This window comes from Camellia sinensis, chromosome 10 (assembly GCF_055761805.1).
Source record: "Camellia sinensis isolate YWXY chromosome 10, ASM5576180v1, whole genome shotgun sequence".
Lineage (NCBI taxonomy): Eukaryota > Viridiplantae > Streptophyta > Magnoliopsida > Ericales > Theaceae > Camellia > Camellia sinensis.
The window spans coordinates 118575146-118647234 of NC_138970.1; the positions used below are offsets into that span (position 1 = coordinate 118575146).

Below are 72089 nucleotides of genomic sequence, written 5' to 3' on the forward strand. Positions count from 1 at the left end.
CGTAAACTACTTCAAATACGTTGCATTGTTATGCATATCTACATGCGTTGTAGCGCACACCATCTCTTACATTGTTATGCATGTTTGCATACGTTGTAGCACACATTATCCCTTGCATTGTTATGCATGTTTACACGCGTTGTAATGCGCACAACTTGCATTGATATGCACTGCTCATTTGCATTGTCATGCATTTCAAAAGACGCGCGTTGTCGCGCATTCAAGTTCATTTGCATTGTCATGTATCTCAAAAGACGTGCGTTGTCACGCATTTGAGTTCATTTGCATTGTCATACATTTCAAAAGACGTGTGCTGTCACGCATTTAAGTTCATTTGCATTGTCATGCATCTCAAGAGACGTGCGTTGTCACGCATTTTTGAATTCATTTGCATTGTCGTGCATCCTAATAGTATGCATTGTCATGCATTTCAATAAGTCATGCATTGTCATACACTTCAATTACACGCATTGTCATGCATCTTTCATCTACATTTCAGTTCATGCATTGTCATGCATTCTCATTCATGCATTGTCATGCGTGTCTTATTTCGCATTGTCATGCATCTCCATATCGCGCATTGTCATGCATTTCAGTACATGCATTATCATGCATTCCCTTATCACGCATTGTTATGCATTACATGCATTGTCGTACACTTCAATTGCACGCATTGTCATGCATCTTTCGTCTACATTTTAGTTCATGCATTGTCATGCATCACCATATCGCGCATTGTCATGCATTTTAGTACATGCATTATCATGCATTCCCTTATCACGCATTGTTATGCATTACATGCATTGTCATACACTTCAATTACACGCATTGTCATGCATTCCAATAAGTCATGCATTGTCATGCATTTCAATTACACACATTGTCATGCATTCTAATAAGTCATGCATTGTCATGCATTTCAATTACATGCATTGTCATGCATTTCAATCCATGCATTGTCATGCGTGTCTCATTTTGTATTGTCGTGCATCTCAAATTACACGCATTGTCATGAATATTTCCTCACATGCATTGTCTTGCATCCTCCCATCCACCCGCTTTGTTTCGCATTCTTAGGTTGCATTGTCTTGCATCCTCTCGTCCACCTGCGTTGTTTCGCATTCTTAGGTTGCATTGTCTTGCATCGTCCCGTCCACCCACGTTGTTTCGCATTCTTAGGTTACATTGTCTTGCATCCTTCCGTATACACATTGCATGTGTTGTCGCGTTATGCTTTACTTATATGTGTTCAAGTTCCTATACACATTGCATGCATTGTCGCCGTTATGCTTTACTTATATGTGTTCAAGTTCCTATACACATTGCATGCGTTGTCGCATCGTGCTTTACTTATATGTGTTCGAGTTCCTACACACATTGCATGCGTTGTCGCGTTATGCTTTACTTATATGTGTTCAAGTTCCTTTATTTTCACACATTGTACATGTTGTCGTATGTGCTTTACTTATATGTGTACATTTTATTCCTTACTTTACACATTGCATGCGTTGTCACACATACTTTACTTACATGTATATGCTCTTCCTCACCTCCACACATTGTACACGTTGTCACGTGTACTTTACTTATATGTGTTTGTGCCTTCGTAGCATTGTTATGCTTGTTTCAAATCGTATTGTTATGCACACATCCGGGTTACGTTGTTATACACCCCTTCTACCTGCATTGTCATGCACCCTCTCACTTGCGTTGTCATGCACTTTTCACTTGCATTGCTATGCATGTTTCTAACGATATTGTACATGTTAAGTTCTCTTTCTTTTTCAGGCACGATATTGTATGTACGGTTCATTTGTGGCTGGCACAACCAGACGAACTGGACATGAACGATATTGTATGTACGGTTCATTTGAAGCTGGCACGACCAGATGAACGGCACAGGTATTATATTCTCTGCGTGAAACATAGCGAGAATTACATAATTCTCTTACATCCTTTTTGCATTGTAATATAGTTTGGTGTTCGGCTTGCTTAAAACTGTTGCATTTATTGTATGTATTTGCTTCGTTACAGCTCTCTTTGCATGATCATAAGTTATGCTCGGCTTTGTGTATTGTTCTTGCATTTTGCCCCTGCCTTCGGGCGCATACCTTTGTCTGTAGCTTGTATGCTTTGTCTAAGTCTTCGGCCTTCTTAAAAATGGGTCGTCTCTGGGCTTTGACACTCACTCCCGTCACTGTTATGACTTTTGAGTTCTGTCAAAGAGGGGCAATTGTAGACACCCCATTTGATCGTCCTCAAGCCTTGGACGTCACCGTTTGAACATTCAGTGATCATCCATGTTCGTGTTCGTTTTGAGTTCTCGGAGGTCTCGGCTATGCGCCTTGCCCTAGGATCTCTCGACTTGCTTGTTTTGTGTTTGGTTTTGCACCAAACACTTGTTGTTTTGCTTCTGAGGATAGGGAATGGCTTGTTGGCCATCCCCACACCTCACCGGCCATGGCTTGAGGCCACCGGCCCTGTTTTGTTGCTACCGGCAATTGGTGATGGCCGGTCGGCACTCTTTATGGTCAGCCGACCATTGTTTTGGTCAATTTGTCATTTTTGGCTGGCCGACCACTGTTCATCTGCTTTTGGCAGATATTTTATGCCAACTGTGATAGCTGGCATCCACAATGCCCCCCTCTCCATACACGTGTATGGAGGGATTTCCCTCTTACTTAGCTTGTTTTGTAAGCTTTGCAAGATTGGAATTCCTATAAAGGGAGGGCTTCTCCTCCCTCCTCAAGGGTTCCAAAAGGTTCCAGAAGTCTGATATTAGGGTTAGAGAAGTCCTACATCTATCTATTTCTACATCTCCCTCTCCTTGCATAGTTGTATGTGTTAAAGGTTGTTTCGTTCTTAGTTTTGCACTAAGACACCTAGTATTACACCATACCTTGGTTGCTGAGGTGCCAAAGGGTTGTTCATGGACTTTTTGAGCTAGTTTTGACCTAAGGAGGCTGCTGGAGTGGTCTTCTTGAAGAAGGTCTTCAAGGGTAAGAACCTTACCCCTTTATTCCCTATTTTTGCACAAGCTTTTGACCTATCTTGCATCTGTTTTTGAGCTTAGTGCATAACTAATAAAAGTTCTGATTTTGTGTGTTTAGAACTTTTTTTGAGGTTGCTTTAAGGTTTGAGGTTGTTTCCCCGCCCCCCCAAGGCCTTGGTAGGTCTTGTTTAAGGCCATACCTTTTGGCCCTCGCTTTGAGCTTTGCATCACCTCTCTACCACTGAAATCCAGAGGATTTTCAGTGGCGGAGAGGTGGTTTTGAGATCCTAAATGGGAGAGGGTCATCCCCTCTCCATGTTGCCTTTGATGCTTGCACAAATGGCTTGTGTTGTAGCTTGTATGCCTAGCTTGCTTTAGCTTCATTTCAGCTGATATTTGTGCTTATTTTGTCATGATATAGCACTATTTTAACTTGGTTTAGACACACCATGCATGCTTTGCATACTTGTCGTGTAATGCCATGAAATTGCCTTAACATGCATCATGATGTACCATGACTTTTTAGCATGATTTTGGCTTACCTTTGTGAAGCTTTTATGCATGTTTTGGTATGCTTAAAGTCTGATTTTGGTTGTTTGGGTCATCCATGACTTGCTTTGTATAGCTACCATGCAACCTAGCTTGATGGCTTTGAGTATTGGAACCTCTAGCATGTTTTACTTGCATTATTTCAGTGCCTTGGAGTCACTTACCATGTCATTTCAGTCCATATGGCATGCTTGTTTACTCACAATTGATGCTTCTTTAATGTCTTAAAGAGTTTGTGTTTCATGCTCCATGTTTGTGCCATTGTGTATGCCATCACGTGTAGGCATTTTGGATGCCATCTAAGTGTGTCTTTGGCCTTGTTTTGGTCTGCCTTGGGACTGTTTTGAGCCCCTTTGGCCCTTTGAGGCTTGGTTGGCATGGCCATGGCTTGAGCCCCTTGGCTAGCCTTGAGCCTTGGACCTTGTTGCATGCTTTGCTTGATTTGTTTAGTTGGTTTGGCACCTTTTCTAGCATGATTTCAGAGCTTACAATGTATGCCATTTGTCCATGTTTGTTCCTTTTAAGTGTGCTTAAACGTTGCCTCTTTATGCTTAAGTATTGGATCATGTATGCATGCATGTTTGTATGTACATTTTCCTCCATTTCTTTGGCATATTTGCCACTGTTTTGGACCTAGTAGAGACCTGTCCATCTTAGTGTAAGTCCATCCTTTGCATGTTGTTGCATGCTTTCCTTGTGTGTTGTTGCATGCTCGGCCTATCGCATGTTGTTGCATGCTTGAATCACTTTGCATTTGGCATGCATTTTCTTTGTCAAGTTGCTTTACATGTTTCCATGCTAGGTCCCCTTCACGTGTTGTTGCATGTTTGTCATTAGCATTGTTGTTACATGCCTCGCATGCTTGTTTGCTTAGGTTGTGTGCCTAGTACACATTGCTTGTTTGCATGTTCATGTTGCATACTTAGCTTGCATGCTTAGGATGCATAGCATTGTGCATATCATGCATGCCTTGCCTCTTGATCAAGCATGATAGAGGTCGGGTCCTTTACGTGTTTTGTGTGCATTCCATTTGACATTGAAATTGCACACTTTGGCCTCTCAGACCATAATGCACTGAAATGCGTGATTGGTGGCCCGAGGGCTGAGGACCAAACTCCCTTGAGTTCATAACATGATGGGGAGGTTGGTTGTGCAAACATTTGCTTTAAGATGCATTGCCATGCCTTGTCTATCCTCTGCTGCTGTCAAAACAGGATTCTGCAGGAAAATATGGTCGACCGACCATTTTCAGTGCCGATCGACCAATAATGGATGGCCGAGAGCATCATAGATGGTCGATGACCACTTTACCATGGCCGGTGACCATTCATCTTGGTCGGTGACCTTCCACAGTGATCAGGGAGTGATTCTGAAGCATCCTTGGGACTTGTGCAGTCTTCAGAGATGCAGAGCAGTGTAAATAGAGGCAGCTTGTGCATGGTGGTGGATTTCTGAGTAGAGTCGAGCACGCATGCATTGGACCCTCTTCCTGAGGTTGTTTTACTGCTTTATTAGCTTAGTTAATTTGCTTAACTAGTTAAGTGGTCTGTAACTATTTAATTAGCTTGTTAGTTAGTTAAATTTGTATTATTCTTTTGGTCCCTCCGAGAGAGGGCAATTTGTAATAAGTGTGCGTGCGTGTGTGCATGTCTTCCAACCCCCACTTCTTTCTCCCTTTTTATTTAACCGCTTATGATGGTTAGTTTTAGGGCATATTTGATTTAGCATACCTTATGCAATGCATGCGTGCATCCATTCATCTGTATTGCATGCATCGGGCTCAGCGCAGCATACTAACCGCATTGTATTTCAATTCCAATTTGAATACGTGCATCGAGTTGTTGCATTTCACATGCCATCCTTAGATTAGCCGAGCCTATTCTAGTGACATTTTGCATGCGATGCATTAGCCATTTTAACATGGACTTGGATCATATATTGATTGCTAACATGTTCTTTATTTTGGCTCGGTGTACACTGTGAGTGTTTATGCTTTAGCATATTGCATGTATGTGAGTGTTAACATGAAAGCATGCTTGCCATGAGGCTAATTGCTTAGTTGATTTACTGCCTGAATGCCTATGGGTAAAGGTTCGGTTGCTTGAATTAGAATAATTCGTCGAAACCCGTGTTTTAGCCTACTTGCGAGTAGCAAACCTCAAACCATTTTCCAAACAAAACGGATATGCGATACTTTGTTCCAAATTAGGCGATCTAGTCTATACTTTTGTGTTGTGCGTATCACATAGTAAGATTAGCTAAATAACCGGAATAAGACTGCATAATGTTTTCAAAACTAGATATCATGGTTAGTAGAGGCCGATCTTTGATCGGGCGAGTGGGGGTACTCATAGCTGACCTTCCCCAATCGTACCCAAGTTCCCGAGTTGAGACAACTTTGGTGATGACGGACACGTGGCCTTAGGCAAACGAGTCAGGGTTTCCTAAATTCCCCCATAAAAAATATTTAGGTGGCGACTCTGTATCTGGCAAAGTAGTCAATGTTTGGCACTTCTTTCTAAAAAACCTGTTTTCCAAAAACGATTTGCCGGATTTGGACTCTTTGGTGATTTATCAGTCTTGCAATGCACTTTGCAAGATCAGATTAAGAACCGTGACAATTTGAGTTTGAACTGTAGTGAGCCCCAATGAACAAAATGGGATTTCCCTCCCGGGACGCTCGGGGATGTCTACACATGTCTTAGCTGGTATTTGGTGTTATTTTGCCATGATTTACCTCTGTACAAAGTTGGTTTAGTGGTCTCTTGCATGCACCATATACTTATCTTGTAATCCCTTGATTTGCCTTAACATGCATCATGTTGTAACACGTCTTTCTAGCATGATTTTGGCTTGACTTCAAGAAGCTTTTATCCATGTTTTGGTATCCTTGAGGTCTGATTTTGGTTTTCTTGGTCATCCATGACTTGCTTTGTATAGCTACCATGCAATCTAGCTTGTAGGCTTTGGACGTTGTATCCTCTAGCATGCTCTACTTGGATCATTCCAGTGGTTTGGCATCACTTGTAATGTTATTTCAGTCCATATAGTATGCTCAAATACATGCATTTATCACTCCTTTGATGCTTTAAAAGGTTCGTGTTTTGTGCCTCATGAATGTGTCATTACGTATGCCACCATGCTTAGGCCTTTGGGGTGCCATCAAAGTGGGTTTTTGGGCTCATTTTGACATGCCATAACTCTATTTTTGGTTGCTTAAATCATGCTATGTTTGGTTGTATTAGGTGTATTGTAACACCTCTTTGGTGGCCTTGCATGCTTCATGATTTTCCCCCTTTCTATTAGCTTGTTTTGGCTTTGGTCATTGCATATTTTAGGCTTACTTTGCCATGCTTTAGGACTGTTTTGGGTCATGCTTGTCGTATCCCCTTTGTTTTGTGGAGCTTTGGTTCAAGTCCCTTCACTAGCCTTAAGCTTTAGGCCTTAAGCTTTAGGCCTTCTTACATGCTACACTTGTTTGGTTTAGTTGATTTGGCATCACTCCTAGCCTCATTTCAGAGCATGTAATGTTGCTACATTTGCATGCTTTTCATTCTTTTTAAGTGCTCTTGAAAGTTGCTCTTTTATGCCTAGGTGTTAGGCCGTCAAATGTGCATGTTTGTATATGTACTTCATGCTTTTGTTTCATCATTTTGGCCACTGATATGGACCTATTCGAGAGTCGTCCATTTTGGTTTAAGACTATCCCCGCATGTTGTTGCATGCTTGCCTTGTATGTTGTCACATTCTCGTTGCATATTTGGTAAATTGCATGCTGTAGCATGCTAGTTTAATTGTGCCTTGTTGTGTACTTGGTCCATGACATGTCGTTGCATGCTTAAGATTGTAATGCATTTGGCATGCATTCCCTTTTTTTAATTTGCTCAACACATTGTTACATGTTTGCTTCACATGTTGTCATATGCTTGAATGTTGTTACATGTCTTGCATATTTGCATGCTTAAGTCACATTTTGCATGCTTGTTTACATGCTTGTTTGCATGTTTGCCTTTGCATATTGTTATATGCCAATTGCCTCGTATAGCATTGTTGCTTGTGTACTCATGTTCATCCTACATTAGTTTGCTTGCATGCTTAGGTTGCATAGCATTTGCGCATGCATCCCTTGCCTCTTGATCAACTGTGATAGAGGTTGGGGGCCCCCTTTTATGTGTTTTGTGTGCATTTCATTTGATATTGAAGTTGCACACTTGACTTCTTTGACCATCATGCATTGAAATGCGTGATTGATGGCCCGAGGGTCGAGAACCATACTCCCTTGAGCTCATGACATGATAGGGAGGGTGGTTATGCAAACATTGTCTTGCAAATGTATTGCCATGCTCTGTTTCTCCTCTGCTGCAGCAACACAGCATTCTGCAGGAAGAGATGGTCGACCGACCATCTTCAGTGCCGGTCGGCCAAACATTGTTGGCCGAGAGCCTCACATTTGGTCAATGATCAATTTCCCATGGCCGATGGCCCTGTCTCTTGGCCGGTGACATCCCACAGTGCTTAGGGAGTGGTTTAGAAGCATCCTTGGGACTTGTGCAGCTTTCAGAGGAGCAAAACAGTGCAAACAGAGGCAACATGTGACACGACGATGGATTTCCGAGCGAAGCCGTCCGAGCACGCATGCATCCCTCTTCCCGAGGCTGTTTTTACTATTTTTGTAGCTTAGTTAATTTGTTTAATTAGTTAAGTGTTATGTAATAATTAATTAGCTTGTTAGTTAGTTAATTAGTTAATTTGTATTACTCTTTCGGTCCCTTCGTCGAGAGGGCGCAATTGTTGTAATAAGCGTACGTGTGTGTGATGCATGTTTTCCAACCCCACGTCTTTCTCCCTTTTACTTAACCGCTTACGATGGTTAGATTTAGGGCATATTTCCATCAACATACATTATGCTATGCATGTTTGCATTATTCATTTGTATTGCATGCACCGGGCTCAGCGCATCATACTAACTGCATCGTATTTCAATTCCAACTTGAATACATGTATCAATTGTTGCATCTCATATGCCATCTTAGAATAGCAGAACCTATTTCTAGTTTTATTTTGTATGTGTTGCATTAGCCATCTTAACATGGACTTGGATCATACATTGATTACTAACATGTTCTTTGTTTTGGCTCGGAGTACACTGTGAGTGTTTATGCTTTAGTATCTTGTATGTATGTGAGTGTTGACATGACAGCATGCTTGCCATGAGGCTGATTGCTTATGTAATATAACTGTCTGAATGCCTGTGGGTGAAGGTTGGATTGCTTGAATTGGAACAATTCATTGAAATCCATGTTTTAGCCTACTTGCGAGTAGCAAACTTCAAACCATTTTCCAAACAAATGGATATGCGATGCTTTGTTCCAAATTAGGCGATCTAGTCTATACTTGTGTGTTGTGCGCATCACAGAGTAATTCTAGCTAATTAATCGGAATAAGAACACATATGTTTTCAAAACAAAATATCATGCTTAGTACAGGCCGATCTTCGGATTGGGCGAACGGGGGTGCTTATAGATGACCTTCCCCAATCATACCCAAGTTCCCGAGCCGAGGCAACTTTGGTGATGACGGACACGTGGCCTTAGGCAACGAGTTAGGGTTTCCTAAATTCCCCCAAAATAAATATTTAGGTGGTGACTCTGTATTTGGCAAACCAGTCCATGTTTGGTACTTCTTTCCTAAAAATCTATTTTCCAAAAATGATTGGCCGGATTCGGACTCTTTGGTGATTTATCAGTCTTGCATTGCACTTTGTAAGGTCAGATTAAGAACTGTGACTAATGAGTCCAAATTGTGGTAGCATAAGCCTCGAGGGCGCATCCACAGGCCCCGTTGTCTGAGTCTGAACTAGAGTCTAAGCTGGCGCTATCTCCACTCTCTGTCTTTGAACCTGCCTCAGCATCAGCACCCCCACTCTTGGAACCTGAGCCAATGTCATCACCTCCACTCTCAGAGGACTCAGACTATGGACTCACTGCCTTCTTGGAGCCACTCGTCACGGTGTCGTCATCAATCAGAATGGGCTCTGGAGGACCACTCTCATTTCGGGTGCCCCTAGCTCTGCTTCGACTACATGCCGGAGCCTTTCTCTCTCTCCTCCCTGCTATTGGAGGAGGCACCGTCGATGCAGGTGCAGCAGCTGCCGCTGGTGCTGTCGGTATGGGTGGGACTTGAAAAGACAGTTGTCATATTTTAGTCACAGTATGCGTATCAGATACAAGTATGGTGTGCAGAATGAGTATATGTAGAAGTCGGGCACAGTGTATGAATATAGGGTGAAGTGTAGTGTTTCAGATGCAGTGTATTAGTGCAGTGTAGGGAAGTTTTCAGTTAAAATGTCAGTTTCAGTGTGTCAGTAGAAATTTGATGACTGGAATGTAAGAAAATTGAAGAAATGACCTGAATGTCGTGGAAACTAAGCAGTGCCTCTCTCCTCAATATCATACCCTCAAATGAAGCTAGTAGCTCCAGTAGATCCTCGGTGTATCCTGCGGGTGCCTATAAATGCATTGGGAATGATCAGTGTCCAGAAAGAACAAATATCAGAAAGAGATGGGAAAACTAAAAAATGTGGTACATACTAGTGGTGCGTCATGAGCTCTGACATATCTATGCCCCGCTGCAGCAGGCTCAATCAGGATTTGGTATGCCTCTCCAATATACCGCCAACATGTGAGTGTAGTAGGCAGCTCCGGCCAACCGGTCCTCTGTCCTGCCTGGGTAGCCCCTTTACCATGTTCCTTAGTCGCTCTAGTCGCTCTGGGCACTCTAGCTCTTTCTCTCGTAGTTGGAGCCCCTGCCTCTGCACCTCCACAAATACCGGTCAAAGGAGGCATGAGGTGTGTCCGGATGAATGTCGAATAGTCATCCTCCCCGCGAAAGTAGTCGACCTCCAAGCCCTCTGTGAACTGAATCATCTCCTGGAAGGTGAGTCTCTTTGTAGCTCTCATAGATAGCGGAGGCGCCATGGGAACTACCAGCTCAGGCAAACCCATGGTTTGGTGCAAGAACCGCTTGCCTAGAAACCAGGCTCGACAAATCGGGCCCTCGAACAAAAGCCGAAAACGGGAGGCTCCCCAAGCTCTAGCAAACAGGTCCTTGACTCCGGCTGGCATCATCGCCCAGGGCTGCCAAGTGACCTGTAAATAGAGAATGCACAGATTGTTAGTGGCCATCAGATATTGAATTATGAATCAGAGCCCACGTAGAATGAAAATAACTGTGAATTTTTAGTTACCTCTGTTGCGGTCACTATGTCGAAGTACCGACGGAAGAATGAAAAAGTCTCTTTGGTCCTCTGCAAGCATCTGCCATCGTACCGATGAGAGTACGGCATAATAGGGGGCATCTCCACCTCCGGCTCCGGAGCAAGAGTCAGGAAATATGCATACACCCAAAGCTGTAAGGGAAGGGGCAATAGCGAGTATACAATGTATAGTGTACAGAAAGTACAAACGCAGATGCAGAAAACAGAATGTGTGCAGAAGGTGTGTACAGTGTACAGAGAGTATCGGTACAGAGGATACAAAGTGTACGGTGCAGAAAGCGCAGTATATGGGTGTAAACAATGTAGAATATGTGTGCAATGTACAGAAAATGCAAAGTAGAAAGTATTGAAAAGGAAGGCAGAAAATGCAAAGCAGAAATGTAAAGCAGAAAGTACTGAAAAGGAAGGCAGAAAATGCAAAGCAAAAATGTAAAGCGTACCTCCCAGGCTCGCTAATAGCCTCCTATCCTGTCTCCGCTCCTCCGGGATGTCAAGCTCATATAGCCGTACAGTGTGGCTAAGCCAACACCTCCTCAATCATAGAGCCGGATCTGCGGTAAATCCACCAAGGCACCCAGAAGATACAATCTTACAGTGTTCGCCCTATTCGCGAACAAGGTGGTGCCGAAGAGGAACATCAAAAAATCTCGGGCGTAATGCTCTGTCTCCTCAACTGTCTCTAGCTCGGTCCCTCGGAACTGCTCCGCAAACTAACTATATCATACCATTCCCGGTCGGAAATGAGGTGGGCGTGTCCCTAACAGGTAGATCCAGGCGGCCTCCCACTCGCTCATGTCCGTATCATAGGGAATCGAGTGACCCCCTACTCCTATGCTGGTGAGCATAGAGAAGTCATAGGGGGTCATCGTCATCTCCTCAGCAGTAGAGAAGTGGAAAGAGTTGGTGGTATCCCACCACCTCTTTACAAATGCACCAAGTAAGGGCCTACTCGTAATAAACCGAAGCCGGCCTCATCGATAAGGTGGCGGACATCGTCAGGAAGCTCCATGTACTAGTCCCTCATGGACGTGGCTCCATAGCCTTTAATAGAGCGAGAATCCTCCTGTGATCAAAACAATGATATGCAGTGATATGAGAACAAGCAGATGAAAAGATAGTGTAAGAAATACAGTGCAAGAGGGTGATTAGGGTAAGAAACGCAGTGTAAACAATACAGTTGAAGCAAGGAACACAGTTAAAGCAAGAAATGCAATGTATAGAGTGTGTATCTCGGTGGCGCTGTAAAACAAATGGGAGTTCGGCTCTCATAGCAAGAGGTCCTCTGGTACACCTCGCGCAAACCCTCTGAAATGTTGGATACTCTCGGGTGGTAGCACATGCGTCCGAGGATGATATGTCGTCGTATCAAAGGGTTGAATCCTGGGTGGTAGTAGTACTGGCTCAGGCTCCGCCTCTATCTTTGGAGACAACCGGAGTGGGATCTCTGGGGAAGATTTGTCGTGAGGTATGTCGTCTACCATTTGGAAAGAAGGTGGAAAATCTGTGAAAAGTGAAGAAAAAATGTAGAAAATGACAAAAGTCAACCCTGAAAGAGAAAAGGAAAGAAAAAGTTAAAGCCCTAAAAAAGGCACGAAACCCAAGAAGAACTTGAAGGAAACAAGCCTCAAGTGGTGAAACTCCAAGCAAAAGCACCGAAATCAAATTTCAATTGGTTCAAAACGGAGTAAACTAAGAGGGTTTGGCGAAGAAAATGTGCGTGGGGGGTTGGAAAAAGCACATAAGGCTCAGATCTAGAGAGGGAAAGTGTCTAGAGAGATAGGGAGGATTTTCGGCTGTGGAGGAGTAAGGAAATGAAGTATGGGTGAGTATATATAAAGACTCGTGGTGAAAAGGCCATTTTGGGCCCGATCTGCCATCAGTGGCCGACCGACCACCACTGGTGGCCAATAATATTTAGGGGCAGCCGACAGGTGGCCGACACCCTCCCCTTGTGGCCGTCCAGTGCCCAGTGCTCCTATATTGAATTTTGATACTGTTTTTGTCTCTGTTTCCCGAGAGGAGCAAGGAAAGGTCACTATTGAGTTCAAATTCTCTCTGTGGAAGCTTGAAATCGTGTTTTCGGTGATCGTTGTTCGTCACTTGTTGAACGAGGTGTATCCTTTTTGTATATCGTAACTTTTCTGAGAGGTAAATCGAAAAGTTGCTACTAAACTTGTTTCGATAGAATGCATTTTCGTTCTTGCGTAGACTATGCATCACTTTATTACATGCACAGAACATGCATTTTGTACTTTCCATAGAACATGCTGTTAATTGTGGATAGTGTATAAAACATGCATTTTTTGTACTTTGCATAGAACATGCTGTCAATCGTGTGTAGGACATGCATTTGGTACTTGGCGTCAAATATGCCTTCATGTAGCATTTTTCCTCGATTGTTTTCTTTGCATAGAATATGCATTCTTACTGTATCGTGTTTGTTGAGTTTTATGCAGGCACGGTATTGTATGTGCGGTTCATTCAAAGGAGTTCCAAATAAGATCATTTGTGCCCTTCGAAATGCGTTTGGACGTATTCACTTTTCCCTCTCGCGTGAGATGCGTTTGGACATTTGCACTTTCTCCTCTCGCGTGAGACGCATTTGGACATATTCACTTTCTCCTTTCGCGTGAGATGCGTTTGGATGTATTCATTCTCTCCTCTCGCGTGAGACGCGTTTGGACGTATTCACTCTCTCCTCTCGCGCGAGATGTGTTTGGACGTATTCACTTTCTCTTCTCGTGTGAGACACATTTGGATGTTTTCACTTTCTCCTCTCGCGTAAGATGCGTTGAATGTTTTCACTTTCTCCTCTCGCGTGAGACGCGTTTAGACGTCTGCACTCCTCCTCTCGCGTGAGACATGTTTAGACGTTTGCACTTTCTCCTCTCGCGTGAGACGCGTCTGGACGTATTCACTCTCTTCTCTCACGTGAGACACGTCTAGACGTATTCACTCTCTCCTCTCGCATGAGACGCGTTTGGACGTATTCACTTTCTCCTCTCGCGTGAGACGCGTTTGGCCGTATTCACTTTGTCCTCTCTTGTGAGACGCGTTTGGACGTTTTCACATTCCCTCTCTCACGTGAGATGCATTTGAACATATTCTCTTTATCTTCTGGCATGCCACGCGTTAGAATCTTGGTTGAAATCGTGGGTAAGCTCGACGGTTGTGTTGCTTTTCGTCTTTCCTGTGTGTCGCGTTGGTAAGCTTGCATAATTTTCTTACATCCTTTCTGCATGAAATGTGGTTTGGTTCATGATTCTCATGCGTGGCATGTTCATTTACTTATTTCTTTTCATGTTTGGGATGTTGTACCTTGTTTCGGTTTATTTGAATGTGGCATTTTCATTGCATTTTATTTGCATTTAAATGTTTCATTACAGTCTCATTGCATGATCATAAGTTATATTCTTGCATCGTGCATATCATTTGCATCTTGCCCCAGAACTACCCTAGTTTGATTCCTTACAAAGGGATACATAGGCAGCCTGCGAGGCGACCATTTGTTTTCTATCTTTGTTTGTTTGTCTAAGTCTTCGGCCTTGTCAAAAATGGGTCATCTCTGGGCTTTGACATTCATTCCCATCATTTCATGACTTCCGAGTTCTGTCAAAGAGGGGCAACTGTAGACACCCTATTTTTGACCAACATCAAGACTTAGACGTCATCGCTTGTGCACTCGATGATTACGATTGCATTTGTTCGCTTTGAGTGCCCGAAGTCCTTGGTGGAACGCCCTGTCTTTGAGCCTTTTAAGCTTGTCCTTTTTATGCTTTGTTCTGGACCAAAACCCTATTGTTTCAAGCCTGGAATTTGTGGTGACCTGTCGGCCACCACCTTAGGCTGTCGGCCATGGTTCATGGTTGTCGGCCATTGGTGTGACCGGTCGGCCACCAGTGTCTTTTTTTAAATATTTGTTGACAACTGTGGCAGTTGTTGGCACATTGAGCTGCATCTCCCTACATGTGTATGGTGGGATGTTTCTCAGCTTAAGCCTTGTTTTTCTATATATAGGGGGGTTCCGCTCCCATTTTGGAGGGTTAGAAAATTTGGAACAAAATTCTCTCTCTCTCTTGTAATTTTATGCATATTTGTTCACAAATCCTACACTTTTGCCTATACACCCTTGATAGAAGTTGCTAGTCTTTGAGCTGAGGTAGCTTGGGACTTGTTTTGAGCTCTAGGAGGAGGTTTTTGGCTTGGATTGTTGGCCAAATTGTGTCTTCTCTTCAAGAGGTATAACACTCTCTCTCTGCACTTGTTTTGAACCCTTGCTTTGCCATCTTTTTCAATTGTTTTGAGGCTGATTTTGAACTGTAAAAAGCTCTATTTTTATGACTTAAAAGTGTTGGTTTGACGCCATTTTCAATTAAGGGGTGGTTCACCCTTCTTGCTTTTTTGCTTGTAAAGCTTTTATACCTTGGTTCATCACTTTCAAACCAATTTTCTTGGGCCTTTTAGCCACTGCATTTCTGAGGTTTTTCAGTGGCAAAAAACTCATTTTGAAGTTCAAAATTGGAGGGGTTAGCCTCCCCTCCTTATGTCTTGTTTGCATGCCTAGTTAGCCCCATGTATTAGCTTAATGTTTTAGCTTTTTGTAGCTCAAGTCCAACATGTTTTACGCTTTGTTTTGAACTATTTTGCCACTGTTTTTGGCTGTTTGGGGCCTTTTGAGTCTTGTTTTGCATAGTTGTAGTGTAAGTCCTTTCACAAGCTTGGTGTTTTAAGGCTTTAATCACCATTGGTTTGAGTTGGTTGCATGTTTTAGTGCTTTTTCTCATCTAATTTCAGCACTTATAATCTCTGCAATCTCCCTCATTTCTTCACTTTTTCATTTGCTTTTAGGGTTGTTTCAACCTTAGGGTTGTTTAAGCTTGAGATAGAGGCTCATGCTTAATGGTTTAATCCTCCTTTGAGGGTTCATTACCAACGGCGTGAAGCTTCTCTCATGCCTTAAACTATCCCTTGGTTAACACTTCTTTCACCTTAGAAAACACTCACCAATGGACTAATTGATTAAAGAATGATTGGGTAATTAAAATGTGTAAACAAAATTGGCAAGTAAAAGAGGCAAGATAAGCATTCTTTGTGTTGCATTGCATGTGTTCAAATCAGATGTTAATTTAAACACAAGGAAAAATAGGACATTTCATACTCAGAAGTGATGAAATGTGCCATTCTCCTAGGTCTCCATTGCCCTTGATCATGTATGATAGGGTGATGGTCATTTGAGTCTTGTTTTGCATTCATTAAACTTGTACAAACTTGATTCTTTGGCCATCATGCAATGAAATTGCTTGGTTAATGGTTTGAGAGCCAAGAGTATCACTCATTTAACTTGTTTGATGATAAGGAAGGTAATAGTACAAACAAACCTTCAAAAAGTACACTGTTTTGCTCTCTTTGCTCTCTGTTGTAGCAAGGAAGTCCAAGCTAGTGGTCGACCGGTCACCATCAGTAGTCGACCGGCCACCATTGTTGGCCGACCGACCATCAGCAGTGGCCGACTGGCCCCCCCTGTCGGCCACCAATGCAAATTCAATAGTGTGCTCTTGAAGCAAAACAGAGTTGATCTGGAGAAGGAGAAAGTGTAAGTGCTTCTGTGCAACAGAGGCTTGCAGCAGCAAAACAATAGCCTTTCGGGTGAAAAACCGAGTATGCATGCATCCCTCATTTCCCGAGGCCTTTTTAGTTGATTTAGTTGTAGCTAATGCTTGCAAGTGATGTAATCACAACTTAGTTGTTTTGTAATATTTAATTAACTTAGATAGTTAATTATTTATTTGTTTTACTTAATTAGCTTAGAATAGTTAGTTAATCCGTTTAAGTATAATAATTAGTTAGCTTAATTAACCTAGTTAGCTAGTTAGTTAGCTTATTCATTCGGACCCTCCTTCGTGAGCATGTTGTAATAAGTGTGCGTGCATGTGTGTATGTCTTCCAACCCCATGTCTTTCTCTCTTTTATTTAATCGCTTTCGATGGTTAGATTAGGGACATGTTTCAATTAGCATGCCTTATGATTCATTCGTATTGTATGCACCGAGGCACATCATTCAAACTGCATCGTCATTTCAATATTTCTTTGAATACGTGTTTAACCATATGTTATCAAAATCACTTCATATGCCATATTAGTAGCCGAGCCTATTAATCGCATTCTTTGAATGTGTTGCATTAGACACTTAACATAGTTAGGGATCATGCATATTTTTCTAACTCATGTTTTCCTAGCTTGGAGTACTAGGTGAGTTTTTACGCTTTAGCATACTTGCACAAGTGTTAATGTTGTCATGATTAGCATGCTTTCCATGAGGCTCTGTGCTTAAATGCTAAACTACATGAATGTCTGTGGATGAAGGCTTGTTGTTTAAATTGGAACAATTCAACGAATGTGCATTTTAAGCCCAATTTGTTGAGTGGCAATTCATGTTTAAGCCCACTATTTTTGGTGGCAAATTCGCAATCTTTAAGCCCACTTGAGGTGGAAAATTCAAACCATTTTCGCAAACAAACATGAGTTGAATTGTTCCAAATTGAGCAAACTAGTCTATATTTACTTGTGCACATCACATAGTAAAGCTAGCTTAATAATCAGAATAAGAGCACATAATGTTTATAAAATATTATATCATAATTAGTAGGGGCCAATCTTTGATCGGGCGAGCAGAGGTGCTCAATTCATGACCTTCCTTCCCCTCTCGTACCTAAGTTCTCGAGCCGAGGCAACTTTCGTGATCACGGACATGTGACCTTTGGCATGAGTCACGGGTTTCCTAAATTTCTCCAAAAATAAAATATTTAGGTGGTGACTGTATCTGGCAAAGCCGTCCAATTTTGGCATTTTGATTCAAAATCAATTTTTCAAAACGATTTGCCGGATTTGGACTCTTTGGTGTTTATCAGTTTCACATTGCACTTGTGAGATTAGATTCAGAACCGTGGGAGTCCGAACTATAGGGCTTTCTTTCAAACTTCTGAAAGGGGGCGCGAAAAAACCGAGCCACACTACTGAGGCATTTTTCTCCTTAGCTTGTGAACTTGATATGCTCTTTCTCTTTTTGTTATTATGATCCAAAAGAGGAATATAACAGCAAATATGAGCAAATTAGTCTAAGTACCATTGGTAGAATCCACCAAGACGACAAGTTGGACGTTTGGTTTGATTTTTCAAAAACTGTGTTTTAGACTTCTTGTTTTTTGTATTTTTCTACCTTTGGTGAACTTTTTTATATTTTAGGTTTTTTTTTTTACTTATTTATTTGATTTATTTATTTATTTTTTTTTTCAGATGCATGCATTTAAAAAGTTTTTTTTTTAATTTTTAAAAGAAGACTAAATTTTGAAAAAAAAAAGTCCACAAAGAGAAAAGAATGCACAAAAATAAAAAATATATATTAAAAAAAAACACAATTTTTTTTTTTCAAATTTCTTTACGTATGCTTTATTATTTTTTTTAGGAGTATCTAGATTACGTGCATTTGAATTACGAAATTTTGACTAAAATATGAAAAAATTCACTAAAAAAATATAATAATAAAACATGCAAAGAGCAAGCATAAATAAAATTTTGAAAAACAAACCAAACCCAACAAAAGAATGGCATAATTTGGCAATTGTAAAGCCCAACCAACCTCATTCACTTGCTGCTGCATTATTTGATCCTTTTGTTTTTTATCTGTAGTTTGTCTCATCAGTGGCGCCATCAATATATGCTTTCCTGTTGTTTGTTTCTTAGGAACCATCATTTGTTGTTCAACAGCTTGTTCCATAGGTATCGTCATTTGTTGCTGTGATGTCTGCCTTCTAGAAAGCAACCTCTGAGTCATAATCAATCATTTGCTCATTAGTAAAAGCAAAAAGTTAGGAAGATAGATGAACAATTTTCAAAAGAAATGAAAAGATAATATCAAAACATCATATGCACGTCAGCAAACTTGAAAGTAGAATTACATTTTCTCTTATTTTTGTGAAAGCATAATAATATCAAAACATAGTTGCATAAAAGATTTTCTCATGACAAATGTGCGCATATTTGAAGAGTTATAAACATAGTAAAAATTATTCATTCAAAGGATTATTCCCGAGTTTATTCGCAGAAAACAATAGTGTGCACTAGCAAAAATTATTTACACAAATTGATGGATATAAATGTGTGTATGCCCGAGTTTCTATGAAATCTTAAAAGATTATTCATTAGAAGGAATAAGTGAAGACAATCTTCTTTTTGTGCATACTGTGAAATTATCAATCTCCTAATTGAATAATTACGCCAATTGAAAGTAGAGAAAAGTGGTTGTCTGAACAAACATGTTGAAAGAAGTTGAAGCATAATATGAGAGTGAGTTTATTCAGGGGAACGCGATTGAATAAATTAACACAACGAATGAGTATGCACAGAGATTTCAGGAGAGGATGTAAGCATATATAATAAAAGAGTAATTTATTTTGGGAAAACAATTGAAGAAATAAGCATAGGAAGCGAGTAATACATAATAGGCACAAAAACTTCAAAAGAGTATGTGAAGAACAATATTGAAGTGATTAGCACGGTGTAGACACCCCATTTTTGACCGACCTTAAGACTCAGACGTCACCGATTGAGCACTTGGTGATGTTGCATAATGTGCTCGTTCAAAAGTTTTAGAGTCGCGGCCGTGAGCCCTGCCTCCGGACTTCCGAACCCTCTTCTGTGCCTTGTCTCGGTTTGCGAACCAGACTCGGTTTTCTCTGTTTCTTTTCCTGAGGGGAGGGAGAGGTCCCGTAGACCATCTCTCAATGTCCGTAGGCTACATTTGGTGGCCGTAGGCCATTTTTCCCATTTCGGAGTCTGGTTTCCAGTTTTCGGAGCCGTCAGGCCGTGTGCCTCGGTTCGGGACCGCTTAACCATCTCCTATTGCTCTAATTTTTGGCATACTTCCTATTTGCGCCCTTTTGAGGGACACTGGGGGCTGAGAAGCCCACTTCGTGGCCGAATGCCACTTTCGGTGCTTAACAGCCCATTTTCGGGACCCCGAACTGCGCGTTTTGGTCCCCGAGCATTCGTTTTGCAACGGTTTTCGTTCATTTTTGGCAGGTACCTCTGTTTTATCACCGGGGAGGTCACTGAAGGGTGGGAGGCCAGCAATTGTTGCAGCAACTAGTTATACATCCTCCGACGCCCTCCGACGCCCTCCGGCGCCCGTTTTTCGCACTTCCGGGCTAATGTTGAACCCCTTGGACCCATTTTCTTGAACTTTGAACCACATATTTGTGATGTACACACATGAGAGGACCCTAAAAGTTCATGGCTGGCCATTAATTCAACTTGACCCTTTTGACCCCCTCCTTCCGGGCTAATGTTGAACCCCTTGGACCCACTTTCTTGGAATTTTAACCACATGGTTGTGTTGTACACACATAGGAGAACACCATCAGTTGGTGGCCGGCCAGAAAATCTCATTGAACCTTTTGACCCCTAGCCGGCCGGCTAGGGGGTGTGGCCGGCCGGCCACCTGCAACAAAAGTACCAGGCCGGCCGTATTCCTTGCACTGTTCCCTTTACAACTGTGAGGCTTTATCCCCCAGAAAAGATCTTTATTTGGGGGATATTTCGTGGGGGAATATTACTCTCCTTTTCCCCCACCTTTACACCCCTTTGTTGGCCTATATAGCAAGCAAGCCTTGTAGTATTTTGGGGTTAGAAAAACTCTCCTTCAAGCCTTCATACACAACTCCATCTCCATACCTCTCATTTCTTGAAAAATCTCTAAGTCCCTAACCATCATTCCTTCTACACCACCAAGCTCTACCATCACCACCTCATTTCCAGCAACAAGGAAGGTTTTTCAAAGGCCAAAGAAGCTGCAAATTCATCCAAGAAGTAACAAAAGTTTGAGTCTTCAAGGGTGAGTAACCTTTTCTTCATTTTGACCCTTTTTCTTGATTTATTTGTAAGCCCCACTTGCTTTTTGTTTCAAGCTCCGGCCCAAACTGAAAAGGGCCCTCTTTTGAGCTCATCTTCACTTTTCATTAAGGGCTGAACCCTGTTTGAGCCCTCCATGACACACTTGCTTCATTGATCCTCTTGTATGTTATAATTTTGCATGCTATTTTTGACCCATGAGAAATTTATTTTCGAGCATGTTGTAAACTGATATTAGGCTTATTTTGAGCCCCTCTTCAACATTGAAGAAGGGCTCAACACCATTTGGGGTTTCCATGTTGTACCTACCTTTATACTCCTCTTTTCTTCCCCATTCTTGCATGCAATGGCAGCCTACCATGCTTTTGTTTTTGGCCATTTTACAGTTCTGAAAAAGTTCTTATTTTGGTCCATACTTCATGTTTCATTTAGGTCCTTTCATGGTTTGGGGCTTTCATAGGTCACTTCATGTTATATCTCTCTTTTATTCCCCATTCTTGCATGTTTAGTTAGCCTACCATGCTTTTGCTTTTGGCCATTTTACAGTTCTGGAAAAGTGCTTATTTTGGTCCATTCTACATGTTTTATTAAGGGTCTTTGGCTTTTTGGTGATTATTTTGTATACCTCATGTTATAGCCACTTTTGAGCCTTATTTTGCATCACATTTCTATCATGTTTGTATACTGATTTTGAGGCTGCCATATACTGTAAATATTCATATTTTTGGTCCCTCTTCAGTGTTGTAGAAGGAAATTTTTCAGTTTGGGTTTTGCTTATATCACTTGCTTCATTACCCCTCTCTTGGCCTCTATTCTTGCATGCTATTTTTGCCATACCTATGCTTGCTGTTTGGCCATGTTTATAACTGTGAAAGTTCCTTTTTTGGGACTGTCTAGCTTCTGTCTTTGCATTGCATGTCCATATTGTGCATGTTTGGCATAGCTATAGGTCATTTCGGGTGCCTAAATTCGCATTTCGGGACAATTCCTTGCATTTCATGTCATTCCGCCTCATTTTGGGACTGTTTTCCCCCATATTTTACTGCTGAAATTCCATTAGAATGATTGCATCATGTTTTCATGTCATTTCATCACATTCTATCATTGCCTCGGTTTGCGTGCCAGTGTGCACGCATTTCGAGGCACCCCATTTTCATTCATCGGCATCCTATGTGAGTGTGGCTGAGGCTCACTCATGATTGGTATAAGCCCATATCATGTTTTCATGTCATTTCGTCACATTCTATCATTGCCTCGGTTTGCGTGCCAGTGTGCACGCATTTCGAGGCACCCCATTTTTTTATCCACCGGCATCCTATGTTAGTGTGGCTGCGGCTCACTCATGATTGGTATAAGCCCATATCATGTTTTCATGTCATTTCGTCACATTCTATCATTGCCTCGGTTTGCGTGCCCGTGTGCACGCATTTCGAGGCACCCCATTTTCATTCGCCGGCATCCTATGTGAGTGTGGCTGAGGCTCACTCATGTTGGTATAAGCCCATTTGTCATTTCCATGTCATTCCATCACATTTCGTCATCGCCTCGGTTTGCGTGCCCGTGTGCACGCATTTCGAGGCACCCCATTTTTTATCCGCCGGCATCCTATGTGAGTGTGGCTGAGGCTCACTCATGTTGGTATAAGCCCATTTGTCATTTCCATGTCATTCCATCGCATTCCTTCATTGCCTCGGTTTGCGTGCCCGTGTGCACACATTTTGAGGCACTCTTTTTTTATCTGCTGGCATCCTGTGTGAGTGTGGCTGAGGCTCTCTCATGTTGGTATAAGCCCATATCACATTTCCATGTCATTTGCATTGCGTATACCATTGCCTCGGTTTGTGTGCCTGTGTGCACGCATTTCGAGGCACCTCATTTTCATAGCATTTTACCATTGCCTCGGTTTGCGTGCCCGTGTGCACGCATTTTGAGGCATCTCATTTTCATCATATTCTGTATTTTCTCAGTTTGCGTGCCCATGTGCACGCATTTCAAGACATCTCATTTTCATAGCATAATACATACTAGGTTGTATCTTAGATTACATTCTGTCATTTTCTCGGTTTGCGCGCCCATGTGCACGTATTTCGAGGCATGTCATTCCATAGCATTGTGTATGTTAGGATTGTATCTTAGTTGCATTTCATGCATATCATGCATATTGCATCGTGTCCGGAATAGGAGTTAGCCCGGGCACGGGAAACGAGGTACATTTCGTACTCCGAGTGACGAAATGTGTCTCAATTCCCCAGTCACCGACACTCCGGATTATCCATGATGGAGTTAGGTTTTAGCTGTAGTTTCATGTGCATTCATCCTATATTGAGTTGTGCATTTCGACTCCTCGGCCATCATGCCTCGGTATGCGTGATTGGTGGCACGAGGATCGAGACATGCATATATCTGTGCAAATACATTGCTATGCCCCTTTTCTGCTCTCTGTTGCAGCAAAACGAAGAATCAGCAACCTTTTGGGGCTTGGCACGCATTTCAAGAACAGGTGTAAACAGAGGCTAATTGGGGCATTCCGGTGGATTTCCGCGCAAGACAATTCGGACATGCATCATCCATCAGAAGCAAGGCGGTCCCTGGCTTGCACGCCAGTTTCATTTACTTTCTTAGTTAATTCATTAATTAATTAGAATTTTGTAATATTTTGGACTGTAATATTCTTTTATTCGGGACTGTAATATTTGGACTGTATTATTTATTCGGACCCTCTGCACGAGGGCACAACTGTAATAAGTGTGCGTGAGTGTCATGTATGTCTTCCAACCCCACGTCTTTCTTCCCTTTTATTTACCAGCTTACGATGGTTAGATTAGGGCATGTTTCAATTAGCATACAGTATGACAGCATGTTTGCATTCATTCATCTGTATTGCATGCACCGGGCTCGGCGCATCATACTAACTGCATTGTATTTTCAATTTCAAAGTTGAATACATGATAGTTGTAACATTTCATATGCCATCTTAGAATAGCCGAGCCTGCTATAATTGCATTTTGCATGTGTTGCATTAGGCATTTCTGTATAGTTAGGATCATGCATGATTTCTAATGAATTCCTATTTTGGCTTGGAGTACTCGGTAAGCTTTATGCTTTAGCATCCTTGCATGCGTGTGAGTGACTGCCATGAATAGTATGCTTACCATGAGGCTATATGCTTATCTGATATAACTGCCTGAATGCTTGTGGGTGAAGGTTGGGTTACTTAAATTGGAATAAATCATCAAATGTTTTAAAGGCTACCTGTGGGTAGCAAACCACTTTCAAAAACAGACATGAAATGTTTCGTTCCAATTCAGGCGACTCGGTCTATATTTATATGCTGTGCGCATCACATAGCAACCTAGGCTAATAAACCGGAATAAGAACTCACAATGTTTTCAAAACTAGATATCATGGTTAGTAGAGGCCGGTCTATGACCGGGCGAGCGGGGGTGCTCACGAAGTGATCTTCCCCAATCGTACCCAAGTTCCCGAGCCGAGGCAACTTTGGTGATGACGGACACGTGGCCTCTTGGCACCGAGTCAGGGTTTCCTAAATTTTCCAAAATAAAATATTTAGGTGGCGACTCTGTATCTGGCAAAGCAGTCCATATTTGGCACTACTTTTTCAAAAAATCAGTTTCTCAAAACGATTTGCCGGATTTGGACTCTTTGGTTCAGATTAGGAACCGTGACTTTTAAGAGTCCGAGCTGTAGTGACCCCAAATGAACAGAACGGGACTAACCCTCCCGGGGCGTTCGGGGACGTCTACACACGGCCAACATTGAGAAATTTCATTACTTGCAATCAACTCATTTGAAAAACAACTTAAAAATCAGATTAAGAAGCTTGCCACTCTTGTGCTCTCTATTAAATATTTAGATAAATGTGTTTTAATAGGTGATCAAATTTATTGGACAAATCATAGGAAAGACATATTTGTGCTTTTAAAAAAAAAAAAAAACGAAGAAATATAATAACTTTTGTTTCCTGAACTTGAAATCAATCCAAAAATAATAAGATAATCATAGTACAAAAAAGGTTTGTGTGCCAATACGAGCTAAAACACTAATTTTAGTCATTTTGTATTGTTACAAATAAGACAAATGTGCTCAAGTGAAAGGCAAACTTAAAAATATGAACTTTGTTCTTTAAATATAGCCATTACAAAAGACAAATATATATGTATATATATATATATATTTTCCTTGTTATTTTGATTTTTTTTTCTTCCATGGAATGACATTAGAGCATACATGAAAGTTCGAGTGTTTTTTTCTTCTTTATTAACAAACTAGTATGAAGTGCAACAAGAACACAAGGCAACAAGAACAAAGTCGAGAAAAATATTTGTTTGAACAAACATTTTGGAAGAAACTAAATCTATAGTGGCTTGGGTTAAGACCCGATCCTTTTATACTATTTGGTTATGAGATTTGTATTTATTGTGATTATATGATTGTCTGTTGGAGTTGAGAATTTGGTTTTGAGTTTGTTTTGAACTGTTGGGTATAGTATATTCTGGGGAGATTTTGTCTTAGGTTCACTCGAGTGGTGAGTTGGTCGCTCGAGTTTACATTCTAAATTATTCAGAGTTTTTATTCTTCGCTCGAGCGGCGTTTCACTTGAGTGATTTGTTTTGTAGAGATAATCTTCTGGGAAATTGTTTTATTCACTCAAGCCTAGTTTTGGTCGCTCGAGCGATATTCTGTGTCTAACACTTTAGAGGTGTTTTTGTAACGCCCCGAAATAATTACAATAAGATCAACCCTCGATAGACATTAATAAATAACAGATGTCTGAATATAATATTCTCCCATTCATAAGATCTCATTAACAATTACCATTTAACCTACTTTTAGGATAAGATCTCCTTTTACATTCATATGAGCCAATGGTTACAAAAGGTGTCACATGCAACTATATATTCATAAGCCCTAACACTAAATCTATAGCATGTGTTATAACAAAAAATATGAAATAAAGGTTTAACAGATATAATAATGCCCTATTGGCTACAACTTTCCAAGACGATGCTTGGTTACAACAAAAGTGAGTTTAAACTCAATAAAAATAAAGCCCTAGGCTTGTACAAAAATAAATACAACAACAACGAAAATAGAAGCTCTTGGCTTCAAGTTCTCCCAAGCTATTGCCTTGGCGGAGGCATATCATCAGTACCTGAAAATGGTTTTCCACATAATATGAGCCAAACCCCAGTAAAGATACTGTAACATAGTATATGAACCTTAATACAGTTATAAGGTGAATGCATATAGAATGCTCGTGCCAAAACCTTTTTACATCTTTTCCAAAACCATGCAATGCCAAATTATATCACAATTCATGAATCCATTTACTTTATAATAGAAAACAAGGTAGTGAATACAACACTGGGAATCTCTAGGACGTGTCTGCAAGTAGGCTACATGCACTACCAAATTGTCATTTTTTACTGGTATTAACCAGAAGGCTCGACACCTAACCGCGCGGGTTTCTAGACTTTCACCAAGGACACACAGGCCTACATAATACCACAACTACACTCCTACCTAGATTCACCAAGGTATTCACCCATTTTTTTCAAAATAGTATACATTTTCAATGTGTAATTATGTTACCATGCTCAATGCAAATGAATGGGAAAATAGTTTCAATTCACCTAATTCTCGTGCAATTTCTATAACAATCATAACAATCCTCCACTGATAGTCCAAAACAGATATCTCTAACGGATAATTAATTTTCAACGCAGGTATACTTTCCAAAATCACAAGATGGGAGTGGCAATACATATCTAACCCCACCATCATCATCATAATCATCCTTCCAATTCCATAAAACCAACATCAATTTCATTTTTCTCTTTACAAAATCAAATATTCACCATTTAGGGTGTACGAGCACAAAATAATCTTCTCGTACAATCCTGTCAACGAAGTTTACACTCCTCCAAATGTCAACGTTTTGCTACTTGAAAACACCCGTGAGCTAGTTGGTGGGTGTGTGCCAAAAACCCTTTCGATGCCTAAGTCAGCAAGTAGACAATATACAATAAGCTCTAAGTATTTTTGAGTAAGAATTGCAATACCTGGAAATAGGTTTAGTCCTGAGCTTTTATAGATTTCGGCTTGGCACAATCCCAGCAAGACTCTAACTTTTCCTATCAGAGTCCTCCTAGAAATCACATTCTCAAAGGATAAAGATTATCCTCAAAGCACCCTCCTCACTGCAAGCTAAGTGAGATGGCTAAACACCCTGCTCAGTTAATTGTGCCTAATCAAGCTACCCTATGTAGCTATTCCTTTGACAATGCTGCGCTATCTCTAACTGCCATGAGTTATCTCGCAAAGTTACTCTAGCTCAGCTTTCTTCAACATGTCACTCCGGTTTGACAATTGGCTATACACGGATAGCTGGGCCCAAACCCATTGATCGAGGAACAATCATCAACCTGGAACCAAGCTATTTGAGTACGTAGCTCAGCCCAATGCGCAGCCCAGCCTAGGAAGACGACCTTACTTAGCTCGGCCCAATTTGTACACAAATTATCCTCTCAATTGCCCCTTAATTCTATCTGCATAGCAAAATTGGGATTATTGTCTGTCAGCCGAGCTACTGATCAAGCTAACCGAGATAAAAATTCCTGTTCGGTTTCACAATCTGCTCGGCTCTAATGAGTCTCATCAGTTGCCTAGCACGTTCTCCCGTTGCTCTGATACCACTACAATTATGGGACATGTGACATGCCCCCACAGGTCTCGTACCCTTGGTACAACCGTCAAACACTACCCTAAAATTTGAACGGTCCAGCCTTTTAACTTTATGTACATATACAACCCACACGTACGCCCCTTCGCATCCACTGTTCATTGTTTCTAGCAAAATCCTGAGATAGAGCTCCTATCCTTTGCATCTTCGTGCGCTAAGCCCTATTTCAAGCATTTTTAGGAAGGAATCTATTTTGTTTCAACTGTTGGAGCTTCATCCACTAATCGAAACTTAGAATTGCACCTGTCAACTGTAAGTTTCTAAAGCTTTTTAATGTTTCTGCTTTAATAGTCAAGTTATTCTTTGTGCCTTGGTACATATATATGAACCCACAAAAGCACTCTTGAGTATTAACCCACTAAAACACTCCTGAGTATTAACCCACTAAAACGTTAATAAAATGGATGCGGTACTGCACTCGGGCCTTTGAATACCCCTCTAGTTTCACATTTAGAGATGAACTCCAAACAGATGGGATAAAAACCAGTGATTTTGATCCCAAATCACGCTCGTACCGAAATAAACTTGTTTGCCCCACCATATGCTAGTTCAACCGAACTAGGGATATTTGTCATAACCAAAGTCGAGCTACTATCCTGTCCCTGGTTAGAGTCGGGCTAAACCTTGCCCTCATTCCTGGCTGAGCTAACACCTTGCTCGAGTCAACAGGACTAGCTCACAACCACATAGAAAACCATACACACTATCTTGGCCAAAGAAGCTTTAGTTTACATGCCTTAGCTCGGTCAATCACTTGGGCATAACACCTTTAATTTGTCACTTTGCAGACTTGACTAGGTTGGTCAGGCACACCTCACTTCACTTAGTGGTGCCGCTCGATTGAGCTCCCCAACCAAAGTTGAGCTACACAATCGATCAATCCTTAGCACCATTTTAATCTTAAGGCCATGGGTAAGTATCGCTTCATGGTAAGCTCGCCCAGCACCCTAACTGAATTCCGAAGGGATTAAGCCATTCCAGATGACGTGCAACTTACCTTAGCCGAACAAGACACCATACCTTGGGGAAAGCCTAGTTTCTGCCCTTTCACCGTGCTATTAATCGTAGAGGGTGGACTCCGGTTCCCAGTCCAATCCCTTGTTTGTGAATTCCTTAGGCATACTAGACTCTACCCCACCCAAGTCTCCACTAACACCTTCCGAATTGTAAATGGGATAGCCAAACTAAATTGTCGCCTTAACTTGAACCTTGGTTTGGCTGAGATATTCCACCAATACTCGCTCGGCCAGAACGATGACGGTTGGTGCCACTACTTCAAGGTCAGAAGAGGCCGAGAGAAAATCATCAAACGAACGTCAAACGAAGACTTGCACGACGACGATTTTCTCTGAGTCTCTGGAAATTATGAAGACCAAGAGGCCAGAACACCAAGCTATAACATTAACTAGAACAAGGGATTTCCTGGTAAGAGTAGCTCGGTTCTCAACTCATTTGTTATTTCGATGCTTCCTATCGTGCTAACCTTTGTTCTCTCTTTGAAGATTTAAATAGTTTGAAGGCGGATTTTGTCTACACTAACAAAATCGTATTACATAATGCGCTGCGGTACAAACATAAAGACTGGACCGAGCTGTTGGGTGTTGAACTTTCCTATCGTTATAGCAGTAAGAGAAAGAGAAAGGTCATTGATTTCCTCTTGGAATCCTCCCCTGAACTAGATCCCAACCTCTTCCAAATCAGCATGATCCCTTTGACCGGGGAATAAGAAATGGCTAAGGGGAGAGTCGTGCGAACAAACTTCTGCCTTTACTGCCGAAGTGCAGACCAAGAAACGTCCATCCGGGCAACCACGTGAAACTGTTGTTGCCCTTTTCACTACCAAGGCATCATCCTCTCAACCCAGTAAGTGGACATGCACTTTATCCATTGAACAACAATGGCTGGTGGACGAGGAAGACATCGAGCAACCAGAAGCTGTGCTGCACGTCACCGAACCTCTTGAAGGCAGCCGCCGATCTGGCCGTACTAATCCTTCATCTCCCCCAAGTGTGGGAATCGACCATGACCTTGAAAGGCCGAGCTACAACTTCCATTGACTCTGTTAGCACCGAAAAAGACCATATGTTGGCCTTCAACCTATCAAAGAGCGTATGTTTACTCGCCGACATGGAGAGGTACGACCAGATGACCGAACTAAAGGCCATTCAGTCAGCTACCAAGTCTGCTGTCCTGGTAAGTGGACTTTACATCGATCTTGGCTTCAACACTTTAATCGATGTAACTAACATTTTTCCTGCCTAGCAGGCCATGCAAAAAAGACACGTTGCCCATAAACGTGTGCTTGAACTGAAGAAGACAGTGCGGGTAACCATTGTTGACAGTGCGGCTAATGATGTTGAAATAGTTTGAAAAGGAGGCACTTGTCGAGTAGGTTTGCTCGGTCGAAGCGGATAAACAAAAGGCCTTGGTGGAGAAGAAGGTACGCTACCTCCGCGAGCTGGCCAAACTTGAGAAGAAGAAAGACGCTGAAATAAAGGACCTATAAAAGAAGATGGAGGACGTTAAGGACCAAGGTTACTAGGAATGTGAGGAAACCTACGTTCAACAATGTGAGGTAGCCAAAGATATCTTCTTCCAGTGTGGCTAGAAGACAGCAGCTGTGAAACTTGGCCAGGCAGTAGATTTTGAGATCTTCCTCAATCCACCTCCCCAGTACATCCCAAGTTACATTGCGGCTGATGCTAGTACTGTGCAACAAAAGTTCTTGTAAGTGGAGGAAGAGGACAGCCCGACGCCAGTCAATGCTTCTCCAGCAGCTACAAACCCCTCGCTTATAAAAGTTCACTGCCTGCCCGAGCGGAATTGCCCATCCAAACTGAGCCAATTCTTATTAAAGAAGGCACCACTGAGTTACCATGAGAAGACGATGTCAGGGCCGATCTACACAGTGGTGAAGTCAGTGCTGACCATGAGACCGAGCTGGAAGACCTCTTTGCGTGATTTCTTCATCTTTGTTTATGTGTTTTTGGATTTTGTTGTTTTCTTTTTCTAATTTCTGCGGCAATGTAACCGGGCTACATGTCTCTCCTTTTGTACTCACATCTTTCATTAATGAAAAATTTTGAACTCTTTGCACGTCCATTGTGTTTTTCTTAGAATGTTTCATGCATTCTTTGTCGAACTCACCAACTCAACCATACCTGATCTTGCCAACCTTCTTTAGCCTAGATAATCATCTTGACTAAAGAGTTCAAAATTTGGTTGGTCAAACCTGCCAACTTTCTTTAGCCTAGATAATCATCTTGGCTAAAGAGTTCAAAAACTTTGTTAGTTAAACCTGCCAACCTTCGTTGGGCGAGATAACCATCTCAGTCAAAGAATGCAAAAAAATTTGTTAGCCAAGCCTGCCAACCTTCATTGCCCCCAGTTGGGCAAAGAGTGTAAAAATTTTGTTGATCAAACCTGTCAACCTTCATTGGCCGAGATAAACACCTCGGTTAAAGAGTGCAAAAAATTTTGTTGGTCAAACTTGCCAACCTTCATTGGCCGAGATAAACACCCTGGTCAAAGAGTGCAAACATTTTGTTGGTTAAACCTGCTAAGCTTCATTGCCCCCAGTTAGGTAAAGATTACAAAAATTTTGTTGGCCAAACTTGCCAAACTTCATTGGCCAAGATAAACACCTCGGTCAAAGAGTGCAAAAAATTTTGTTGGCCAAACTGCCAACCTTCATTGGCCAAGATAAACACCTCAGTCAAAGAGTGCAAAAATTTTGTTAGTTAAGCCTGCCAACCTTCGTTGCCCCCATTTGGGCACACAGACCAAAATAAATACAAGTATTGAAAAATTTACCAGAACAAATGACTACTTATATTATTGAATGTTTAAAGAAAATCACAAGTGCAAAGAACTAAAAATAAAATATCTTGAGGTTGGTCGTGTTCTATGGCCTTGGGATAGCTCGGTCGTCTACATCCTCTAAGTGGTAAGCTCATTTTCCTGCTAATCCCATCACTTTGTACGGCCCTTCCCAATTGGGTCTTAATTTGCCATCCCCATGTACTAAAGTATTTCCGATTACTTTGCGTAACACCTAATCTCCAATCTTGAATTGCCTTGAATTCACCGCCTTATTGTATTTTCAAGATAGTTCCTACTGATATGAGGCCACGTGGACTAGTGCCCTTTCTCTCATTTCTTCAGCTAGATCGAGCTCCAAGGCTATGGCCTTTCCATTCAAATCTGGTTCAAAATTTTTGCTTCTAATGGTGGGGAGGCCGACTTCCAAAGGGATAAAAAGGCGTTTCACTGATCGACCGCCTAGGTGTAGTTCGGTACGCTCATAAGACGTGTGGGAAGTTCTTCAGCCCATTTCCCTTTTCATTTTTTCTAGCCTCTTCTTTAGACCATCTAAGACTACTTTGTTAGAGGCTTCGGCTTGGCTGTTGACTTGAGGGTAAGCCAGTGTAAAGTTGTAAAATTTGATCTTGTACTCTTCGCAAAAACCCCTGAAGATTCTTCCATCAAATTGGGTGTCGTTGTCAGATATCAAGGCCTTGGAAATTCCAAACGGGGTTATGATGTTCTGCCAAACAAACTTCTTGACATCTTTCTCTTTGATGGATGCAAGTGCCTCTGCCTCTACCCATTTTGTGAAGTAGTCTCTCACTGTGGTGAAGAACTTCCTATTGCCTGGTGTAGTTGGAAGCGGTCCCACTATGTCTAAGCCCTACATTGCAAAAGGTCAAGGACTGGTCAGATATAAGAGCTCTCTGGTAGGTTGATGGATTTGATGCGCGAATTTGTGGCACTTTTCGTATTTCTTAACGTACTTCTCTGTGTTCTCTTGCATGTATGGTGACAAATATCCTTGTGAGATAGCTCGGTAGGTCAGGGATTTTCCCCTTTGGTGGCTTCCACAAACGCCCTCATGGATTTCAAACAAGAATGCTGTGACCTTACTAGGATGGACACAGTTTAAGTACGGTCCTGTGAAGGACTTTTTGTACAGTGTTAGAAATGGGAAAAGCCAGAACCATTGCGACTTAGCACAAATCTTTTTGGCCTCTTTTTTGTTTTCTCATAAAATACCATCTTTTAAGAATACAATGATGGGGTCCATATAAGAGGGACCTAGTTCGGTGCAACATGCTTCGGTCGTTTTAGGTTCCTCAATACTTGATGCGCGAATTTGTGGCACTTTTCGTATTTCTTAACGTACTTCTCTGTGTTCTCTTGCATGTATGGTGACAAATATCCTTGTGAGATAGCTCGGTAGGTCAGGGATTTTCCCCTTTGGTGGCTTCCACAAACGCCCTCATGGATTTCAAACAAGAATGCCGTGACCTTACTAGGATGGACACAGTTTAAGTACGGTCCTGTGAAGGACTTTTTGTACAGTGTTAGAAATGGGAAAAGCCAGAACCATTGCGACTTAGCACAAATCTTTTTGGCCTCTTTTTTGTTTTCTCATAAAATGCCATCTTTTAAGAATACAATGACGGGGTCCATGTAGGAGGGACCTAGTTCGGTGCAACATGCTTCGGTCGTTTTAGGTTCCTCAATACTTGGTCTTGGCAGGAAAGCAACTACCAATGGGTGTGGAATAGATGTGTCTGCCATCAATGCAAAACTGGCCAGTTCATCTGCCTTGCTATTTTCTTCTCAGCTAATTTGTTCTGTCCTTACGACGTCGAATTTCATGATTTCATTCCTGACCAACTTCTGATACTTGGCCATTCTGTTATCCTTCGCTTTGTACTCGCCAGATATCTGGTTGACTACTAGTTAAAAGTCGTTGTACATCATTAGCTCAGTGGCCTTCATCCAGTAGGTTGACTTCAAACCGGCTAACAATGCTTCATATTTTGCCTCGTTATTGGATGCTGGAAATCAGAGGTAGATTTCCTGTTCAATGGTCAAGCCATCTAGCAAGATGAGGACTATCCCAAGTCCTGCCCTATGTCTGTTGGATACTCCATCCACAAGAGCTTCCACATATCTCCTACGAACAACTTCCAGCAAGTGGAGGGGTTTGAGGATGCTTCAGGATTAGGGACGTTGACGACGACGCCTTCCTCTAATTTTTTGTCCATCGTTAGGATTCGATCCTCATTGCCTAGCTGCCTTACCATTTCTTCTTCAAGTGTGTCCCTGTAGATTGTAGTTGTGTGGCTTGCTCCTTTTCCCCTGGTGATAAGCTGTTGGCATTAGTGGACGATGCAGTCATTGCAAGGCCATATGGTTCGCTGCGCGGTTGAGCGACTTGCTGCGAGGGCTGTGCTATTCCCACAACATTTTCCCTTATTTGCCCGATTTTCTCGATTAAGTCAATCAGGCAGACAGAATGACTACCTAGTGCAAACTCTACCATGAAGTCTGCCAATGCTTGGGCCTTTATTGTGGTTCGTGGCTGGAACTTGATGTCGAACTATACTAACTCCACGACCCACTTCAATATTTACCCAAAAAATTCTGTCTTTTCAAACAAGGCCTTCAAGGGGAATGCTGTTAAGACGATCACAGTGTGGGCATGGAAGTAGTGCGACAATTTTCTTAAAGCCATCCTCAAGGCTAAAGCCAGCTTTTCATATGGCAAGTACCTCGTTTCGGTATCCAACAATGTCTTGCTTACATAAAAGGTAGGCAAGTGTTGTATTCCCTTGGTGTGTACCAACACCACGCTAACTCCATGCTGGGAAATTACCAAGTATAGGAACAGTTCCTCTCCTGTTACTAAAGTTGCCAACAGTGGCGGAAAGGTCATGTATTCTTTCAAGCTTTCTAGAGCTCGGTCGCATTCGTTGTCCCACTCAAACTTGGCCTTGAGTTCCTAGAAGAACAGACGATACTTGTCTGACAACTGACTTATGAATCGGTTTAGTGCAGCAGCTAGGCTTGTAAGGTGCTACAGTTCCTTAACTGTGTTGGGCCTTTTTAGTTCTTGAACGGCCTTGATCTGAGAGGGATTGGCTTGTATACTGCAGTTGGTTACTAGAAAGCCAAGAAATTTGCCTGACCCTACGCCTATAGACACCCCATTTTTGACTGACCTTAAGACTCAGACGTCATCGATTGAGCGCTTAGTGATTGCGTATGTTGTGCTTGTTTCGGAGTTTTCGGCTAAGTGCCTTACCTTCGGGCCTCTGAACTCTTTGTGTTTCGGCTCGATTTGTGGACCAAGCCTTGTTTCCATTCCCTGGAGGGAGGGATAGGTCTTGTAGACCACCCTTTCGTGGTCGTAGACCACTTTTTCTGCTTGGAGACTAGTTTTCGGTTTTCGGAGTCTTCGACCGCGCGCCTTGGCTCGGGACCGCTTAACGTTCTCCATTTGGCGTGATTTTTGAACCACACCTTGTTGCCCCTGCCTAGAGGGACATTGTGGTCCGAGAGATCACTTTTTGTGGTCGTAGACCACTTTTGATGCCCGTAGACTAGTTTTCGAGGCTCCCGACCATGTGCCTTGCCTCCTGGACTTTCGCCTTGCATCCTCTTTGGTTTGTTTTTGGTACAAATCTTGTTTTCCTTGCTTGGAAGGTGGTATAAGGGTGGGAGAGCAGTTCTTCCCATTGGAGACCATTTTCCTTCTTGCCAGCCAGTTTTCTGGTCGGCCAACTAGTTTTTTTGGTCTTTGGACCACCTTCATTGGCCAAGATAAACACCTCAGTCAAAGAATGCAAAAATTTTGTTAGTCAAGCCTGCCAACCTTCGTTGCCCCCATTTGGGCACACAGACCAAAATAAATACAAGTATTGAAAAATTTACCAGAACAAATGACTACTTATATTATTGAATGTTTAAAGAAAATCACAAGTGCAAAGAACTAAAAATAAAATATCTTGAGGTTGGTCGTGTTCTATGGCCTTGGGATAGCTCGGTCGTCTACATCCTCTAAGTGGTAAGCTCATTTTCCTGCTAATCCCATCACTTTGTACGGCCCTTCCCAATTGGGTCTTAATTTGCCATCCCAGGTACTAAAGTATTGCCCATTACTTTGCGCAACACCTAATCTCCAATCTTGAATTGCCTTGAATTCACCACCTTATTGTATTTTCAAGATAGTTCCTACTGATATGAGGCCACGTGGACTAGTGCCTTTTCTCTCATTTCTTCAGCTAGATCGAGCTCCAAGGCTATGGCCTTTCCATTCAAATCTGGTTCAAAATTTTTGCTTCTAATGGTGGGGAGGCCAACTTCCAAGGGGATAAAAAGGCGTTTCACCGATCGACCGCCTAGGTGTGGTTCGGTATGCTCATAAGACATGGGGAAGTTCTTCAGCCCATTTCCCTTCTCATTTTTTCTAGCCTCTTCTTTAGACCATCTAAGACTACTTTGTTAGAGGCTTCGGCTTGGCTGTTGACTTGAGGGTAAGCCAGTGTAGAGTTGTAAAATTTGATCTTGTACTCTTCGCAAAAACCCCTGAAGATTCTTCCATCAAATTGGGTGTCGTTGTCAGATATCAAGGCCTTGGAAATTCCAAACGGGGTTATGATGTTCTGCCAAACAAACTTCTTGACATCTTTCTCTTTGATGGATACAAGTGCCTCTGCCTCTACCCATTTTGTGAAGTAGTCTCTCACCATGATGAAGAACTTCCTATTGCCTGGTGTAGTTGGAAGCGGTCCCACTATGTCTAAGCCCTACATTGCAAAAGGTCAAGGACTGGTCAGATATAAGAGCTCTCTGGTAGGTTGATGGATTTGATGCGCGAATTTGTGGCACTTTTCGTATTTCTTAACGTACTTCTCTGTGTTCTCTTGCATGTATGGCGACAAATATCCTTGTGAGATAGCTCGGTAGTTCAGGGATTTTCCCCTTTGGTGGCTTCCACAAACGCCCTCGTGGATTTCAAACAAGAATGCCGTGACCTTACTAGGATGGACACAGTTTAAGTACGGTCCTGTGAAGGACTTTTTGTACAGTGTGAGAAATGGGAAAAGCCAAAACCATTGCGACTTAGCACAAATCTTTTTGGCCTCTTTTTGTTTTCTCATAAAATGCCATCTTTTAAGAATACAATGATGGGGTCCATGTAGGAGGGACCTAGTTCGGTGCAACATGCTTCGGTCGTTTTAGGTTCCTCAATACTTGGTCTTGGCAGGAAAGCAACTACCAATGGGTGTGGAATAGATGTGTCTGCCATAGATGCAAAACTGGCTAGTTCATCTGCCTTGCTATTTTCTTCTCAGCTAATTTGTTCTATCCTCACGACGTCGAATTTCATGATTTCATTCCTGACCAACTTCTGATACTTGGCCATTCTGTTATCCTTCGCTTTGTACTCGCCAGATATCTGATTGACTACTAGTTAAAAGTCGCTGTACATCATTAGCTCAGTGGCCTTCATCCAGTAGGTTGACTTCAAACCGGCTAACAATGCATCATATTTTGCCTCGTTATTGGATGCTGGAAATTAGAGGTAGATTGCCTGTTCAATGGTCAAGCCATCTGGCAAGATGAGGACTATCCCAAGTCCTGCCCTATGTCTGTTGGATACTCCATCCACAAGAGCTTCCACATATCTCCTACGAACAACTTCCAGCAAGTGGAGGGGTTTGAGGATGCTTCAGGATTAGGGACGTTGACGACGACGCCTTCCTCTAATTTTTTGTCCACCGTTAGGATTCGATCCTCATTGCCTGGCTGCCTTACCATTTCTTCTTTAGGTGTGTCCCTGTAGATTGTAGTTGTGTGGCTTGCTCATTTTCCCCTGGTGATAAGCTGTTGGCATTAGTGGACGATGCAGTCATTGCAAGGCCATATGGTTCGCTGTGCAGTTGAGCGACTTGCTGCGAGGACTGTGCTATTCCCACAATATTTTCCCCCATTTGCCCGATTTTCTCGATTAAGTCGATTAGGAAAACATAATGACTACCTAGTGCAAACTCTACCACGAAGTCTGCCAATGCTTGGGCCTTTATTGTGGTTCGTGGCTGGAACATGATGTCGAACTATACTAACTCCACGACCCACTTCAATATTTACCCAAAAAATTCTGTCTTTTCAAACAAGGCCTTCAAGGGGAATGCTGTTAAGACGGTCACGGTGTGGGCATGGAAGTAGTGCGACAATTTTCTTAAAGCCATCCTCAAGGCTAAAGCCAACTTTTCATATGGCAAGTACCTCGTTTCGGTATCCAACAATGTCTTGCTTACATAAAAGGTAGGCAAGTGTTGTATTCCCTTGGTGTGTACCAACACCACGCTAACTCCATGCTGGGAAATTACCAAGTATAGGAACAGTTCCTCTCCTGGTACTAGAGTTGCCAACAGTGGCGGAAAGGTCATGTATTCTTTCAAGCTTTCTAGAGCTCGGTCGCATTCGTTGTCCCACTCAAACTTGGCCTTGAGTTCCTAGAAGAACAGATGATACTTGTCTGACAATTGACTTATGAATCGGTTTAGTGCAGCAGCTAGGCTTGTAAGGTGCTACAGTTCCTTAACTGTGTTGGGCCTTTTTAGTTCTTGAACAGCCTTGATCTGAGAGGGATTGGCTTCTATACTGCGGTTGGTTACTAGAAAGCCAAGAAATTTGCCTGACCCTACGCCTATAGACACCCCATTTTTGACTGACCTTAAGACTCAGACGTCATCGATTGAGCGCTCAGTGATTGCGCATGCTGTGCTTGTTTCGTAGTTTTCGGCTAAGTGCCTTACCTTCGGGCCTCTGAACTCTTTGTGTTTCGGCTCGATTTGTGGACCAAGCCTTGTTTCCATCCCCTGGAGGGAGGGAGAGGTCTTGTAGACCACCCTTTCGTGGTCGTAGACCACTTTTTCTGCTTGGAGACTAGTTTTTGGTTTTCGGAGTCTTCGGCCGCGTGCCTTGGCTCGGGACCGCTTAACGTTCTCCATTTGGCGTGATTTTTGAACCACACCTTGTTGCCCCTGCCTAGAGGGACCTTGTGGTCCGAGAGACCACTTTTTGTGGTCGTAGACCACTTTTGATGCCTGTAGACTAGTTTTCGAGGCTCTCGGCCGTGTGCCTTGCCTCCTGGACTTTCGTCTTGCATCCTTTTTGGTTTGTTTTTGGTACAAATCTTGTTTTCCTTGCTTGGAAGGTGGTATAAGGGTGGGAGAGCAGTTCTTCCCCTTGGAGACCATTGTCCTTCTTGCCAGCTAGTTTTCTGGTCGGCCAACTAGTTTTTTTGGTCTTTGGACCACCTTTTCATCGGCCATCATACCATTGCCTTGCTTTCATGCTACAGACCATCTCCCCCCCAATGGCCGACCACTTTTTGCCCTGGCCGACCACTTCCACTGGTCGGCCGACCAGTAGAAGTAGTTGGCCAACCACTTCAAATGGTCGGCAGCTTTCTATCACCTTTTTGGAGATATTTTTAGGTAAGCTATTACAGTTGGAAGGCACAAAAGCCATCCTCCATACACGTGTATGGAGGGATGGCTTTAGGCCAAAAGCTTGTCCAACAAGCTTGTTGCATGTTTTTTTATATAAGGGAGCCTCCTCCCTTATGCCTTAGGTTCAGAGAAACTCCTTTGATATATGCATACATCATTGTCTCTATATCTTCTTGCTTGCTTTATATTTGTGCTTGAAAGTGTAGTTTTTCCATACTATTGCACACAAACACACACTCAAACACCATACTCTTGTTGCTGAGACTCTTTGAGGTTGGTTTTGGAGTCTTTGGATTGGTTTTGGTTCAAAAAGAGTGCTGGAGTTGCAGCTTTGAAGGTGTTCTTCAAGGGTAAGCTTTTAACCCTTTAAACCCTTGTTTTGATTTAAGCTTTTGAACCTATTTGCATGGTGTTTTAGGCTTAACTTCCTACTGCAAAAAGTTCTATTTTTTAGTCCTTAGCATGTTTGTTTAAGGTCTCTTTTGTGTTGGGGGTAGTCTACCCCCTCTTGTGCCTTGTTAGGCCTTGTTTTGAACCTTCTTTTTTAGCTATTGGGACCACCTTGTTTGGGCCTCCTCGTCACTGAAACTCAAAGGAATTTCAGTGGTGAAAATGGTATTTCGAGGTCCCCAAATAGGAGAGGGTATCCCCCTTCCTTGTTTTATTGAATGCTTGCTTTGTATGCCTCATGTTTGAGCATGTTTGTTAAGCTTGTGTTGGCCACATCTCAGCCTATTTTAGGCCTTATTTCAGCATGGCATACCACTGTTTTGTCTTGGTTTTTTCACCTCATGCATGCCTTATACACTTGTAATGTAAATGTTGCAAACTAGCTTTGTATGCCTCATGTTTGAGCATGCCTTTCTAGCTTGTTTTGAGTCCATCTTAGCATGTTCTTGGTGCTGTTTTGCCATGATATAGCTCTGTTAAGGTTTGGTTTGATAGCCCCATGCATGCTCTATGCACTTGTAGTGCAATTCCATGAATTAGCCTAATGTGTATCATGCTTTAGACTGTTATTCTAACATGATTTTGGCTTAACTCTAAGAAGCTTTTGTCCATGTTTTAGCATGCTCTAGCTCTGATTTGTGTTGTTTTGGTCATGCATGCCATGCTTTGTATAGCTATAATGCATTCTAGCTTGTTAGCTTTGTGTATCAAGTCCACTAGCATGCATTGCTTGGCCCATTTGAATGATTTGGCATAATTTGTTATGAGAGTTCAATGCATGTTTCATGGTCATACACTCACATCTTTCACTTATTCCATGCTTTGAAGGGTTGGTCCGTTATGCCTTAAATACGAGTCATTGCGTATGCCTTCATGCCTAAGCTTGCGAGCTATCATTTCAGTGTGTTTTTGGGGTTATTTTGCCATGATATAACTTTGATTTTTGTTGGTTAAGTCATCTCATGCTTGGTCTTGATAGGTGTAGTGTAATCCTTCCTTTTGGCCTTGTATGCGTCATGCCTTATGCCCTTCATTCTAGCTTGTTTCGGCTTCCTTCCATACATGTTTTAGACTCATTTTGACATGTTCTAGGACTATTTTGGATTACCTCGACCATATGCTTCATATTTTGTATAGCTATGGTGTGAATGCCTATGCCAGCTTCAAGCTTTGGGTACCATAGCATGCTTCATTTGCATCATGTACATGATTTGGCATCATTTCACATGTTATTTAAGAGCTTATAGGACTGCCATGTTCCCACTTCTTTCATGCTTTGAATGCCTTTAAGGGTTATGCATTGTTGCCTTGTTTGTGGCCTAGCATGTATGCCATCTTGCCTAGGTCCTTGAGCTCCCATCTCAGAATGTTTTGGTCTTTGTTTAGACCTAATTGAGCTCTGTTTGTGACTGGTTCATGCATTTGTGCCATGTATTGCATGCCCCCTTTGTAGTCCTCTTTACTAGCTTCATGCTTTAAGGACCATAGCATGCCTTGCTTGCGTTGTTTGAATGATTTGGCATCATTTCATACTTTATTTCAGAGCTTATAGTGTTGTTACACTTCCATGTTTATCACTCCTTGAGCACTCTTGAGGGTTGTGCTCTTAGGCCTAGTTGACAGGCCAATGCATGTGCATGCTTGTATATGTTTTTGGTGCCTTCATTTCATCATTATGGCCACTGTTTTGGGCATGACTGAGGTCTGTCCATTTTGGTTTAAGTCCATCGAGCATGTTATGTGAATGTTGTTACATTGCCTCATGTTGTTGCATGCTTATGTTGCCTTGCATTGTGTATGCATGCATTAGCCTTGACAGCATGCTCATGTTGCATTTGCATTGTTTGCATGTCATTAGCCTTGTTAAGTTGATCATGTCACATTGCATTGTGTATGCTATGTTGTTGTTTGCATTGTGTATGCCATGTTACATTGCATTGTGCATGCTTGTTGTTGGTATTTTCTTTAGCATGCTAGTTGCCTTGCATTGTGTTTGGATTAAGTGTTAATCTGAGCACGAGAAACGAGGGACGTTTCATACTTGAAGTGATGAAATGTGCCTCAATTCTCAGTTGCCGACCCTCTTGATGATACATGATAGAGGTCAAGGCTTTATGTGTTTATTTGTGCATTCATTTCATATTGAATTGTGCAATTTGGCTTCTCGGCCATCATGCATCGAGATGCATGATTGGTGGCCTGAGGGTCGAGAACCATACTCCCTTGAGCTTATGAAATGATAGGGAGAGTGGTTGTGCACACATGCCTTGTAAATACATTGCCATGCCCTTTCTTGCTCTCTGTTGCAGCAAACTGGAAGAGTGCAGCAAAAACTGGTCGACCGACCAGAAAAACTAGCTGGCCAACCACTTTTTCTGGTCTGTAGCAATGGCAAGTGGTCAGCCAGTGGCTGGCAACACCCCTAGGTGGTCGGCCATGTTCTTATAGGTTCCTATGGTGGAGTTGAAGCTTTGTGGAGCTTGGTGCAAGGTTCTGAGAACAGTTGCAAACAGAGGCAAATCGGGGCATCGTGGTGGATTTCCGAATGAGGCGACCGAGCATGCATGCGCTCCTCATCCCGAGGACCTCTCTTTACTGCTTTCCTTAGCTAGTTTATGCTTTGGTTCTATATTTAAGTAGTTAATGTGTTTAGCTGCTTATTTGTGTTGTAATAACTAGTTAGTTAACTTATTAGTTAATTAGCTTTGTTTTGTACGTAATTAGTTAACTTGTTAGTTAATTAGTTTTGTGATGTAATAATTAGTTTAATTAGCTTAGATTAGCTAGTTAGCTTCTTATTTGGACCCTCCGTCGAGCGGGCCAACTGTTGTAATAAGCGTGCGTGTGTGTAATGCATGTCTTCTAACCCCCATTTCTTTCTTTCTTTTACTTAACCACTTACAATGGTTAGTTTTAGGGCATATGTCAATTAGCATACCTTATGCTTGCATGCGTGCACCCATTCATCTGTATTGCATGCACCAGGCTCGGCGCATCATACTAACTGCATTCTATTTTCAATACATGTACTTGAATACATGTTCAACAACATATTATCAAGTTGCATTCATATGCCATTCTAGATAGCCGAGCCTATCTTAGTTGCATTTTTGCATGTGTTGCATTAGTCATCTTAACATGAACTAGGATCATACATGATTTCTAACTAGTTCTCTGTTTTGGCTCGAAGAACACTGTGAGTGTTTACGCTTTAGCATATTGCATGAGATGTGTATGTTGCCATGATAGTATGCTTGCCATAAGGCTAACTACTTAAGTGATTAATTGCTTGAATGCCTGTGGCTGAAGGTTGGATTGCTTGTATTGGAACAATTCATCAAAATCATGTTTTCTTAGCCTACTTGCGAGTAGCAAACTTCAAACCATTTTCAAACAAATGAACATGTAATGTTTTGTTCCAACTTAGGCGATCTAGTCTATACTTGTATGTTGTGCGCATCACGTAGTAATTCTAGGTTAATAACCGGAATAAGAACACATGTGTTTTCAAAAACAACATATCATGCTTAGTAAAGACCGATCCTTTGATCGGGTGAGCGGGGGTGCTCATTGCATGACCTTTCCCTCCCGTACCCAAATTCCTGAACCAAGGCAACTTTGGTGATGACGGACATGTGGCCTTAGGCACGAGTTAGGGTTTCCTAAATTTTCCAAAAATAAACATTTAGATGGCGACTCTGTATCTAGCAAAGCAGCCCATGTTGGCACTTCTTTATAAAAATTAGTTTTCCAAAACGATTTGCCGGATTTGGACTCTTTGGTGATTTATCGGTCTTGCATTGCACTTTGCAAGATTAGATTCAAAACCGTGACACGAGTCCGAACTGTAGTAGCTAAAGAACAAAATGATTCGCGCCCTCGCGGCGCAGAGAGCGGAGTTCTCAGGCGGTCTACAGTTTCTCCAAATGCGCATTTGGATGTGTTCAGCCACAGCTTGTGGGTCTTTAAAATTTGAAACATCTCAACTAGGTCACTGAGATGGTCCGCCTCATTCTTACTTTTGACCACCATGTTGTTGTCAATGTAGGTTTCCATTGTTTTGCCTAATAATGGTTCGAACATCTTGGTGACCATTCGTTGAAACGCTGCCCTTGCATTTTTTAGGCTAAAGGGCATGAACCTGTAGCAATACAACCCCTTAGGCATTGTAAAGGATGTAACCTCCTGGTTCGGTTCATACATAGCGCTCTAATGGTATCCTCAATATGCATTAAGAAAGCTAAGTTGGTTGTGACCTATATTTAGGTCCACCAGTTGGTCTATCCGTGGTAGAGGAAAACCGTCTTTCGGGCATGATTTATTGTCTGTCTTGTAGTCCACACAAACACGTCACTTGCAATTCTTCTTTGGCACCACCACGGTGTTGGAGATCCATTTGGGATAGTGAACCTCTTTGATTGCCCCTACCTCGAGTAGGTTTCCCACTTTCTCAGCCACTATCTCAGTGTGGTGAAGTGCCGATCGGCGAGTTCGCTGTATAATTGGTTTGGTGGTTGGGTTGACATTAAGTTGATGGCAGATGAAGTTTGGATCAATGCCAAGCATGTCGCACGGTTTCCAGGCAAACACTTTGATGTTAAAGATAAAAAATTCCATGATCTCTATTCTCTCAGTGTTGGTCAGAGATGAGACAAGCAAAAAGAACTTCTATAGGACATTTTTGTCTGTCCTTACCTCTACCAGATCTTCCACTACCTTCTGTTTGGCTGCTTTGCCGACATCCATGAATAACTCATTACTTTTTGGCTTCTCTACCATCTACACGAACCCTTTGGTAGCTCGGTTGCCGTTCACTGCCACGAAACATTGCTTGGACATGATTTGGTCTCCCAAGACCTCTCCAATCATTCCGGCCTCATTGGGGAACCACATTACCTGATGGTAGGTTGATGCTACAACTCGCATGGCGTACAACCATGCTCTTCCCAAAATAATGTTCTAAGTGAAAGGGACTTTCAACACCTAGAATTCCACTTGTTTTGTCATCGTCCCAACTTAAATCGACAAAATTATCTTGCCAACCTGCCATTTTGGCATTGAATTAAAATCGACCATAGGAGATGTCGCAGGTGCTAAGTCCTTGTCCTCCAATTTGAGTTACTTGAAAGTCGTATAGTACATTATCTCGCGCAAGCTCCCTTGGTCTAGCAAGATTCGATTGATATCAAAATTCTTGACATGTAAAGCCACCATTAGCGCGTCGTTGTGAGGGCTTTGCAACCTTCCTAAGTCCTTGTCAAAGAAAGTGATGATGTTTTTTGCTTTCATCTTCTCTTTTTCACGATTGGTTGTACACTAAAGACTTCCCTCAAGTGTTCTTCCTTCTTGATCATCCCCCTAAGCTCACAGACTCGCTCAGGCTCGATGATCCCATGTATCATGTTGATCACGCCTTGAGGTGGACTTTCGACTGGCATCCCGTCTGTCTGGTTGCCGTTCAGGGGGGCTGGCCGAGCTCCTCCTTCAATATATTGGTCCAAGTGGCCCGGGGCCACCAACTCGTCCAAATGATGCCTTAGAGGTGTGTATTTTTCAATTCGGTACCCCACCTCACCATGGAAGATGCACCTATATCGGTCATTATAGCCTTTTTGCGCTTCTCCCAACTTGGATGACCACCTAACGAAGGGTCTGTCGCGTATTTCACTAAGAATTTGATAGATAGGTTTTTTGAACACCGTGGTAATGGAAATGCGGACTCTCAACCTCCTTCCCTTGGTGTCCTCGCCGTTTGGCCGTCTGTCTCGACCACTTTTGTTCGGTCGGTCCTCTCGGCCGACTGTGTTAACTTTTGCTGCTAGCTTTCTATCTGACATCGCTGTTGTGCCAGACTTTGCCTTAGCACGAGTGCCATCTTCTTCTACCTGATGTGTTGGTGCACTCTCTCCATCAGAGCTTCCATCGTGAGAGGTGGCGTCATTGTCATTGAATCCCTCAACATATGGGGCACCAGCAAGCCTCACTTATACTGTGAGATAGCTAAGCTGGTGGGCCAATTTCCTATCTAATTAAAGGTCTCCCAATATCTGTTGTTGTAAGCCTTCAATGTTTCTTTCTCACCCATGTCAATGGCGAGCAACTGGTCTATCTCGACTGGGGTCTTAGTGTTTGTCTTGAACTTGGTGACAAATGCCTCCACTAGTTGTGCCCATGAAGCGATGCTACTTTATGGTAGCCTTTCAAACCATGTCAAGCCTATGTCACCTAAGCTTGACGGAAACAAAATGCACATTAGAGCTTTGTTCCGCCAATGTATGGCCATGACTTGGCAAAAATGGCTTAAGTGCATTTAGCGATCTGACTTCCCCTCGTAGGTTGTGAACTTAAGCTGGTTAAAACCTAAGGGTAGCGGAGTGTTCTCTATCGCCAAAATGAACGGTGAACTCTGCAACCTTGCTAATGCTTTGTCTGCTAGTTCATAAGCAAGGAGCGACATTGGCTTTGTAACCTCGACAATTTCGTGTGTCCCGCTGCAGAGTAGAGACCCTTTGGGGGTCATGCGCCTGGGCGTTTTTCCTTCTCCTAGCCGTTTCTTTTAGCATGGTCCTCAAGTCCGCCGACCTAGACAACTCTGTGTGCCTAGAGGTCGTTTGGTGCATATACGAGTGCCGATAACTACTTCACTCCATGTAAGACCTTTCAATCCTCGTTCTCTCAGACCTGGAGTAACGAGTCCTGGAGGTTCTTGATTATGTGTTGCCTTTTCTAAGGCTTTCGCTTTCAGCATGCGAAGGTGTGACTCGCTTGTCAAGATTTGCTGAGTGCTGAGAATGCGTTCTGCTCTAGCGGATTTCCTCCCCTGCCACACCCTGGCGCTTCGTGGTCTCCATGTCAGCTGCCATTCTTTTTATCAACTTGTCTTGCTTATTCATGTGATCCTCTAGAACCTAAGAATCCATCCTCCGCCTCTGTCCATCTGGGCTTTGAGAACGACGAGGACTTGAGCCTCGTTTTTATCAGCTCGTCTTGCTCTTTCCATGGGTTCCATCGCTGGGGATCTAATTCTGCTATGGGCGGGACAAAAGGAAAATCCTTGCACCTACTGTCCCCCTTTGGAGTTTGTCCATTAATAGCAGAATGAGGCAAGTCTTCGTTGTGTGCCATTGAAATCAGTTACAAGAAAACTTAATCAAAAGGCTTGTTCTCTGTGATGCTTCCCGCAGACAACGCCAATTGTATGAGCACGAAATAGTCTCCTCGTATAATCCTATTGACTAAGTTTGCACTTCTCCAAACGTCATCGCTTTGCCACCTAAAAATACACGTGAGCTAGTCAGCGGGTGTGTGCTAGAAACCCCTCCGATGCCTAAGTTAGCAAGTAGAAAATGAACAATAAGCTTTATGTATTTTTGAGTGAGAATTGCAATACCTGGAAATAGGTTTAGTCTTGAGCTTTTATAGATTTTTGCTCGGCACAATCCCAGCAGGATTCTAACAATTCCTATCAGAGTCCTCCTAGGAATCACATTCTCAAAGGATAAAGCTTATCCTCAAAACACCCTCCTCACTGCAAGTTTACTGAGATGGCCAAGCACCCTACTCGGCTAATTGTTCCTAACTGAGCTACCCTATGCAGCTATTCCTCTGACTGAGCTGTGCTATCCTTGACTGCCATGTGTTATCCTGCCAAGTTACTCCTAGCTCGGCTTTCTTCAATGTGTCACTCTGGTTTGACAATTGGTCGTACACGGATAGCTGGGCCCAAACCCATTGACCGAGGAATAATCATCAACCTGGGATCGAGCTATTTGAGTACGTAGCTCGGCCTAATGTGCGGCCCAGTATAGGAAGACAACTTTACTTAGCTCGGCCCAATTTGTACACAAATTACCCTCTCATGGGGCAAAACCCCTTTTCTTTAAAAACCATTTACCAAGGAAAAAATCCACCATTTATCATAACCCAACCATTTTTACAAAGCCATAACCATATACAAGAATTCATTTTGAAAATCCCTCTTTTGAATTTTTAAACCAAACCCTAGATTTTGTTTAAAAATTCCCAAATCACAACACAGCTTAGAAAAATCAAATAACTAAGTTAAAAACCATACAAGATGTCAAAGTAATCTTTGCCTCAAAGAAGAAAACTCAAAGGAAAGATGTGTTGAACTCGATGGAGCCAAAAACACAAATTTCACCAGTTAAAACGAAGCCCTCGACGTGCTCTCTCTTTTTAACAAAGGGATTATGGTGTAGAAATTGATGGATAAAGGTGTAGTTGGGTTAAATGTTCAAGAACTAGAGAGAGAGAGAAAATCAGAGTTTCAGAGAGAGAGATGTGAAAAAGTGATCCAAAAAGTGAACTTTATAGACTAATATACGCGCAGACCGCTCGAGTGCAGGAATTGTCGCTCGAGCGATCAGACACAACAAGTGAGACCGCTCGAGCGAATAAATGACGCTCGAGTAAAGAACACTACCTCCCAGTACTTTTGCAGGCCTGCAAAAGTACTAAGAGTTCCAAAAGACTGCTCAAGCTCAAGAAGGACCACCCGAGCTAAGATCGCTCCAGCTCAAGAAACACAGCTCGAGTGAAGAAAACACACTCCTAGTATTTTTGCAGACCTACTATAGACACCCCATTTTGACTACCCTTAAGACTTGAGCACCTTACGTTGGTCACTCGATGATGAAATACTGCACTGTACATACGCTCAATTTTCTCAGCAAGAAGCCTTGGTTCTTGAGTTTCAGAGCCTAGAATCTTGCACCACCTTTGAGCCAAAACCTAATTTTTCCACACCTGACCACCTAGAGGCCTGCTGGCCAACAACTAGTTGGCTGACCAAAAATTAGTGGCCGGTCGTCTTTCACTTGGCCGGCCGGCCAGGTGTTCCGGTAGAACATATATTTGTTGCCAGGTGTATGCACTACACCAGCTGGCTCAATACAGATATTTTCGAGAGAGGCACATGTTTTTCTATATATACTTGGCCTTCCCTCATGTGTTTTAGGTTAGAAAAAATTACCAAAGCTCAAAAACTTGAAATTCTCTGTCTCTCTCTATCTTGCAACACACATACATTACCCAAACACTTTCTAAACCAATATTTTAGCTCTCCTGGCTGAGATTCTTGATTCTAAATTTCAGCTCTTGAGGGTGATCACTTGTTGATTTGTGAACAAAAGAGTTACCTCTCTTCAAGAGGTATAATTTCTACCTTCTTTACACTACTTCTCCCCTCTATTTCCTTGCTGTTTTTGGACTATTTTTTTACTATTTTTATGGGCTGAAGCTTATGGCTTAAAGCTATCAAAGGTTGAGGGGTTGACCACCTTTCTTTAAACTTTGTTCCCTAAGCTTTTACCCTTGTGTTTCCCACTCCTTTCTCAACTTTTTCTCAGCTTCTTACCACTGATTTTCAGAGTTTTTCAGAGGCTAAAAATGTTATTTTGAGGTCCCAAAAATGGAGGGGGTAGCCACCCCTCTTTAGGCTTGTTTACTAGCTTCACTTCTCCATTATTTTAGCTTACTTTTTCTAGCTTTTTTATACTAATTCCAGCACTGTTTTTTACTCATTTTAGGACTTTTTTAGTGTGTTTAATTCGTTTATGCTTTGTATGGTATGCTTGTAGTGTTGTAGTCCTCATAAGTTTGGTGGTTTAGGCCTTAGACACCAACCGATTTGAGTTGATAGCATTTATTTGATGGTTTACGAATTAAGCCTACCCCTCATTTGTTTGATGGTTTACGAATTAAGCCTACCCCTCATTTGATCTGTTTAATGATAAGGAGAGGTAGAGAAGACAAACATCACCTGAAAATACTCTGTTTGTGCTCTGTTTCTTTTCTATGGCAGTAGGGCAGAGCCTAAAAATAGTGGCCAGCTAGCCACCTCACTGTACAGCCGACCATTTTCCTTAGAGAGTCGGCCACCTCATTGTAGGCCAGCAGTGCCATTTTTACGGCAGAACAGAGCAAAGGCTGATGATGAAAACAGAGTAATTTTCTGACTACGAATAGAAAAGTTCTAGCAGCAAAACAGAGGCATCTTCGGTGGAAATTCACATTCATGCATGAGCAATTTTTCATTCCTCGTGGCCCGTTAAAATTATGCTTAATAATATGTTGTTCATTAATTAGTTAAATTCCTTAATTTGTAATGGATTGTAATAATTTGTTCATTACTTAGGTTAATTGTAAATTGTAATAAGTAGTTAGTTTAGCTAATTAATTTATTTGGTATTGTAATAGCTAGTTTAATTCGGACATTTATTCAGATCCTCCTGCGTGAGGGAAGTTGTAATATTGTGTATGTCTTCCAACCCCCGTTCTTTCTCCCTTTTATTTATTCGCTTATAATGGTAGCATCGCGTCTTACATTTTTCATATCATTACCATGCTTAAAATACCCATTTTTGCGTGCATAAGGTTCGGTTCATCATTCTAATAACATTGTCATTTATTATTTCCTTGAATACGTGCGCTACCGCATGCTATCAAATTGAATTACATGACATATTAAAAATCGAATCTATTTGGTGCATTTTTGTATGTATTACATTAGGCACTTGCATTTTAGAACATACATTTTTCTAACAATTTCATTTCTTTTGGCTTGTCTTGGAATACTAGGTGAGCATTTATTACTTTAGCATATTGCTTGTGTGTGATTGTTGCCATATCGAGCATAATACCATAAGGCTAAATGATTAACTGATATATCTCTTGAATGCCAGTGGATGAAGGTTTTTTCGCTTAAGTTGGATGATTTTGATTAACGTACTTATGAGATCACTTTTCCATGTGGTACATATTCAAACAATTTTCAAAACAAACATGAAATCAAAACATTCCAAATTTTGTGACTTAGTCTATACTTGCTTGCATCACCTAGTAAAAATATTCTAATAGTCGGAACAAGAGCATATAATGTAAATAAAAATCATATCATGATTAGAAAAGGCCGATCTTTGATCAGGTGAGGGGGGTGCTCAATTCATGACCTTTCCCTCTCATACCTAAGTTCCCGAGCCGAGATACTTTGGTGATGACGGACTAATGGCATTTGGCACGAGTCACAGGTTTCCTAAATTTTTCAAAAATATTTAGGTGGCGACTCTGAACTCTGGCAATGCAATCCATTTTTGGCATTTTTGATTGAAAATCGATTTTTCAAAAGATTTGCCAAATTTGGACTCATTTGTGTTTATCTATTTCACATTGCACTTGTGGAATCAGATTCAGAACCACGGAAGTCTGAAATGTAAGGCTATTGTATCCGAAAGGAACACGAAAGGCAAGCTACACCTGCAAATATATTGGAAGTCCTCAAAGACCGCTCGAGCGAACCAACCAAAATCTGGGCAACAAAACCTTTGAAAAACAAGCTACTAACCTGTTCCAAACATGACAATAACACTTTAATGGCCAAACTCAATGAAGTACAAGATGAATAAAGACGTGAACAGTGATAGAAGAAAAGATATCGTAAATCCAAAACAATAAATGGGTCGGGTCTAAGTCGAAATCGTTATAACCTCCCCCCTTAAGGAACTTTGTCCCCGAAAAAATCAACTCAATATGCATTGTATTTAAATCAACATAACAATGATCCAACCATTCTCACAACCATGATCTATCCACCAGTCATTCATTCTCATAACAACAACAAACAAGTTTTTCAACGTTGAATAGACAATTCACGTTTTCCAAAACATATGCAATGTTTTACATTTAATCAATAGAATAAAAATTCCATTACAAGTTTTAAACATCAACAAAAATGTCCGGATACTTCTCACGGACTTTCGCCTCACATTCCCAATTCACCTCCTCAACCCTATGGTATCGCCACAACATCTTTACCAATGGAATTGTCTTGCCTCGCAAGACTTGGTCCCGTGTATCTAAGACTTTAACCTGTCTCTCTCCATACGAGACATCCTCATCTACCTTTAACTCAGTCCAATCCAACACATGTGAGGGATCCGGCTCATACTTCCAGAGTATACAAATATGAAACACGTCATGGATCCCAGAAAGCTGTGGCGGCAAGCCCAAACGATAAGCTACCTCCCTAATGCGTTCCAAGATCTCAAAAGGCCCAATGAATCTAGCAGACAACTTCTCACTCTTCCCAAACCTCATCAAATCCCGTCTAGGTGATATCTTTAAGAAGACAGGATCTCCTACCTCAAATGATAACGGTCTCCTCCTACGGTCGGCATAACTCTTCTGGCAACTCTGAGCAGAAACCAACCTCTTATGGATAAGTGCAACTTTCTCTATCATTTCCCGAGGATCTCACTAGTTTACCACCTTACCATGAGATTGGGCTCTCCATTAACTTAGTGCTTGGCACAACACTGATTTCCATGGCACCGTATAAATTTACACTATGAGCATTTTCATGAATAATAGGTCAAAATCTTTAGGAATTGGAGCTATACGGGAGTATGTGGACTTGAGTTTATTGTGTGGTGTTAGTGTGTTTCATATATTGGAAATAGAGTTTATTTTGTGTTGCTTGTTATAGCGATTCCGGTTTTACCTTTCTGCATTTATTATTTTCCGGACTTTGGTTCCGTGATGTTGGTGGTTGTATACCTTGTTGTCATCCTTTAATTCCGCTTGATTGAGTTTTAGGATGTATTGGGCAAAGTTGTTACAGGTTGGTTAGGCTTTGGTTTCAATTCTTGTTGCCCAGTTTTTAGGAGGTCCGCTCGAGCGGGTCTTCTTGCGCTCGAGCGGAGATTGCACACTCCCAGTGTTTTGGTGCTCTGCGAAACTTCTGCAAGCATGTTTTTCATGCTCGAGCGGGTTTCTTTACACTCGAGCGGTCGCGCTCGAGCGGGTACTCTGGAGCTCGAGCGGGTAGTACATTTTTGGTGTAAGTTTTGGGAGGGGGAAATCTACGCTCGAGCGGACTGGTTTTCGCGCTCGAGCGGATGTACTTTATTCTTGTGTCTTGGCGCTCGAGCAGACCTTCATGCGCTCGAGCGGACCTAGTTTTTTGTTCTTGATGCTTGAGCGTTGTGTTTTCCGCTCGAGTGGGAATGTCGTATATCAGTTGGCTGTAGGGCATTTTTAAATCACTTTCTCTCACTCTCTCTCTCTCTCTTACCTTTCCGAAAAAGCCATTAGAGAGCACTTCACTCTAAAACTCAAACTTGTCTCTAAGTATTGATCTAGTAGGAGTTGTTTCCTCACCTTTGGCCTTTTTAAAAGTTGGGTTGATCGTCGAGGGCTACATTTTGATCCGAGAACCTTGTGATTTGGAGCAACTTCGTTTTCGTCATCTTCTTCGTTGGGTGTCATCTTTTGAGGTAGGGATTCCTACTCACTACTATGGGTTTTAACCAAGATTTTTGGGCATTTTGTTAAATGGTTAATTTTGCAAAGTTAGGGTTTGAAAATGTTGAAAAGGGGTTTTGCTATTTTGATTCTAAAATGTGTATCTTGGGTTTCAAAATAACGAAATTGTTGTTGGTTGTTAATATATAGACCATTGGGACAATATTGGGAAATGGGGTAGAAAACCCTAATTGGTTGTATAAATTAATTGGTATAATTAATTTGGAAAAATTGTGGTTATATGGAATTGAGTTGGAAATAATGAAATTGGTTCATTATATAGTAGAATAGTGGAGTTGGATTCATTAATCGCTCTTTTTTGAAAACATTGATATTTTATCTGTTTGAGCTTTTATTATCTGTTTAGAAATAATTGCTTGGGCTACCGGTGGAGGGTAGTTTTGATTGTTATAGACAATGCATGATGATTAGGCAAACTAAAACTAATCAGTTGGATATGTCATAGAGTATAACTGTTGATAGAATACATTAACGTTATGTATTGATTGATTGTGTATATGAGCTATGTGTTTATACGTTGTGTGTGTGGGAGGAGATAGAGGATGTACTCCACGGTTTAGGGGAAGATAGGGGATGGACCTCTAAACCGAATATTGTTTGGGAGGAGATAGGGGATGGACTCCACGGATACAGCTCATATGCTTGTCAGTTAACGTGTTGATATAGCTCATATGCTTATCTATGGAAGTATTGATACAGCTCATATGCTTATCTTTGGAAGTGTTGATATAGCTAATATGCATATCTGTTGAAATGTGGATACAGCTTGTATGCTTATCTGTTGAGATGTGGATACAACTAGTGTGTTTATCTATTGTAAAAAAATGGAAAACATTTAATATGAGTCACTGTCTCATATAAGTGGTTGGCCAGGTTCTGAGCCGTTGATGCAAAATTGTGAAATTGATAAGAAATGGAAACTGAATTGAAACATGAACATAGTGGTCATGAAATGGAAATGGGTTATGAATTGGTTTATGAAAATTGAACATTTATCAATTGCTAATGTCTTAGTTATTGCTCATACTGTGTTTAACATATTTCTACTGGGCGTTGGCTCACCCTATATGGGACATTATTTTCAGGTACAGGTAGTATGCCACCTCCAAGGACATAGCTTGGATGATGATGAGAGTTGAAGACTCTTGTTTTTGTTTATTTTGTTTGTATTACATGTATATCAAGCCAAGGGCTTATTTTGTATAGAGTTAGTACTCTTCTTTTGTGCAACCAGGTGTTGGCTTGGAAAGCTGTAAGCCCACATGGCATTTGCTTTTGTTAACATGTAATACTGTTGTAAGAATTACTCTGATGAATAGAAATGGTTGGTTTCTTTTATATCAATGCATGTCTATAGTGGTGGGTTTTATGTATTATTTTGAGGGTGTTACACTTGTCCTTGATTATAACAATGTTTTGTATCTTGATGTGAGGGCTATGAATCTGGGATGTTGATTCCTCGTTTTGTTAGGTGTGAGTGATATTATAGCTCGTGGTGGTATCTTTTGAATTGGGTATCAGTGAGTTGGCCATGGGGGTGTCATTCTTGTTAGTTACTCTTGTGACGTGTGCTACATTGAATTAAGGTTTGACTGCAGCACTCCGTACTTCCTAGTATAATGGAATTATATTTGAGTTTTTGATTATCATGATTGAGAACTTTTTTAGTTGATATTTGAGCCATGGTTAAGGTGTTACCATATTGGTTGGGCAAGATTAGATCAAAAACTCCAAATTTGAATTATTGTTATTGAGTAGTCTTCACTCTTTTATCATTTTCTCTCTTTGAATCTTGATGTGAGGTTAGAACAATTGGAAAGCTTACTTTCGGGGCTTCAATTTGGACACAAAAACAACCCTAAATGGAGTCGGACGAGAGGGTTATACCTCTCTGAAATTTGTGAATCTGTGCTATGTGCATAGTTCGCTCGAGTGCAAGTTTCATCACTCGAGCAGTCCATACACCCCTCTAGTTCTATTTTTCAAAATTATCTAAGATACTGGAAGCCTTGATGCACTACTCGAGTGCACTTTTGACCGCTTGAGTGGTCTGTCCAGAATCAAATCCTTAAAAAGTCACTTTTTGGGTCAAATCTCTTCACTTTTCACTTTCTCTTCTCTCTCTTTCCTCCATTTTTGAGTTTTCAAGCTCTTTAACCTTGATTTCATCTATTTATAAACATCTTTGACCCCTAGTTCCATATACAAAAATGTAGAGTTTGATGAGGGCTTCCATTTAATCTGAGCAGATCATCGTTTCATTGTCAGTGATTTTTGGGTTGTCTTATCTTTGCTTCAAAAGGTAGGAATTCTTTTGCTCCTCTTCAATACCTCTTTATAGATAGACATGTGGTAGTTTTTATTGCATTTAAAAATATGTTTGTTAAAGTATTTTCCAATAGCATGATAGGGAATTTAGGGTTTAAGTTTTGGAGTTGAAATTATATGATTATTGGTTGATTTGATATGTTGGGAGGTTGTCTAATCATGTCTATGTTGATTGTGGCAAAAAGCCTTAATTTGTTATTAAGGGTTTAATATTATAAAAATGGGTAAAGTTGGATAATGGGTGAGTTATGCATTATGTGAATGAATTAGTGCCTTGGTTGCTAAGATAAATTAATGGTTTTTGTTTGGTTATTGTTGCATTGTGCTGGGAAGTTGTTGTGTAGAAAAACTTGGATGTTGTTAAAGAAAAAAAGAATTTGGTTGAGGATTGGAAGTGTTAAGGATTTGGAACAAGAAGTTTGATTTTGGAAACAAAATGAGGTGTGTGTCACTTTTGTGAAACGAAAAGGGAAAATGGTTGGTTGTGAAATGATTTCATTGAAAATGTTAATGTTTTGGAATTGTGGAACTTGTTGTAGAATTTAGTTTATAAGAGTCTTGTATCTAACTGTTAGAGGTTTTGTCATTGGTCATCGGTGGAGGATGACATTGTTGTTGTTGAATAGATTATGTGTATGCTTTACACTGGTGTAACATTTATGTGTCTAGCTTGTTGTAATGTTGCTTGGAGGTCCATTTCTCTCTGGTTAAGCCAGTGACGCATGGTGCCTTGATAGAGGTTCCCCTCTCTTCCGATTTGTGATCAGTAAAGTGTAAAATTTAGGTACGTTTCTCTCTGAGAGGTCGGTAAAGCGTGGTGCCTTGAGACAGGTTCCTCTCCTTTCTGGTTTGTGCCTAGTAAAGTGTGACCTTGAGGTCGTTCCCCTCCTGGTGAGGCCAGTAAAGCGTTAAGTGTTATGTGGGTTGTATCATTTTCCATCCGTGCTGTAAGCCGGTGGAAATGGAAGTATGTATTACGTTCAGTTATTTATATTTAGAAATATATGTTTATCGGTATCTTGTTATGGGTGTTCGTTGCGCTTGGGCCAATGGTTAGGGAAGATAGTAGATGTGTTATTGCATAAGTGTGTATAGTGGGTTGAGTTATGGGATTGGATTATGACTTGTATATGTGAATGTGCTTTAAAAACAAATGTAGAGACAAAATTCTTTTATATTAACGCGGAGGTTTAAAGAAACTAGGTTGTGTTGTGAAGGAATGCTTTTGAAACTAAACTAAATAATTGGAAAGAAAACAAATGGTTTTACACCTTGTGGTATTCAAATGGATGTTTTTGGAGAAAATGTACTTATGTAAGTATATTTTGAATATTAAACTGTCATAGTATTTATATTTTACGTCATGGTGCATTTATGATCATAGATATTTGTATGTTGTTATTGTTTAGGATCATATTGGGATCTCTACTGGATTTTATGTTCATCCCATGTTGCTAATCATTTTTCAGGTACAAGTTGAGAGATGATTCAAGATCGGTGATCTTCCCTAATTGTTGGCCACGGGCCTATACTTGTTGGTAGAACACCATTGTTGTAAATGGGTTAAACCCTTACTTCTAATGTAAAGATGTAAGCCTAGGGGCATTTTGTTTAAACGTAATTTCTATTGCATTCCATATATGTACGATTGAGAGGACATTCATTTATTTGTGAATGTAATGTATGTATAGTTCCACTTGTTCTTAATGGAAAATGATTTATATTAATGGATATGGTAATGCTATTCGGTTAATAAAAAGTGGGGCATGACATTGACCTTATCGGTCACTAAGGGATTGAGATGATGTGTTAAATTGTTGTCAGGTCTGGGGACGCTACTGTGTAACGTTAGTTTTAAGAGGACGTAAACGTTTGTGAGCTCCCTTCTAGTTGGGAGCTCCGGAGGAAATAAGTGTGTGTACTTGGTCATTATGAATGTGGTCTGGATTAGGGGAAAACTTGTAGAACATGGTGAGGAATTCCACTTGAACATTGTGGATTTGGTTTGGATAAGGCTTTCTCTATTTAACCTATGAGTAAATATGTTTTAATAAATGATCAAATTTATTGGACAAATCAAAGGAAAGTTATATTTGTGCTTTAAAAAAATCTATCCAAAAATAAGACTAAAAAACAAAGAGATAATCAAAGCTAAAAAGGTTTGTGCGCCAATATGAGCTTAAACACTAATTTATATTTTTATAAATAAGACAATGTGCTAAAGTGAAAGACAAACTTGAAAATATGAACTATGTTCTTTTATAGCCATTAAAAAAGACAAAAAAATAAATATTTTCCTTACAATTTACAAGAAGGACATGGAGTGTAGTATTATTTTGATCTATTCTTTCCATGGATTCACATTAGAACGTACATGAAACTCTTAGATTTTTTTTTATTCTTTATTAAAAAAATTATATAAAGTGCAACTAGAACACAAAACAACACGATTAGATTGTATCTTACATTGTGACCTCAAAAATAAATAAATAAAAATTGAAGTGCTATACAATTGGAGGCATGCTGTCAATATGGCAAGACAATAACAATGATGATTAGGTCAACAAAAACAATAACAGTGACAACAATAGTAGTCGCAACAATAATAAAATACAAAAATGATCGCAACACCAAAGATAATACAACTGTAGATAAAACAAGCATACGCTGAAACTGATATGCATGTAAGTAGAATTTATTATGGAACTCAAACATGTTAATATCGAAAGATTTCTGTAGAAAAAAGAGTAATATTACACCCAGACAGAAATATCGATGCGTGGTCCAAATTAATACACTAATTGAATCTCAACCATACATCTTGATTCTAGGTAATATTATTGACCATTTTTTTTTCCCTGGGTACTTAGTATTAAACCTACAAATTTGGTGGAACCAACTGCTTAAATTCGAAGACTTTCTTTTTAACTAACCTGAATAGTGGTCAGGCTTAAATCCACCCTATGAAACATCAGACTACTCGGTGCATTTGCCATTCCCTGAGATGAAAAGATATTGCTATTGCATCCTTGAAATGATATTTGTTTCCCCGGTTTATTTGACTTTCCTTGAGATGAAAGTTCTTGATGATGATGATAAGGTGTTGGTGGTATCTTGAATTGGTGCTGTTGGTTTGTCACTGGTAAAGAATTTAGCACTTGGTACGCCATTCTTAGGGGATTTTTATCCAATTCCTGGAAGAGATTAACAAAAATCAATAGATAATTTAAACTTATTCAAAATAGAGCTAGATAAAATTTGCAACTTCGTGGAAAAGTTTGCAACTTACAGCAATAGCTTGTCCTTTCAATGATGCTAAATTGGCACCTTTTGGCATCCCTAGAACTGATAAACATCATACATTAAGACCTTAAATTCAATTCAACTCGACAAATCTTAATTCCAATTATGAATTAGGACTATCAATTTAGAAAACATATTCATGCACTTAAACAACAAAGGAAATACATAAATTTCAAATAGAAAGGAAAGACATAATCTAAGAAAGGATATGCAACCAATTTGTCTGTGCAACATTTTTCTTCTTATTTCAATTTTCATGATCAAAATCAAATTTACAAAAGAGACATGTTTTATAAATATAATAGTGTAGTGTTTCCAATCCAAACTCACTATTATGAACATGGTATAATATTAATAGTTTTAACACTTAGATTGTTTTCTATTTTAGGACTTTTGAATCAAAGGACAACAACAACAAATTTTTTCCATTTTTTACGTTATTTCTACCAGAATTGTAGATTTAACAATTAAATTATCAATTTTTTTTTTATAATTTGAATTATTTTTGATACAAATAATAATTCAAATTTGGAATGAAAAAAAAATGAATAATTTACTTGAAAGCCACTAATAAAGAATCTAATTGATGCATACAATGTATGAAAAGCATAAATTCAACAAGGAAGCAAGTAAGAAAATCAGCGAGCTAAATTAAGACAATATTGCTCAACACCCAAATCTTAGTCCCAAAAGAAAGGATAAGGGAAAAGGCCCTATACTAGCAATGTAGCATGCTGTCACTGCAACAAATTAAGGTTTTAGAAACAAAAATTTAGGGACACAATCACTTTTTAAGAATGAAATATTTTAGTTGCCAAAGTGCCAGGTCCGAGCTCGTTCAGTTTGCTTGGCTCATCAATAGCCTCACCAAGCATACTTCGACCTCCAAAACTGAAATATGTTACTCGTGTTATAGAGGCTAAGAGGAAGACCTCGGTACCTAGCTTAGGACTATTGAGAGGACTTGTGGATTGGAGGCTAGAGTCCAAGGGTTTCGTCTGGTAGGTCGTCGAGCTCCCTCCTCGAGGCAAGGCCTGCTTGAACTAGTCTTAGGAACAAAGGGATCTTAAGCAATAATATGATACCTCGAGGGCAGTATTAGAACTAGCTCTAAGTCATTCTAACACATATGAAAGGGATGTACTTTGAACAAGTGAAAAAATATTCGAAAATATTTTTGAATGTTGACATGTGTGAAGATGTTAAGAACTCCAAGTTGTTTAGGAATACTAGCATTGAGTTTCTTGACCCTCTAAAGACTCCAAGTTGTTCGAGAATAGCAACATTGAGTTTCTTGACCATTTGACTTAGGATTAGTTAGTTCTAATTCTCGTTGGAGGTAAAGATGGGATATAACTTAGTGGTAGAAGGTTAACTTGATGTAGTGGAAGTCATCAGTTCTGACTCGATTACCTTTTGTGGCGAATTAGTTATTAAGAAAATTTGATGTGACAACCTTTTGTTGTCACCTGATTACCTTTTGGCAACTAAATTATTTTTAGTCAACAAATTTATTCGCCAAAATTGTAATTTGTTGTAGTGAGCGAAAATGTCCATTAGATGATGAAATATTGGTTCTAAGCGGCGATTAACTAACAATTTAAAGTGCTTTTATTGCGTATTCATGATAAACAACCTTTATGTACAGATATAATCTAGTGTTTCTATAATGGCTCGGGTCAAAACCTATAACGATCCTGATTTAGACCCGACCCATTTATTGCATTTGAATCTCGGAAACCATATACAAGGCGGTTGTTCTTTCCTCTTCATATTTTGTTTTGGCATCAGGGGTTGACACTAGCCTGGGAAAGGTCAGTACCTTCTTGTTGTTGTGTTCCTAGTTAGCTATTGAAATTTAGGGTCGACACCAGCCTTTGGTGGTGTCGACACTTGCTCTTTTTGTTGGCCTTTGGGGTTGACACCAGTCTGGGAGGTGTCGACCCTTGTCCGCTGCTAAATCTGTATTTGGCTACTGGAATTTGGTGTCGACACCCTGTCTGCTGCCAACATTTTCGTTGTTGTCATTTCCTTTTGGCCCCTGATCTGAGGGTCGACCCTTCTGTTCTTTTTCCTAGATTTTGTTCGATTTTAGTCCCTACTTTTTGGGGGTTTTGACTTATTCTTTTTGGGTTGACTTTAGGACTTCATTTCACTTTAACCTAGTACTATAAATAGGGCCCTCAATTATTCTTTTCTTCACTTTATCTTCTCTTTTCCTCTTTAAAATTGTGAATCTCTCTCTCTCTCTCTCTCTCTCTCTCTCTCTCTCTCTCTCTTTCTAAACTCACCTTTTCACACAAAATCTTTAGATCTACTCACTTAGAAGCATCTCCTTACCTTGGTCATTTGAGATTAAGTGTATACCTTGTCTAGGGCTTCGTTTTGATCAGAAGAAGTCGTTGTTTCGTCACCGTCAACTTTTTGGATTTTTCTTCCTTCTTCCTCTTCTAAGCTTGAGGTAGGGATTCTCTACACTTTCTTATGATTTTTAACTTAGGTATTTGTTATTTCTAAAACAACTTTGTGATTTGGGGATTTTTGGACAAAACTAGGGTTTTGGGCTTAAAAATCAAATGAAGGATTTTCAAATGAAATCTTGAAAATGGTTATGGAATTGGAAATGTGGTTGAGTTGTGGTAAAGAGGTTGGTTTTGACACTTGGAATTGATTTGGAAGAAAAGAGGGCTTTGCCCTAAATGTCTTAAATGTTGATTTTGTATAAATATATGGAGTTGATGTTGGAAATGTGAAATTGGGTGAATATTGATGAGGATGGTGGAGTTTGGTATGTATTACCACTCACATCTTGGAATTTGGGAAGTTACCTTTATGGAAAATTGTTTAACTGTTTAGAGATATCTATTTTGGGCTATTGATGGAAGATAGTCATGATTGTTGTAGAAATTGCATAAGGGTTTAGGTGAACTAAAACCAATTTCTTATTCATTTGCATTGAACATTGAAAATGTTATTACTTTGAGAAAAATGGGTGACTCTAGGAAGTGAATCTAATCTTGTTGAAATAAGTTGGCCTGATTGTCCATGGTGAAAGTCCTAAAAACCGCGCGTATATATGGGTGTCGATCCCGTGGATGAAATTTTCATAAAATGGCAATAGTAGTACTTCTATAGCCTACGTTTACGTGAGTCCCAGTTTACGGTTCCTCCGAACGGGATTTTCAAGAAAGGTTGTATTGTTTGAAATTCCCAGAATGTGATTCATTGTCCTGTTTTCAAATGTAATGGAAATGGATACAAATGTTGATATAAACCTTGCATCGCATGATTTGAAAGGAGATATAAAATGTTTTGTACTAGCATTGCATATGCATATCACTTTATATCTCTATTAAACTTCATAAATTGTGTTGGAGTATTTCTTCTGGGCTTTGGCTCACCCTATATGGGGAAAACATTTCAGGTGCTGGTGATATGCCGTCGTCAAGGCAATAGCTTTAGAGGAAGTAGAGCAAAGGCTTCATTTTATGTATTGGTTATACTTATTTTTGTACAAGCCAAGGGCTTTAACCGTATTGGATCTAAATCCACTTTTGTTGTAACTAAGTATTGACTTGGAAAGCTGTAAGCACTTAGAACATTTCTTATCTGTTCAACTTCTATTCTATTTCTATATTTTATAACATATGTTATAGATTCAGGGCCTAACTTGTGAATGTATACCCGCATATGTTACTCTTTTGTAAACTTAATTGGACTTAATGGAAGATAATTACTTTCTCGTTGTTGTCACTTGTTGATATTGTAGATACATTATTTTATTTATTTTGGGGCGTTATAAAACACGACTCTTTTTAGCCTTTTGATTGGAACACATGGTTGTTCTGGTTGACTTTGACCTTACCTTGTTGAGTTTGTCTGTGGAACACCTTGGTCTGGCCTTGGAACATTTAGTCCAGAATCTATTGTAGGCGTGGTTGTGCCCACGACCATAGTGGTTGCACCTGCAATAGTAGAGGGCCACGCCTTTGATGGGCCGCAACCAGGCCACGACCATAAACTACCTTTAGGTTTTCTGGCTCTATGGAACTGTGTTGCCGCAATGGGCCACGATGAGGACTTGCGACCTTCGTGGTCACGCCCACAGTGTCTAGGTTGGGCCTACAATGTGTTTATTCACGCTTGCGATATTCTGTCTATATATGACTGTGTGCTTGTCAAAAGGTCACTTTTTCAAATATTTCTCTCTCTCTCTCTCTTGGCCGCCATTTTTCGGCCCTCTAAGCTTTTCAAGCTTGAGTTTCATCTATTTTTGGTCATTTTTACCCCTAGTCCCTTATACCAAAATGTAGAGCACGACGAGGGCTTTCATTTAATTTGAGTGGATCGTGTTGTCGTCGAAGTTGACTTTTTAGGTTTTCTCCTCTTCGCTTCGAGAGATAGGAATTTTTGTAATGGCACGGGTTGAGACCCAGCCCTCTTTTCTTTTTCATATAGAGACAGTTGCATTAAAAAGGGTTTCTGTCAAAATTGGACTTTACTTGAAAATTTTCTAAGTGTAAAAATTGGATTTTTCAAAACTTATGATTTTGAAAATAATTTTTGGCGATAATTATTCCTTATATATTAATTCATCTAATTTGATTTTATGAGATTTAATCACTTTACTTCAACGTCAAACTTGAAAATTTTAGTCGAAAAATTATTTTTGAACTAAAACTGGGGAATCCATTTTTTGATCTAATTGGATTTTGATTTTTTAGTATTTTTCTTTAAATTCAAATGGGGGTATTTCCTTATTTACATTGTAAACTTAAGTAAATGCGTTCATTTAAATCATTTACTTACATGGTTACATATGGAAATAAGGTTGATGTGCAGAGAGTGCCTTAGGATCTGAGCTTGTATGACTAGTTGTGTCTAGGGTGACCACTCGAGTGATGATGAGGGTGCATCCAGTATTTTTCTCTACAAATTGAAATGCTAAGAATTTGAGTTCATTGTTCGAGTGGTCTGCATGATATCAGCAACTTAAAGTTGCTTTTTGGATCATTTTCTTCATCTTTTCTTTTCCTCCTTTTTTGCTCTCTCTCTAATTCTGAAAACTCTAGAATTCTCTCTCTAAATATCTCTCATTTCACTAAGATTCAAGCCTATATCCCTTGCAAGAAGTGGAGTCTATGTAAAGATCTTACTTTCTACCGATTAGATTTCGATTCTACGAAGGATTCTTCTTGAGTGTAGCTTTCTTGCTCTGTTTCTTGAGTAGGGTTACTCTTAACCTAGTATTTCTTTATTTTGAGATGATTATGTGGTATAGTTGTGACCATGACACTTTATTTTGATGATTGAGTTATAGATTGAGTTTTAAGTTTAACCAAAGGGATTTTACCCAAATTTTTATCAAGATTTCAAATATACTTTTACGAATTATGATAATTGATGTTAAGAGCTATCACATATATGAAGAGGGGGTAAAAACCCCAAATTTATTTAGACCTAGTTTTGATTTTGACAATATATATATATATATATAAATGTTTGGGTGGAATTGACTTTCAAATCTTGAAATTTAATGGATGTTAGACATAAATAAGTGGCTAATGAGATTTTGGAGGACATTATTAACGTATGTTGAGTTGAGACTTGTGGATTTGGAAATTGTTAATCCATGTATTGTGTATTTTACTATTCATCTCATGAATTTATGACTTTTTTGTTAAGTGTACAAGTACGGGTAGGGAGTCGGTGTTTGAGAAGGATGTGTTGGTTTTGGTACCCATGTGGGGAGTTTAGATACCCAAATGTCCTATTTTGAGCTTGTCGCCAGACGAATATAGGAAAATATTTTTGGGTGTCTATTGGTTCTACCGTATAATAGTCAGTAAAAGTGGAAAAACAGATGATTTTGGGTGCCCGTCACCCCGCCATATTAATAGCCAACAAATGTGGGGATATTTTTGGTTATAAATCTATATATATGTAGTATGGGGCTCTTACGAGGAATTCATAGCATATTTACCACCATGTTGTTGAGAAAGGTTTTCAAGTGAAACAAAGATGTATTTGTTTACTTGTCCTTTTCATTATTGAACATGAATTTTAAATTATGTTTTGGGTTATGATAATTCCATGTGGATGTTCAAGTAATTAGAATCTCTATTAAATCTCTATTGGACATATAGCTCAATCCTATCTAACATTTTCAGGACTTGGTGATATGCCACCACCCCAATGATCAAATGGTGGATTTTGTGATTGGAACACAAAGGCTCATGGATGTGCTTTCTTGAAAGCTTCAAACTTATCTGTTTTGGGACCGAGAGTCCACTTTGTTATGCCAAGGCATTGCCTTGATGATTGTAAGCCATTAGGGCAATTTGATTCTCCAACTTATTGTACTATGATATTATTGTAGTATGTGAACTTTGAACTTGGAATTGTAACTTTTGATTTATAATTCAATGAGAAAGAGAACTTTTGTATTAATGTCATTTTTGAAAGCACAGAGAGTTTTGAGAAAATCATTAATTGATTATTATTATTGGTTTAGTTATTTTGGGGGCGTAACAATTTCATTGATTCTTTTTAATGCTTTGCTATAGATATATAAATGGTAGTTTTTATTGCAAAAAAAATATAATTTGATGGGGGCTTTTCTAAAAGCAAGATTTTGAGGGTTAGGGTTTGGTGTTTTGGGAGTTTAAATCTTGTGTGGTTATTGATTTGGGAAATTAAGTATTGTTTGGGCATGTTTAGGATGTTAGAATGATAAAAGCCCTAATTGTTATAATTTGTAGTGAGAAAGGGAATCTATTTTATATTATGTTAGTGCTGGGATTTTGATAATTTGAAAAGGGCATTGGCTCTTGTTATGAGCATTGATGTTTTGGAATAACGGGAATTGGTTTTGAAATCAAATGATAATTGTTAACTTTTTCTCTAAAATGAGAAATGAAAAGGATAGGGAATGTAATTGTTAAAAAAGAGAGTTCTGGTAAGTTATTGTGAGGATTGGGGATTTGGAGTAATGTGGTTTGTGTTTGAAACCAAAGAGATATTTTGTGAAACCCTATTTTGAATTGAGAAAAGAAAATGGTTTACTCCTCGGATTAAATTATGATATTTTGTTCTAGGTGACTGCTCGAGCGGTGAAAACACTGTTCGAGCGAAGATTGACAGCATCTAGTAGTTTTGCAGGTCAGGGTGGACTGCTCGAGTGAACTAATGGTCCCTCGAGTGAAGATGCAGGGCTCCCAGTATCTCGTTTTGCAGAGAAAAATACTGAGAGATGTTGTTCATTGCTTGAGTGATGAGAAGATTGCTCGAGTAGTATGTGCGAAATTAGTATTTCAAAAAGGCATTTTTAGATCATTTCTTCACCTTTTGCTTTCTCTCTTCTGCCTTTTCTCTTCTCTTCTGAAAATCCTAGGGTTCTTAACCCAAATATCCCTTATTTCTCTGAGATTTAAGCCCAAATCACTTGTAAGAAGAGGAGTACGTGTATAGATCTTGTTCTTCTACCGATTGGATCTTGGTTTTGTGAAGGATTCTTCTAGAGGTCTTGCTTTCTTGTCTTTTCTTGAGGTGGGGTTACTTTTAACTTAGCATCTCTTTGATTTGAAGATGTTTATGTGGCATAATTATAAAAATAAGATTTGATTTAAAGATAGAGTGAGTTTAACTTTGCATTTGACAAAAGGGGAATTATATGTGATTATTGTTGAAGTTTTACTCAATTCTTCATATAATATGATTATTGATGTTGATAAATTATATATTTATGAAAATAAAGTGAAGGCCTCAAAATGATTGAAACCCTAATTTTGATCTTGATATATAATGCTATTGTGACCAAAATTACCTTTAGTTCTTGGAATTTTATGAATGATGAGAGTATGGGATTTATGGATGGTAATAGTTGAATTGAGATTGTGATTTGGATATAAATGAAATTATAAATTCGATTTCTGTATTTATTTCTTGTGAAATTGGACACTGATTCTTTTGAAAAATGATTCAAGGGGAGGAAAATTGAGTATGAGACTGGGTAGAGAGTCAAGTTGAGAACTTTGTGTTGTGTTGGTACTCGCGCGGGGAGTTGAGGTGCCCAATTACCCTATCTGCGCATATCGACGGACGAATGTGGGAAAATGTTTTTGGGTGTCCACTGGTCTTGCCGTATAATAGTCGACAAAAGTGGAAAAATGGATGATTTTGGGTCCCAATGTCCTACCGTATTGTAGTCGGTAAATGTGGGGATAGCTTCTATTACAAATATATATATATATATATATATATATGTATGTATGTGTTCAAACTCCTACAACAGATTCATGATTTGTTTACTCCCCTGTATTGATGAAGGTTTTCTTGCAATGAGCATATTTGTTTTATTTATTTATTTTAAATGTTCAAACTTAAATTTGGAATTATTATTATTTTTGAATTATAATTGTGCCATGTACGTTTTCAAATGATTAGATATCTTGTTAAATGTATCTCTATTGGGCATACAACTCAACCCTATTTGACTTTTCAAGAACGGGTGATGTGCCACCACAGCAGTGACTCGGAGTTTACATTTTGTTTTTGGTTGGGAACTGTGGCTCAAGGATAATTAATTATGAAGACTTAAAGCCTTGTGTGCATTTAGAATTTATTTTGTTGTGTATGGTGATGTCTCTAATTTTTGAATGCCTCTATGGCAATGTCTTTTGAATTGTCTTCTAGCTTATTGAACTAGGTTACGGACTTGAATTGTCATTAATGTGTAAACCTTGGGATAATGTGCGTGGTTGTTGTATGTTCATGTATACTAATTTAGGGTGTTACATAAATGTTGTTATCATTGAGCGTATTGCTTTATCAAAATAATGTCTCTATAGGTTTTGTTCTTGGCCATCAGTGGAGGAGATATTGTTTGTTGCTAAATAGATTATGTGTGTTAAATGTCGTGTGTCAGATTGTGTAATTTATAATGATGTGTTTTGTGATGAGTTGGGTAGTGGTTGTGCTATGTTGAGGGTCTGTTTCCTTCCGAAAGAGGTCTGGTACTGCATTGACAAAGGTTCCTCTCCCTTCTAGATTTGTGCCTGGAGAAGTGTGTTGCGGTTCCGCTCTCTTCCAGCTGAGGATCAGCAAAGCATGGCGCTTTGAGATAGGTTATGCTCCCTTCTGAATTCGTGCTTGGTTAAGTGTGTTGTGGTGGTTATAGCTTGGCGAAGTAGGGTATTTTTATGTGTTAGTATTATTCTGGTATCTTGTATTTGCATCATGATATGAAAGGTGCACCATTTGCCTTCTGTGCCAATGGCCGGTAAAACATGGGAGTATGTGTTAGAGTTACTGTAGTTTCCATCTCGTGTATCTTGTGATGGGTGCTCCATTAGCCCTTGTGCTTTAGGCCATAAAACATGGTACATATCTTTGGGAATGTGGTGGAAATGGTTTTTCATATATCCAACCTTTTAAATTTCTTAATTACTATGAACAAATGGAGAGATATGAGTTTGATTGCTTTGTAAGATATATAGAATGATTTTGAGACTTTTACCGTTGTGGGTATAAAACCATAGAGATTGGTTAATGAAAATGTAGTGAGAATATAGCTGAGTTGGCATTATAAGATGAAATTTAGGTTTGAAAACCTTTTTGAATTAAAATTGGTGAGTTGCAAAAAATAAGAAAAAATGAGTTTTCCTCCGAATAACGAAGAATGTTCTTTTGAGAAAAGACATATTTAAGTATGTATATTTTGGATTATTAAAAGTCACATTATTTATGTACTATGTTGTGGAGCATTCATGATCCTATATATCCATATGATGTTATTGTTACGGTTATTGAGATCTCTATTGGACCTTTGTGTTCATCCCACATTGTTGATAATTTTTTAGGTACACAGCTTGAGGAGTTATTCTGGACTTGAAGTCATCATTATCTGTAGGCCTCGGGTCCGTTATGCGTTTGGTGGAATACCAATGTTGTGTATTCAGTGTGAATCCCTTTCATTTAACTTCTTCATGTGAGCTTGAGGGCACTGTGAATGATTGTAATAATATTTCATCATCATTCATACGAGAAGGAATGTTACTGTTTAATTATTGTTTTTGTTGCTTCCGCATGTATGTATGAGAATGGGCTTTAATCAACTATTTGATAATGTTATTTGGGTAATAAAAGTCGGAGCGTTACAGTTTCGTGGTTCAAAAATGTCAAATCTCATTTCAATCATCATTTGTCAAGATCCTCGGAGTAAGTTTCTTGGCTTGGACGGGGCATTTAGTGCATGTTGTTATTCTTGGATCCGGAGCAGAGTACATCGAAAACAAGATTTGATGGATGAGCTTCTAAATTTATCTCTTATGTCAAATCCAAGCCCTTTTTTTTAAAGATATTTTTAATAATTAAATACATAAATGTACAATTCCTTATCTTTATGTTTGCGATAAGTTAATTTCTTATATATATGAGAGAGATACTATTTTTTGAAGTATGTCACACAACGTCTATTGGCATTAAGATTTCATACTTAAATTTATTATTTTTGCAGATTCAAAATAAATTTATGTTAATTGTGTTTACAGGTTTTGGTGTTTATTGGAACCTTTAATTCTATAATGTTCCCTTTTAATATTATTATATTATGTTTTTGTTTACGAACTCAAATTAATCTTATTTACTCTCAAATTTCATAAATGTAAGTTTTATTTATGTTTCAAAGCATTTTTGCTCATTTTCAAAATGAATATATTTGAGATGAGGATGTTAAGATGGATACGTGGTAAGACTAAAAAATATTAAATTAAAAATGAATACATTTGTGATAGGGTAGGAGTAACATCGATTGAAGTTAAATTGAGAGAGAACATATTAAGATGATTTGGTTATGTGCAGTAAAGATTGGAACATCCAATGACAAGAAAGCATGATTTGATCAGTCAATGGAGGTTGGTTGAGTTGGTAAGAATCAAACTCTTCGTCTTCATGGCTTAGGTTTGATTCTCGCTACCAATTGTCCTCCTTGGTGGGTGATTTATAAGTCCAACGTAAGTTCTTGCTGAGGTTTGTGACTTGCCCTGACCCTGGACTGGGGGTAGCCTCCCTTACCTAAACTTATTAATACCAAAAGAAAAAAAGAAAAAAAAGAAGAAAAATTTGATCATTGTAAATGGAAATCCCAAGGGGAGGAGAAGACCTAAATTGACATGGAATAAAAGGAACATGAATTTATTTAATTTAAATGACTATCTAGCCATTGACAGAGTGGAATGGTAGAAATCATTCACGTAGTTAAACCCAATTGATTGGGAAACAAGGCTTGGTTTGGTCCTTCTTTACAGTATATAGTTAAAAATGCTTTTCTCTAGTAATAGGGTAAATTCCGTTGCTATTTTTGTCACACCCCAAACCCGGGTATGACCGGTCGTGGCCCACAGGGCCTTAGCCCAAGGCACACGTAAGCCTAAATACGAATCCATAAACACATTGAATAACTATAAAATAGTCCATTAATAAATAACCAAAACTCAATCCAGTGACATGCCACAAGTATAAATGGCAAAACCAACCGTAATCAATACCATCCAAACTTATGGGATATAAATAACCCACATATCAAAATAATCCTAAATGAACTTCAATAAAAATAAAAATAAATATGCACAAACTTGGCATAACAGTCTAAAACAAAATAAATGAATGTCCTAGAGGTCCATGCAATTGAGTCCCCGCTACGCCATGAGTCCACTCTAAGTCCTTCTATCACCTGGAAATGGTAAACAACTAAGTCAACAGATAGCTCAGTGAGTAGCAACGTGAATAGTATATACAGTTTTGAAAACAGGGATCAATTCCAAAATAAGATATATATATATATATATATTTCACAAAAACTAGATTGGCATACAGTTTGGTAAAGAGAATCTGTTTCAAAAAGAAGATTCCACAGTTCAATAGTTAAAATACTCATGTCTCTCAAGAACATGATAAATGACATTTTCCACTTAAAACGGATTACAACATGAACACCAATAATTTTCTAGGTACCAAGAAATAACAAGTAACATGCCACATAGTTCTCAAGGCAATAAGCCCCGTTGGATCCAATACCGAACTAAGAGTCATCCTCAGGGTGGCAACCCGGCCTTTTCTCTAAGACGATCCGATTGAAGGTCACCTAGCTTAACCTAGGTCTTTTCCTTACAATCGTTGAGAGTCATCACGGCCCAACCCGGATCTGTTCCCTAGTGGCCAGAGTCACCACACACAGTGGAATAATTTTCCTGGACTAAAATATGCAGATGGTCCCAATAATCAATACACATCAGTTTTGCAAAACATAGTAGTTCACCATTATAAACATGAGACCAAAACAAATAGTTTACAGTATGCCAAGTTCACTCATGTTTCAGAAATAATTTGATTCCATTGATAATATAATAATTTATCAAAACAGTTTAGTCCTGAAACAACAATTAAATTTTCCAACAGTTCAAGGTAGGGAAACATTTATAAAAATATGTAGAATGAAACTACTCACCTGAAAACGAAATAATATAATCCTTGAATAGAGTATGAAAGTCCAACTAGTGCCTTGAACCAAGTATGAAAACTACACGTCACTATTAATTTAAAAATACTAAAGAGAATAATAAACTAAGTACCCCACACTAAAGCACACTAACACAGCTCAACCCCACTCACCGTTACTCTTAAATAATACCTAAGTTAATGTTCTTCAAGGTTTAAAATTACCCAAGATATGGGTTCCGATCGAAACTTAACTAAAAGTAAGTTTAAGATAAAACAGAGTTTTAAATAAGTTTTTACAATCTATTCGCTACCTTTCAAAATTAGAAAACTCACTCCACACTATTCGAAAAATTTCAAAACCCTCCAGATATCAACTAATATATCCTAAGTTTCAAACCCAATTGGTTTTACTTGATTTTCTTATCAAAATAATTATCTATAATTAATTATATCTAAACAGGTTATTTTCTGCAGCACTTTAAAAAAATTAATGGTTCTCTTAGTATACATGAGCAATTAACGCAAGGTCAAAAATGTACGAAACTAGACTCGTTACAGTTCTAATGACACTAATTTGATAATTTTCGGATCTATACCCAAAGAGAACGATGCTTCCGAACTTACTATTTTAAATCAATTTTCTGGACAGATTTGAACGCATCAGTTTATATGGATTTTGACTCCAAAAAATTATGAGAAAATTCAGATATGAAATTCAATATGTAATTAATCTACTATAAATATTTCAGTTTAAAATTCATCATCTTACTATGTTTTCTTGATTTTTAAAGTTTGTGATTTTAGGATCAAAATTTCCATCCCCCATTATAACCCAAAACTTCCCATCACTAACCCCTAGCTTCACACCACCGTCCATCATCCACACAAAACAATGACTTCAGCAACTCAATGGTCTTAATTAAAGAAAACAACGTACATGCTTATATATAAAAATATTTACCAGTACAACTCCTTTTCCCTTCTTTAATTTCCTTCACAAAAGACACATTCCTCTCTCTTTTCTCTATATCTCACGACTGCTGCTAGGGTTGTTTAGAAAAGAATTTATATCTCACCATTAGGGTTTTATCCTCCTATAATAAATTTTCAAAATGACCCCTTACTAACTATATTATTATTATTATTATTATTACTATTATTAAGATTATTATGAATAGTCTTTAAAATTGTGGACTTCTACCAAAAAATTATTTATAGTTGAAAATTAATTAAAAGATTGTTCAGTAATATTTAATTTGCACCTTAAGATTTACAAATAAAATATTTGAGATTTGTAAAATAATTATTATTTAATTATTTACTTGATTTGTATATTTGGGTTCTCACATTTTGGACATAGAAAATGTC

The 72089-nt window shown here is 39.9% G+C and overlaps 1 protein-coding gene across 1 annotated transcript; it reads right to left on the reverse strand.

The window, feature by feature from the left end:
• Window positions 1-31810: 31810 nt before the first annotated feature.
• On the reverse strand, window positions 31811-32486 carry LOC145800652 (uncharacterized). Its single transcript, XM_082890369.1, has 2 exons — window positions 32433-32486; window positions 31811-32176 (listed from the first exon to the last, which is right to left on the reverse strand). Exons 1-2 carry the CDS (start codon window positions 32484-32486, stop codon window positions 31811-31813), a joined length of 420 nt encoding a protein of 139 aa, XP_082746495.1.
• Between the last annotated feature and the right edge of the window lie 39603 nt (window positions 32487-72089).

Coding starts and splice junctions, on each gene's coding strand:
- LOC145800652 (XM_082890369.1), bottom strand. CDS start 32,486: ATGGTTCTGGCTTTTCCCATTTCTAACACTGTACAAAAAGTCCTTCAC. Junction 32,177..32,432: donor AAAAAGTCCTTCACAGGACC/GTACTTAAACTG, acceptor TTTGCAATGTAG/GGCTTAGACATAGTGGGACC.